At 43.3% G+C, this 56,977-nt stretch overlaps 1 protein-coding gene across 1 annotated transcript; it reads left to right on the forward strand.

The window, feature by feature from the left end:
- Positions 1-7,907: 7,907 nt before the first annotated feature.
- LOC108785741 (protocadherin gamma-C5-like) lies at positions 7,908-55,774 on the forward strand (the record flags this gene model as incomplete). The annotated part of the gene is made up of 2 exons (XM_018554873.1): positions 7,908-10,525; positions 55,716-55,774. Coding segments are annotated over exons 1-2 (2,504 nt in total), but the record flags the coding sequence as incomplete, so codon positions are not given.
- Between the last annotated feature and the right edge of the window lie 1,203 nt (positions 55,775-56,977).

Genomic DNA, 56,977 nt, shown 5'->3' on the forward strand with positions numbered 1-56,977 from the left:
CTGCCGGTTATCCTAGGCTCCGCTGTCCCCCCTGCAGGCCCAGTACTAGCACAGAGGCTACTAGCCGTAAGAACAGAGGAGAGATCAGTGTATTACATCACTTCCACCTTTAGCACACATATAAACGTAAAAACGGGTTAGGTGCGCCTACGTGCGAAAACATTGATTACGCCACACATGTTACATATCGCTGTGAACGTGGGAGTGTGGGCAATCATTTTAGGGCCATTAATAACTGATAACACTAAACTAATGACTGATTTGTTAACTGCTGTTTTCTGCCCTAAATATTGCCTAAACTGGTTGGGAGGTATACATGGATAATGCAGCCATGAGAAGTACCGCACAATGCACCTACTGTGTGTTAACAGTGCAGGCGGTGTGTTGTGTTGCCATTCATGTGAATGGCACCCTAAACACACCTCCTACCAGCAATGCAATCGACCGCACCGCATTGCAAAGCACGCTTTTGTGTAACCGCGCATAGCGGTGCAGTTGAAAAGAGTAGTTCATTACTTTTTTAACCATAAGTTCTGCAAGGGTAGTCCTGAGTTGACACACCCCAATAAATATGTGCTATTATTAACTATTTTCATTTGTATTTTTGAACTACAATTACATTTTGTGAGACTTCCTGTATTGGATTTAGTTAATGTTACTTCCCTGCTGGTTGGTTTGATTCCCTGGATGGCTTTGAATCCTTTACAGTAGGGATTTACTGCAATTTAATGAAGAGGGGGCAGCTCTGTTAGAGGAGAAATTGGTTAGACGGTTGGAGGAACGTTTAAACTAGGATCTGAGGGGAGGGATTAGAAACAAATATAACTTGCAGTTATATTTGTGCAAGGGACAAATGGTGCACTGAACATAGAAAAGGGCAGATTAAAGGATGAATCAAACCATGCAGTAGGGAAGGGGACTCAAACCATCTCAAGGTGATGCTTGAGTAGGGAGTAGGTATTCACTGCAATTTAGTGAAGAAGGGGCCGCTCTGCTAGGGGGGAAAATGTTTAGAAAGTTTGAAGAACTTTTAAACTAGGATTGGGGGATCAGAAACAAATACAACTTACAGAGTGCAAGGGACAAATGGTGCACTGAACGCAGGAGTCTAGCAAACAAAATTGAGGAGCTAGAACTTCTGTTACTCAAGGAGGACCTTGACTTGACTGGAGTATTAGAAAAATGGCTGGATGGCTCACATGACTGGGCTGCAAATATCCATAGGTACATTGTGTTTAGGAGGCACAGGGTTGGTGGAAGGGGTGTAGGGGTATGCATGTATGTGAAGAACAATCTGAACGTAAATGTGAGAGATGACATTACTAATGAGAGTTGTGGTGGTGAAGAGTCTTTATTGCTGGAGGTACATATGACACAAATTGTAAACTAAATGTGGATGTATACTATAGGCTCCTAAACCTAAAGGAAGAAGGGGAGACTCAGCTCCTCTCACAGATTAAAAAGGCAGGAACACAGGGCAATGTTGTAATTATGGGAGACTGCAACATTGATTGGGCATATGGAACCGCACACTCAAATAGTGGAAGTTCCAACTAGGAAAAATGCCCTGTTAGATCGAATAATTACAAACAACATGGAACTGCTTACTGATGTGGACAACTTGGGTAACAGTGATCATAACGTGATAAAGTTTGCAGTAAGTGACAGAATAGACAGGCATGTCGGTGTGACAAGAACTCTGAATTTTAAAAGGGCAAACTTCAAAAAAGGTACATTCCACGCTGTATGATACCAAAAAAGACCACATTTTTCTAACAAATAACACTGAGGACAGGTGGAAGTGTTTTGAGGCTGTGTTGAACAAAGACATTTGCAGTTTATCCCCTTGGCTAACAAACAAAGAAAAAAAACGGGAGTGAGTGAGAAACTAGGAGGCTACAATGTGGAAGGACTGGAGAATGGTCAGGTCCAGCCTGAGATCAGCAACAGGCAAGGCAGCAGAGTGCACAGCCCGCCAGAGACCCCACAGAGCCCACCTGAGATCCTGCAGAGCCCACCTGAGACCCCACACATACCAGAGCCCTTGCACAGCCCACCTGAGACCCCACAGAGCCCACCTGAGATCCTGCAGAGCCCACCTGAGACCCCACACATACCAGAGCCCTTGCACAGCCCACCTGAGAGTGACCCTGCAATTTACCTTCTTTGAACACTACTAATATTATATAGGACATTACACTATGGACTTTCGAGTCACCAATATGGGGATGATTAGTTCTGACATTGGGACCTGCTCTTGACTCCTAGTGTGGGGCTCATGGGGGTGGGGGCACTATTGGTTTTACACAGAGGGGGGATGGCACTATGGGACTTTGCCTGGGAATGGTTGTTTGTGTTTTCGGGGGGAGGGGGGCTTGCCATGGGTTGATCCAATCATTGAATTCAGCACATGAGACACACACCTGGTTTAGACTGGGCAATCACCATCAATACGATTTATTCACTATATTCACATGTGTATGATTTGCATACACATGCATGCATGCACAAGTATATATGTATGCTCTGAGATACACTTGTAAGATGATTGAAGCAAATAATAAATCCTTGATGCAGTATCAAACACACAATTTCTTTCTCTCACATGTGATCCTTCTTACTGTGCACGCACCTGACTGAAATCTTAATTTCACACTATACATTCATACAACCTTCACTTCATGTGCATAAGCCACTTCTGGCAGCACGGGACTAAAAAACTTCTTTTTTGATATACACACTTACACATCATTTCTGTAAGAATATACACAGGGGTGATCAAGGAACACTTAGTTCACATATAGGGGGAGGTGACTGGAATCCTTGCTTACTTGTTGATTTGCTTGCTATCAAATTAAGTAAAATATGCATACATCTTATACTATGATAGGAATCTGGGGGGATAGTCACAGCCTGGAGTGAGGCAGAAAAATTGGGTAAAGCTGATATATACACATCCCATACTCTCTATTTAACAGGGGGACCAAGTGAGTTAACATTATATCCAGCCAGGCTTCCTCCTGGCATATATCTCCCCTGACAAGCATCAAAGAGGAGTCAGTTGGACGATCTTGGTGTCACCTCTCCCCGTGTTGCCTCGAGGTCCCAGGTGTGACGAGGGACCGGGTCTGATGGTTGGGCTCTTCCAACCGCCCATCATCTCGGTCCTCCCAGCGTCTCTCTTGCCCAGCGCACTGAGCACGGTGAGTACTTGGTGATCATATCCCTTGGGACTGATCGTCTGCATTAGTATATCTAAATAGGCCACATATATAATCTGGTAATGCTTGCTCTATACTGTATATGACTATATTCCAACTGATTACCCGTTTGAATAAGGACATTTTCTTTATTGCTAGATCAATCTATACGGGTCCCCTGAAGAAGCCACCGGCGAAACGCGTCGGGACCTACCAAGTTAAGCTACTTAATTGGTCATCTATACCAGTGCTTCTTAAAGTGTGGGTCGTGACCCCATATGGGGTCCCGCAAGTGAACAGGGGGGTCGCGATCTGAGTCCCCGGCCTGGACAGCCATCAGGGGTGTATGGCTGGTACTTGTTTGAGGGGTTCAAGTGGCTGAGGAAGTCTGGGCTCCAAGCTAGGGTTTTTTTTCCAGTTTAATGTATAATTTGCAGTGTAGTGTAGTTTTTAAGGTCGTGCCCCCCCCCCCCCTGCACTTGGTACCTTCCTGAGCACGTGTGCGCAGGAAGGTTTTTTTCTTTTTTTTACATTGACTGAACTTTCTTTAACCCAGCAGCAGTGGAGCACAGCTGCTGGACGTAAAGGTGGGGAGGCGGGAGGGGGCTTAGTAGTACTGGCTGACCGACGCTAGGGGGGAGAAGAGGAGAGAGAGACGCTGGGGGGAGAGAGAGATGCTGGAGAGATGCTGGAGAGGGAGAAGAGGAGAGAGAGATGCTGACAGACGCTGGGGGGAGAGAAGAGGAGAGAGACACTGACTGGTGCTGGGGGAGAGGGGCGAGAGACGCCGATTTACGCTAGGGGAGGGGGAAGACACCGACCGACGTTGGGGTCCCTTAAAAATTTCCTCGGCCAAAAAGGGGTCACGAGATGAGAAAGTTTAAGAAGGCCTGATCTATACCAATGTCAGCTCTATTATCATGATAACGCTAGTATGATTAATTGGATTATGCAATTATACATGAATGTTAATCATTGGATATATGTATACAAAAAAAACTCTCTGACAGGCAATGTATGATACATGATTTGAATCTATTTTTAACCTTTATTTATTTTTTGTACATCTACATAAATTTTGTTATATTTTTTAATCATCTATACCGTATAGATGATTATATTATACCTCTCCGGAAACCCCATTTTTTTCTGTTTTCTTACTCTACGTACCCTAGGGGGAGGGGTGAAGGCAGGGTGCTAACAGTGAGGCAACCCACGGGCTGTATTTTACATTGCATGCTGTATGATACCAAAAAAGACCAAATTTTTCTAACAAATAACACTGAGGACAAGTGGAAGTGTTTTGAGGCTGTGTTGAACAAATACATTTGCAGTTTATCCCCTTGGCTAACAAACATAAAATAAAAAAAACTAAAGTTAAACCTATGTGGCTAAACACAATTTTATGGCAGCATCCCCAAGTGGTGAAATGGACTCACCCAAGGTGTGGAGTCTAAGCACCAGCTGGTTTTCCCCAGAGCTCCTGAAGGTGGAAATGGATTTGTGTGGCATGCTGGTATCAAGTTGCGGCCCTCAGGGTCACTCTACACGGGAGTGAGTGAGAAACTAGGAGGCTACAATGTGGAAGGACTGGAGAATGGTCAGGTCCAGTCCGAGATCAGCAACAGGCAAGACAGCAGAGTGCACAGCCCACCAGAGACCCCACAGAGCTGACCTGAGATCCTGCAGAGCCCACCTGAGACCCCACACATACCAGAGCCCCTGCACAGCCCACCTATGAGACCCTGCAGAGCCCACCTGAGATAATGTAGAACCCACCTGAGACCCCACAGAGTCCACCTGAGATCCTGTAGAGCTCATCTGAGACCTCACACAGCTCACCCGAGACCTCACACAGCTCACCTGAGAGTGATACTGCGGAGCCCTCCTGAGACCCTGCAAAGCCCACCATAGACCCTGCAAAGCCCACCATAGACCCCACACAGCCCACCAGAGACCCCGCAGAGCGCATCTGAGACCCCAGAGAGCCCACCATAGACCTCGCAGAGACCACCTGAGAACACGCACAGCCCACCTCAAAGTGACCCACAGAGCCAGCTGATTGGCTGCAGTCACTGTTTGGCCAAAGAAATTCCATGCGGTTCTTTGAACAACAAAACAAGTAACTTTTCTCAAGATGGGTGGTGCTGGCAGGGCAGCTTCAATTTTGTCCAAGTCAGCAGTTCTATATGGCCAGTGTCAGCTTTCTGTCTATATTCTGTGTGAAAAAAGCATATGTAATGAAAGTTTTTTTTTAGGTTTAAATGTGTCTGTTAAACTCTCGTTTGTGGCACCGTAATTAAAGTATTTGTATAGCGGAAACTATACAACAACTTTTGTTGTTTCAGATAGAGTAGCATGGGTTTTAACTCGTCAGTTTATTTTATGTCCTGTTGAGAATATGTTCCTTTACAGCCTGTCCTGGAGATACACCAGAAAAAGGACATTTCTACAAACAGGAATTCCCTGTCGCAGTCTCAGGTTCTATTTAGCGTTGTCCTTCAAGCAGAAGTCTGGGCAAATCAAATTCTAACCCTTGCAGTGAGGCTACCCCCACACTGCAAGGGTTAAGTGCTTGTTTTGTATTCGATCCCTGCTGGCTCCTACACTGCTCCTTCCAGCCAGTCTCCTGCTCCGCTGCAGCAATGATATGTCCTTTGGTGTCTTCATGTCCTATTCACTGCATAGCACATCATGACTTACAGGACCGTAGACCACTGAAGTGGAGGGGGAGCGGGGTTGAAGGGACCGGTCTAAGAGCAAGCTGAGATCGCAGTTCGAGTGAGCATAACGTTGTTATTTTAGTTACCTAGACAAAACAAGCATTTATTTATTACAGGGATTTTTTATAGCGCCAACAATTTATGCAGTGCTTTACACAGTACACAGTCACATCAGTCTGTCTGCCTGTCAACTTGTTCCTGGTCTCGTTTATGTAAAGTGTAAAAAATTAAAAGTTTGAAAAAAAGAAAGAAAAATATACTTAGGCAATACATTCATTCATACATTTGCAACACACCCAGAAGCTGTGAACAGTAGGATGCAGCAATTCCCGTAGATAACATTTTTTTTTAAAAACAGAGAAAATTAGGTAAGAGTGGAACTGTAGCTCATAACGACCAATCCTAGGTCATTCATTATTCTCTGGGAAAATAAATCAAAGTGCCTGACTGGTTGCTGTGACAACAGCACCACTTTTGTTTTATGTTTCTGCCTCACTTTTCATAATCCCACCCAATGTGTATACATGCATTTGTGAAGATTAACGGAATAATATTCAATTGTGAATCCACTATCCAAATCCTCCTTGTATCCCTTTTGTTGCCATGAAAATGCCCCCTGTTGGTATTGCATTTCAGTTAATCTAATACCATTTTGCAATCTTATTTTTTTACTTTTTTTTACTATTAGCAGCCATTTCGAAATAACCTCTTAGCATACTCTTCATGAAGAACTTATTGAAATTCACATTGTCTAACACGACCATGTAAAACTGACAGGTGGAGGGTATTGTGTCCAATTCTGCCTTTGTTTCCTTCCCCCTCTTGCAGTGAATGGCTGGATCACTCCCCTCCTCTTCTTTTCTTGTCATTTACACTGCTATAGAATAGCTACTCCAGGGGCGAGAAGCACAATTTCTGTTTGAGAAGACCAGTAAAGGATTCAATCAGCCCTCCACACAATCACAGGATTTTACTCCCCAAACTGCATGTGTGTTTGTTGCTTGCATTCTCTGGATTGTTTCTGGACTATAATATAAAGGATATGAACAAAAGTGGCAAGTATGATTGTTTGCTTACGTACCAAGTAAATGACTAATGCCTAAGTACTATTTTGCAAAATTTCCTGTGCTAACAAATAGGTGTTTTTTTGTAGCTGTTTTGTAGAAACTTTAATCACTGCAAGCAACAAACACATCCATAACATTATTTCTGAATCTTACATGGAAATTTTAGGCTCAACAAACATAACACCATTTTTTTTTAAAGAAGAGTGCATTACACAGCTGTTAATAGTGTATAAATTATTCCAAATGAACAATATACTGTGCTATTACTGTTATAATGTGTTGTTTATGTCTTGCCTATTCTTAGTGTCACACTAGTGTAAGCGAATGAGGACCTGATGTTTTCCGATTTAAAATAAAATCTGTTAGGCTGACACTTGCTAATATATTACAATGCTATATTAATTAGCTCTCTGTGCTAGAACGGCAGATTGTGTTGTGGGAGTAATGTTTTCTTCTGTTTCCAAAACAAATTGTAAATGATGAAAACCCACATTCCAGCTCAGATTCTTGTCATTTGTCACCGTTTGGCTGTAACTGTTGTCCCTTTGTCCATGGAATATAGTTATAGACTAATTTATTGGAGTAGCTCTATTTGATATAGATCACAGATTGTCTTAGATCAATGCTAGCTGTTCAATAAACTCCTAGGGATTCAGGGAAGTGTTGCATTTATTTTGGCAAGTAAGGAGTTACAGTATGGAATAGTCCAACATAAATGTCATATTTTTTAATTGTCTTGCTTATTCAGCGACACAATGAGAACAGGTAGCGTTGAAATTTAAATTTGTTCCTCTTAAACGACGGTAACTTATTTTAATACAGGGAGCATATTTTTCTGGCTGGTGATTGGATACACTAAAACATATCTTGAGCCAATGCAGTGCTGCATACAATTCAATGGCTGCTATGTACTCGCTCCTCCTTCGTTTCCTTTCTGTTGCCAGCTAGATTTTACCGTAGTCTCTCTGCCTGATGGAAAAAGAAATGACAAAACAACGTCGATTGCATCCTTCTTTTTTCCTTAAGGATTAACCGCTCGGTGATCAAGATGTGCTGAAGGGGAAAAAGGGACATACCAGGCATTTTTGCAATGATTCATCCAGCAGGTTACCGTGTTTTGCATGTAGGATTACTGCATCTCTTTCCTTTGTGGCTGCTTGTAAACCTTACATATGCACAGTTCCGGTACTCTATCCCCGAGGAGCTGAACAGGGGAGAAATTGTTGGGAATATCGCTAAGGATCTTGGAACAGATGTGGCCAAACTAGTAGCTGCTAATCTCCAGGTACTTTCCGATTCTGATTCCCAATATTTCTCTGTAAATGTAAACAATGGAGCCATATTGGTGAATGACAGAATAGATCGAGAGCTGCTTTGTGGACAGAGTGTTTCATGTATATTAAATCTGAAATTTGCTATAGAGAATCCAGTGGAAGTATACAGGATTGAGGTGGAAATATTAGACATTAATGATAATTCCCCTCGATTCCAGAGTGAAGAGCTGACTTTAAAAATAAATGAGTTGGCATCCCCTGGTGCTAGGTTTCTTATTCCAAATGCACAAGACCCAGATATAGGCTCTAATGCTTTGCAGGAATACCATCTCAGCCCCAGTGAAAATTTTGCTCTGATTGTGAAAAAGCGGGCTGATGGTAGTAAATTTCCAGAGTTAGTTTTAGAAAAGGCTCTAGATAGAGAACAGACAGCTGTCCACCACCTAGTACTGAAAGCAGAAGATGGTGGAGTTCCATGTAGGTCAAGCACCATGCAGATCACTATCATTGTCCTGGATGCTAATGATAATCACCCAGCATTCGATCAGCCTTCTTATAATGTCCAGCTGAAAGAAAACGCCCCCAAAAACTCTTTAGTCATTAAACTTAATGCAACAGACCTAGATGAAGGGCCTAATGGAGAGATTGAATACTTTTTTAGCAGTCACAATTCTGATGCCTTAAGCAATATTTTTCAGCTTAATTCAGAGATAGGTGAAATACGTGTACTTGGAAATTTGGATTTTGAAGAGATTTCAGTGTATGAGATTGACATTGAAGCTAGAGATAAGGGAAGTCCTATTATGGAAGAACATTGCAGTGTAATTGTCCATATTATTGATGTAAATGACAATACTCCTGAGATGACTATAAGTGCATTTTCTAGCTCAGTTCCAGAGGACTCACCACCTGGGACAGTAGTTGCTGTCATAACTATAAAAGACAAAGATCATGGTGATAACGGAAGGGTGCAATGCCAAGTTGATAAAAACCTTCCATTCACTGTGAGGGAAGACTTTGAGCACCAGTTTTCATTAATAACAAGTGATCATTTGGACCGTGAAAGTGTTTCTGAATACCATATAACTATAACTGCAAAGGATATGGGTAATCCCCCCCTTTCTACAGTAAAAGTCATATCAGTTGTAGTTTCTGATGTGAATGACAACACTCCCCAGTTTGTTGAACCAGTTTATGAGGTCTTCGTGGAGGAGAATAATAAAGCTGGTGAGTTACTTTGTACTGTTTCAGCTACAGACCCAGATTTGGATCAAAATTCACGGCTTTCTTATTCCATCTTACAAAATCCGAAAGATGACTATGGTAGCACATCTCATATATACATCAACTCTGAAAATGGACAGGTCTACCTAAAATTTCCTTTGGATTATGAAAGGATCAACTATTTCCAGTTCCAAATAGAAGTTTCTGACGCTGGCACCCCGCCTCTTAAAAATAAGACTGTTGTGCATGTTTTTGTTCTTGATCAAAATGATAATTCTCCAGTGGTTGTCTTTCCTGTAGTCGGAGCTAATTCAGTTGCCCAGTGTAAGATCCCACGTTCCACTGGTCCAAATGTTATGGTAAGCAAAATATCTGCTGTAGACCATGACTCAGGTCGAAATGCTTGGCTTTCCTACAATTTACTTGAAGCAACGGATCCCACCCTCTTCAGTATTGTGATGAGAACTGGTGAAATAAAAACTAAACGTGCTATTCAAGACATTGATCCTACTCTACATGAGATTCTTTTGTTGGTAAAAGATTCTGGAGAACCCTGCTTATCCACTTCAGTTACAGTAATGATGACCCTAGAAGACAAAGACCTAGAGGTGTCACAAGGTGTTAAGGACCACTCTAAAAAAAGGAATATCTCTAGTCTTACTTTGTACTTGATTGTTTGTTTAATTGTCATTTCTGTCATCTCATTAATTGGTTTGGCAGCCCTTGGAATTAAAATTCACAAGTGCGAAAACAAGAATTTCCCCCTTTGTTGCCGACAAAGTCAAAAGAAAGCAGTGGTGGCAGGATCTAAGCTGCATGGAACTTTTCAGCTTCACCCAAGCCTTTGTAACACTATAATAGGTGTCCGAGTGGATTGTGCTGGAAATATCCCATCTAATCGAAGGGTCAGAACATGTTTCTCCCCAGTCTCAGATATTAGTGAGTTTATGTTTATGAGGCCACCTCATGTCACAGCTAGCTCCTCCTCCCCGGGGATACTGGTTCCAGATCCTAACTTCTCCATTGCTTCCAATGAGGTGAGCTCCCAGAATTTGCCATTACTTGAAACCAAAGTCAAACAAGATGAATGTCATTAAATTTTCAATTTCATCTTTCATGGCATCTGTGAGCGGTGTGGTGAGCATATTTACAGCACATTTCTTTCATCACAGGTCATTACGCCATACTGTCCACTTTATACGAAGAAAAAAAAAACATTTTTACATTTACTTTCATAGGGGAGATAAATTGTTTAGAGTAGAAGAAAGTGGTCTTGACAGCAATACACTACAAAAATACATTTGAAGCTACTAACATCCTTAACTATCTACTTAAGGACTGAATAAGCAGAATATGACTAACCTAAGCAGCGACAAGGCCTACAAATGTTATTAATTAACTATTTTTCTCTGCAGCTTTTAGGAACACCCCACATAACAATTTTGGTTAGAGGTCAAGGATATAAGAATTGCCTGAATTTACTTATTCTCAGTCTTTATCAAGATCAGATTGTCATGTCTAAGGATGTCAGTACCGCTGCTACAGATGTGCATATCATTTTCAGTTTTTTTTTCCTTACTCTCCACCCAATATTGTTTATATAACAGAATATATGAGTAGTACATAGTAGAATATATAGTGCTATTAAAATGTAGCTGCAGGCATCCCATTATTTATAAAGTGCTTATGGATATCATTAAGGATTTGCAACAGTTTACATGACTTTTGTGGTTATACATCAGATAATAATCCCATCGCCATGTTTAAGCCCAAACTTTTTAATAACTGCTTAAGTGTAAAAGTGCCTCGATCAGTGCTAAAATATACACTAATAGGTCTAAAGATTTAGATCATACATAACATGTTCCCTTTAAAATAATTTTCCTTAAATAAGTAATTGTTTTACTTTTTAATCCTGCACACACTGCTCCCAGACATTTAGTACTAGGCAATTCATTAATAAACAATATAGATGCCTATGGTAAATACTCCTACTGTAGGTTTATGAATATTCAGCCCAAGGAAGTCCCTATGCAGTAAAATTCAGCTGCCCTTAGAGATAAATGTATATCCAACTGCGAAAAAAAACTGATTCCTATGGACAATAATACTTGCCAAGATGTGTTCTAGACCTAGCCTTTTCACAGTGGATTATCTGGAATATATTACTTGAGAAATCTTTTACTTCTAAGACGGATGAAGGTCCATCAAACATTGTCAGGTTTTTGGATCCTGACTAATCAACTGACTTGATGTGTCATCTTTTAATAAACTTGCCGCACTTTCATAGATTGCCTTAAAGTTGATATTGTTTTGGACAAAACAGAGACTTTTGGGGAGTACACACCAGCAAAAACGTCATAATTACAGTGTAATCAAGGAGACGTTCTGAAATACACTGACATAAGATTTAGTCTGCTTTTGCAGACACATCTTTATATCCATTTATACCGATGGAGACTTGTTTGTAAAGTTTTTAGTGAGTCCTGATTAACATGCAAGCATCTTTTGAAGACCATACGATGGGGTAAGAACTGTCATGACTCATGAAATACTTATTTTGACATTTTTGGTCATGCAAAAAAACATTTCATTTTGTGCAAACATTTTACATTCATAATAAAGCATTTTTCATATTTTATTTGTGTCAATGAGTGTGTGAAACATTCTTTTTCTCATCTTGTTTTACACCTTTCCAAAACATGCTATTATAATTCATAATGATGGTTTAAACAGGTCATAAACAAAAGTGGTGTACCATTTTGGTCAGGGCAGCCACTTTGTGTGTTAACGAAGATTTTGTTAAAAGGATACCACTAAAAAACAGTATTTAACTGAAGATGGTTCTAGAAATGTCAAGTTTAATGTTTCAGTGACATCATACATTTCTCCCAGTAAACATTTAGGCTACATTTTCGATGATATTTTGGTCACAAAATGGCTGCCCCTACTATATAATTGCCACAAATGTGTTAAATGTGTACAATTTAAATGTATGTTTACATCTTTTTTAAAAGTTAGGAAAAATAATTGAATTTCTACCTATAGAAATTCAGCTCTCACCACCATATACACAGTGGCAAGAAGGAAATGGGCAGGGATTTATAAAATGATATTGATTGCTTTAACCTACACATACAAAACAGCATTTTAGCAAAGACTAGTACTTGTGGCTGGAGCATTTCCTACAGTTGACTAAGAGCTCTCTGTTAAAAGTATTGCAACATGCCACGAGGTTCAAACTTCTGAAGTTATGTTCTTCGTCTTGCAATAGCTGGCTGCATGGTGAAGTAAAAGTTAACCTGTCCTTCCTGCAGTATTTGCAGCAAAACAAATTTAACAATGTGGTGGGCAGACAATAACTGAATTGTGTAAAGGGTGTTGACTGTGCAAGTTCTAATTCAAGCGTCAGCTGGAGGAAGAATTCCTTCTTTTCCATATTATTTTTCATCTTCTCATTGAAATCAGACTTGTTAGCTTATTAATACACCTACAGCAAACAAACTACCCTATAGTTGTTTTCAAGTGTACATGTGGCCAGACTATGGACATTCAATTGTTTTTCATATTCTTAACAAGCAATAAATACTCTTTAAAACAAGCCCTCAACGTCTTCTGTAGCTGCAAGCACCGAGGAGCAATACATCCTCAAAATTCCCAGTGGAAGTACTTCTCTCAGCAGCTCTGGTTCCTCCTCCCAGCAGTTACTTGGCAGATTTTCAGCCTTCTAATGTAAACACAGAGCAGCGGCTCTTCCGGTTAGAAGGGTGACTGGAGCTGCTTAGAGAACGACTTCGACAACTTCAGTGCTTCTTTTGTGAACTCTGAGGAACAATTGCACCACTGAGCCTGCAGCTATAGAGGTTAGTAAGGACTTGTTGTTATGACGGTGTAAATACTTCAATGTGTGCTAACTGGTTCCCGTCACGCAGGAAATTAGTTTGCTACATCAGCTCCTGGTATTGACATTTTTTATGATCTCCCTACCATGGTTTCCTCACATATGAAAATGTAGAGCTTCCACAGTTGCTCTTCCTTATGCAAAGGCTTCCATTAGCCCCTATATGTGCAGGAACACCATGCAAAAACCTAGAGATCAAGGGTGTGTTTACCATAAGACAAGAAGAGTATTTTCTAAATATTTTAACTGGGGTTAGGGGGTATGCTATGACCATTCGAATGTCACTGAAATTGTAGAAGTGGTAGAGCTGACAATAGGGGCAACTAGCTGAAGGATTTTTACAGCCCCTCTAGAAGAGGAATTGCAATGCCCCTATCATAATTTGGAATAGGATAATGTAATATGTTGGGACAAAACAATATCAAAGTGATAGATGCATAAAATAAGGAAAGAAATCACAATTCCAGTTTTAAGTGAAGTCTGCATGTTTATTCAATTTTAATTATACTGAAAAACTCTTTTACTTTTAAACACCCAAAGCCAGGGGTGGGGTGTCCCTAGGTCCCTAGCCGTCTTGCTCCCTAAGGGGGGGGCAGTGCTGGTGGTGTATGTTGGGGGGGGTGCTGGGGGGTGCTGGTGGTGCACACTAAAGGGGGGAGGTGTATCATCTCACCCCAGTTCTGGCACTGGCTCTAGCGCCCCTCCCAGCTCACTGACATTACTACTTGCCAGGATCTGGGCGGAACACTGGACAGAGCATCCAAGTTTGCTAAGAGCTGGGCGGGAAGATGTGTATGGCCCTTACACATCTTCACGCCCGTCTCTTAGCAACCTAGGATGCTCTGGCCGGAAAGGGGGCGGCAGACACATGGAAAACATTATGCAGCAGAGCTCTGCCTGACGTTCCCCCACATGACCCAAAGAGATGCTCAGGCTGCCTCATTATAGGGATGGCCCTGCCCAAAGCATATAATTTTCTATCTTTTTACAGCAATTAAGTAAAAAAGTAAACCCTAGTTCCTCTATTAGCCAATGGCACTTCCTTTAGGAGGGTGACAACACTTACTGCCCACTGGCATTGTCACCCTTAGATGAGCAGTACTGTAGTTGTGATGCACAACATTTCCATCTCCTGCAATCTTGTTCAGCAAGTGAACGTCCTCTGTCTGGCTCTGGAAGGAGCAGCTTTGTTGGTCTCTATACCTAGCATTAGGAGTTGCCATTGACATCAGTGGAAATTACATTTACCTGCAGCCATACTCCACCCCGGTCACATAACTGGTTTACAAACCTTAAAAGAGAAATATGGGGTAACCTTTTTATCCCATAGTTCTCTTTAGGGTCATGGGGGGACATATACTAACATCCTCCAGGTTGATTGATAGCGGGCTCTGCCTATCTAGAGGCAGAGCCAGCTCTGCCCGTCCCCTCCCCCATCCGTTTCTAGAGTCAGCGTTGGAGGATCGGAGAGGGGCGGGGGGAATCCCTGCGGGGAGCGGTGATTGACAGTTAGCACTCTCTGCAAGGAGATGATCGGGAAGTGAGCGACAGTATGTTAGTTTACGTCCTGATCAATAGAGCTGACGTGTGACAGTTTCATTGTCACCGGTCGTCTCTAACTATGAGGATGAGTGTAAATCACTCACCTCATAGTTCTCCTGTAAAGCTGAACTGTAGGATAAGCAAATATTGTCTAAATACAAGAGACATGTGTGTTCTTATTTGAATCTTGGTGTGATTTGTGTCTTTCTTCCAGATCTTTGCAGTAATCCTTTGCGAATCCATGCCTTTGTGCAGGAGCTTCCTGCAATGAGACCAGTCACTGCTGCTCTTTCTCCTTGCATAGTGGGTGGACCTGCTAGGTCTATGCCAGGGCTCTGCTATCTGCTATGTGCAAACCAGTGATGATGTCAGCAGTACTTTTACAAGGTAGTATCTGGGTTTGCAAAAGGATTTGATGCATACTAAATGGATTTATATTCTTTGCGGCTATTGAGGCATTTGACTCAAAGTTTTTGTGCCTGGAGTTCAGCTTTAATGACAACATTAAAATGCTTTAGTGTTAAGTAGTCAAGGGTGTGAGTGATTACAGCATCCTTAAAGTACAACTAAAGGCTCATGTAGTAAGATCCAGTTGCTATCTTGCAATAACACATTCATGCAACACTGTAAAAAGGTGCAACGCACTTGCGGTGTCATTACTTGTTAATGGCACGCGAAACGAGGCCAGTAAAATGTGCACTTTTTCCCCGAGCATGGCTGTGCGGGAAGAAAATGCACACAAACGCATGGGAAAAAGTGAGACGGTTGCAGCTAGAATTGCTGCATGAGCTACTTTGCCGCATTTGTTGCGCATGTGGCAGCCCATTGATTGAATGGACTGATGAGCGGCATCGGCGGTAAAGACGCACACTTTGCGAAGTGAATGGGGCTTGAATTTTTTTTTGCAACCAAGGCAGTGGGCTGGACTAGTAGCCAGGTGCTGATTGGCAAGCTATAGAACTATGTTATGAATCAGCAGTGACAATGTTGAAAGCGGAGTCATTAATGCATGCAGGCACAGACAACATCCATGTGGCAAATCTGCTCTGAATTCCAAAATACATGTTTTTTAATGGGAGGTTAGAGTTCCACTGTAATTATGATTTCAGATACATAAACTTAAATATAAACATCTAGGAACAAATTAAAGAGTTTATGAGCATTAAAGTTACCGATTTTTAAAGAGACACCTTGCCCATTCAAGGCAAAGCCTTTGCAAAGGGGTCTCCCGACCCAATATTACTAACCTTTCTAGCACTCCGCTGACACTCCTTCCTCCTTCACAGCCAGCACTAAAATCCCCAGTGTTGGCTGATGTCAGATGAAAAAAATGACCTACCTTCACTATTTTTGACAATGTAGCACACCACAAGGCATAAAGTATTCACATCTTTGTGCTGTGGCATTTTGCAGGTTAATTTTTTTTTTATTATCACATATGTATATATTAGGTACCAATCAGAACAAATAGCAATGCACTGCAATGTACATACTATATACCTGCACATTTTTGTATGCTGCAGTAAGCAAACCTTGGGCCCCATTCACACAGAGCTTTGGCTGCGGCAGATTCTTGTAGCAGGAATCCCAGCTGGGTCTGTACAGATGCCGTCACTGAGCCCGTTCAAGTTAATGACAGGCTGACAGCAGCCGCATCTGTCAGCGACAGTACGCATGTAACCATACATGGAATGATTACCTATGCTTCAAGATAGATGATTGTCCCTGAATGCATTCTGTCTGTGTCCAGGGACAATCATCTATCCCCGAACCGCTGGTAATCATTCCATGTACAACTGCTTGCATCCAGGAACCATCATCTATCCTGAACCGCAGGTAATCATTCCATGTACAACTGCTTGCATCCAGGGACCATCATCTATCCCGGACCGCTGGTAATCATTCCATGTACAACTGCTTGCATCCAGGAACCATCATCTATCCTGAACCGCAGGTAATCATTCCATGTACAACTGCTTGCATCCAGGGACAATCATCTATCTCGAACCGCAGGTAATCATTCCACATATGACAGAGTGCATCCAAGGACAATCATCTATACCGAAACGCAGGTAATCATTCCATATAGGACAGAGTGCATCCAGGGACAATCATCTATCTCGAACCGCAGGTAATCATTCCACATATGACAGAGTGCATCCAAGGACAATCATCTATACCGAAACGCAGGTAATCATTCCATATAGGACAGAGTGCATCCAGGGACAATCATCTATCCCGAACCACAGGTAATCGTTCCATGTATGACAGAGTGCATCCAGTGACAAACATCTATACCAGTGGTTCTCAACCTGTGTAACCTCAGGACCCACATTTGTCCTTGGTCATTTGGTTGTGGCCCAAGTCGCACTGCAATGGGATGCATGGCATTGGATTACGTTTGGGTGCAGACGATCGGACTGTGTGCGGGAGATGTGTTTGGGGTGTCATTCAAATTCATGGCAACGCAACACACCTTCCACACCAGAACGTGCAGTAGGTGCAATTGTGTGGTAAAGTGCATTAATCTCATTGGGACTGTGCAATTAACACGCTGTACTAGTGTGAACGGACCCTCAAAAACACTGACAGAAACACAACCACACAACCACAGACACAATCTCACACACTAAGAAATTCTCGCACACACATACACACTCCCCTCCAAACAATGTAAAAACATTTTTTAAGGCCCACCCAGTTTCCCTTCCTTATGAGAACTGGAGTGGATCCTCAGCTTGGGATCAAGTGTGTGCTGCTGTGCTGTGACGAAACTCCCTCCATATGTGCATTGCTTGTACAGCTGCCTTGCACGCCCTGTAGAGATGCTGGGAGCCAGAATGTGAAGTCAGTCAAGGCACCTCTACAGGGCACATTTAGGAGCTGTAAGCAATGCACATATAGACGGAGCTCCCTTATGGCCATACTTTGGCATGCCATCCCCACCTCAAGCTGATATACAGGGTCAGGCAACATATTTTGAATGGCTGCTGGGCATGAGAACTGACGGTGCTGCGCTAGGGGGAGGCTGAGGAGTCTGTCACTTACAGGGTTATTCACTCAGCTGCCGAAGGCAGCCGAGTGAATAGCCCAACTGAAGTGAACAGAGCTGTACAATGTTCGGCTATTCACTCCGGCTCAGTATGGCTGATTTCAGCTGTACATCGGCTGCAATCAGCCGTATATTGGCTGCCTTTGGTTTCGGCTGAGCCGAAGTGCAGAGGGACTTCGACTCAGCTGATCCTACATCTGAATCGGCTGAGCCGAAGCTCCGGCAGCTCGCTCGCTGCCGTTCACCCCTATTTACATAGCAGCATTCGGCTCGGCTATTCTGCTCTGTACCTCTGAGGTACCGAGCAGAATAGCAAATAAGTGAGAAGAGTTTTAAAAAAAGAATTAAAAAAATATGTTTAAATGTAAATAAATTGGAAAATGAAAAAAATAAAGATATTTTAATGAGAAAAAACGATTGGGCGGAGCTAACAGTGACAGCTAGCTAAAGTAAATAACCCTACAGAAGCCCTTCGGTTCAATTGAACCAAAGGGCTCCGGCGGCCGAGGAGAGACACAGGATCAGACGAAGCTATGGCTGGATCCTTCGGCTCTTTCGTGAATAACCCCCCTAGAAAAGTGGAAGGCATGTGGCGACCCACTGAACATGGGGTTATGACCCACTGAACATGGGGTCACGGCCCACTTTTGGGTCACGACCCACCAGTTGAGAACTAAGGATCTATACCGAACCGCCTGTAATCATTCCATGTATGACAGAGTGCATCCAGGGACAATCATCTATCCTGAACCACAGATAATCATGCCATGTATGACAGAGTGCATCCAGGGACAACCATCTATCCTGAACCACAGATAATCATGCCATGTATGACAGAGTGCATCCAGGGACAACCATCTATCCTGAACCACAGATAATCATGCCATGTATGACAGAGTGCATCCAGGGACAACCATCTATACTGAACTGCATGTAATAATTCCATGTATGTCTGCCTGCGTCCAGGGATAATTATCTATCCTGAACCGCAGGTAATCATTCCTTGTACAAATGTCTGCGTCCAGGGACGATCATCTATCCCGAACTGCAGGTGTTCAATGTAGAAATGGGCAATTTGTTTTGTTTCTTTTGTTAATTTCTGTAAATTCGTACATTCGGATGCATCCAAATTTCCGAACAATAGAAATAACGAATCTGAATGAATCCAAATGATATTATTGGAGGGTGCTTTTTCCGGGGGGGGAACCAGGGCCTCTTACCCACAACCCTGACCTGGTGGTTGTGGAGGTCTGTGTGCAGGGGGGCTCATCTGCATCTGGGTGACCCCTTTCATAAAGGGGTCACCCAGATGCCACGCCCTCCACTTTGTTAATGAGTAAGGGGTACTTTTACCCCTACTCATTCACTAAAGAGATAAATAAAATGTAAATAAACACACCACACCTTAGCAAAAATTCCTTTAATTGAACAAAAAACTAATTTTTGATAATTCATATATTTAAAATACATTTTAAAAATGTCCCAAGAAGTCATTCCAACGTCAGCCAACAACTGAAAAAAAACCAGAAAGAACTCCCTGATGCTATGTTTACATCGGGCAGTGCACACAAATAAAAAAAAGCCTGCTATTGGCTATTTAAAATTGATATACCCAATAGCAGGCTGGCTAATGCTCTGCCCACTGCCTGGTGTCAGTCACAGAGGAAAGGTCCTGAGAGATAACTTTCTCTCTCAGGTTCGCTTCTCTGGGACTGACAGAAGGCAGTGGGAGGCAGCCATTCTGCTATTGGCTATTTTAAAGTGCAATAGCAAGCTGGCTATTGCTCCACCCCCTGCCTTCTGTCAGTCCCAGAGGAGTGGACCTGAGAGAGAAAGTTTTCTTTCAGTTCCGCTTCTCTGCTCTGATTGACAAAAGGCAGTGGGTGGAGCAAAAGCCATTCTGTTATTGACTTTTGCAATTTAAAATAGCCAATAACAAAATGGCTATTGCTCCTGCAGAGGAAAGTTCTCTCTCAGGTCCGCTCCTCTGTGGCGGACATCAGGCAGTGGGCGGAGCATTAGTCAGCCTGCTATTGGCTATTTCAATTTTAAATGTGTTTATTTCTGCCCACTGCCTAATGTAAAAATTGCATCGTTGAGTTGTGTTTTTTTTTTGGGGGGGGGGGGTTCAATTGTTGGACAAGGCTGGAATGACTTTATGGGACTTTTTACATTTATTTTAAATAAAGGAAGTATCAAAAATTTGTGTTCTGTTTTTTGTTCCATCAAATTTTTTCTAAGGTGTTGTGTGTTTATTTAGATTTTATTTAACCCTTTATCGAATGAGTAGGGGTACCCTTTGTATCTGGGTGCCCCCTTTATGAAAGGAGGTACCCAGATGCAGATGAGCCCCTCTGCCCACAGACCTCTACAACCAGTGGGTCAGGGTTGTGGGGAAGAGGCCCTTGTCCCCATCGGGACAAGGTGCTTTTCCAGGGGGTCCCCTGAATGGATTGCCGGGGAACCGCGTGCTGGGTTTTTTTTTAACGTCAGGGGTCCCCCATAACATTCCCAAAAGGGTCTGGTATGAATGGGGGGGGGGGGCTGTTGTTTTTTGTGTGTGGTGTCAGAAATTAAAAAGAAACAAAGTAAACATGTAATGTCACTTTTCTGCAACAAATTTTAGTTCATAATGATCATTTAACTTATCAGAATTACGAAATTTGGATACACACGAATCAAACTGGTGATACGAATTGATCCTGAATCCCAAAAAACAAAATAACGAAATATTCAAAACGAAACAAATCTACACTAAACTATTTTTTTGCTGGCTTACATGTCTAGTTCCATGTACAACTGCCTGCGTCCAGGGACAATCATCTATCCTGAACCGCAGGTAAATTTTTAATGTACATATGCCTGCGTCCAGGGACAATTATCTATTCCCGAGACAATCTATATATCCCGGACCACAGGTAATCGTTCCATGTACGATTACATGCCGACTGCTGCTGGCATCTGTATGGGCACACCTGGGGTTACTGCTGCAAGTATCCTTAGGTTCTTGCTGCTGGAATCCCCAGCCGCGCATAATAGCCTGGTGTGAATGAAGCCTTAAAACATTTAACGCAAGTGTGTGCGTTGCAGTAACACACCTTCAAACATGCATTTTAACATGCATTACCGCTAGTGTGAAACCAATCTTTTTTCTTAAATCTATTTTCTTCTCTTTGATTGCCTAAATGCATAAAAATGACTGCAAGAAATAAGCACCTTAACCAACCTTAAAGGAGAACTATGGGGTCAGGGCTTTTCCCCATAGTTCTCCTAAGGGTCACGGAGAACACAAACTAGCGTTCTCCCGTGACCAAAAGCTCAGTATACAGCTCGCAGTATACTGAGACGCCGCAGCTGGAACGGATGCCGACATTGCTGTCGAGATCCACCCAGCTGCGGGATTGACAGCTGGCTCTGCCTATCCAGAGGCAAAGCCAGCTGTGCCCGACCCCTCCCCCGTCCGTTCCGCCAGTCAGCGCTGGAGGATCAAACAGGGGCGGGGGGTAATCCCTGCACGAAGCCGTGAGTGACAGTCACGGCTCACAGCAGGGATAGATGGAGAAGTGAGCGAGCGACGGTATGTGTTCCCTCACTTCCGATCTACTGAGCCGACCTGTGACAGTCTCATTGTCACAGGTCAGCTCAGATTATGAGGCTGAGTGAAAATCACTCACCTCATAATTCTCCTTTGAGGCCCCGTTCACAATGGTGCGGTTCGGCCACGTGGATTTGACCGCACGGATCCGCCGACATGAACGATCCCAAACATTGCTATAGGGACCCTTCATGAGACTGCAACCTAGGAGGACAGAGGCTGGAGGGAGCGCTTTGATAGCTGGCTGGCTCAGAGCTTTGGGTATAACTGTTATTTAAGCACCTAGACAAAGACGAGCACTTAACCCTTACAGTGTGGGGTGTAGCCCCACTGCAAGAGTTAAGACAAAGTTTTCCTGGAGTTCTTCTTTAATTTAGGCTTCAAAGAGTCACTTTATTCTATTAACGCAAAGTACTGAAGCAAAATGGTCAGCATGACAGACAAACAATTAGCATTTTCAAAAGGAGAAGTCAGTGGCTTCCTCCAAGTTTTTTTCATTACAGATTTCTTTTAAATTAACCTTCTGACTTTAGCACAGTTGCTGGAAAGCATTAGCTGCTTACTGACTGGATTCACTTAAATTGCTTTTTAATACTTTATATAACGCTACTATATTGTTATTAGTATACCATTTCTATTATAGTAATACTTTAATAGAAGGACAAAATGTGTGGGGTATGGGTCAGTGTCTGATTTTTCCCTGCTATATGGGATCCCAGGGGAGAGGTCTATCAACTGCCCAGGCACAGCAATTGAAGATTGATAGCTCAGTTTTTAACCTACAAAGATATAGTGAATCCACTAGCAGATTCACCACTGGAATCCACAATTACAATTTAGACCCCTCAGAGAATGGAACACTTCAGAAATCCACACAGAATAATGGTCTCGCTCAGTGGCGTAACAACCCGGGGGGGCGGCCGGTGTGTCTGCTCCGGGCGTTAAGCTGAGGGGGGGCGCCGGACGGAGCCCCCCCGGTTATTATGCCACTGCGGGATTTGGCGGGTCTCTGTTGCTGCGGTCCGGTCAGACTCGGACTCTCTCCATGGCCGCCCGTGCGTATGTGCGGCCGCGCCGCCTGTAGTGTCACTCCTCACGCAGGCAGCAGGCTCCTCCCACAGTCTCGGAGTCTGACTCACTGTGCTGGGGGTCAAAGGCAAGGCCTGTGTGAACAGTCAGTCGGCGGAGATCGGGGTCTGTCTGTGTCCTGACTCCTGGGTATAAACATAGACTTGAAAAACTGCTGGAGCACGACTCATCCACTGCTGGAGCACGACTCATCCTATATCCGCAGGGGGAGTGAGTTGAACCCCGGCTTCCGTCAACCACTGTGGTATATTTTGCAATGAGCCACTCGAATTCTTATATTCATTAAACCCGTCTTTTTCCTGAGTGTATACTGAGGAGAAAAAAGAATTCAACACCTTGGCCCTCTCCCTGTTGTTTGTGACTGATCTCCCGTTTTCATCCTTTATTGGGCCTGTCTGCTCTCTTCTTACCTTTTTACGGTTTATATATTGGTAGAATTTTTTTGGGTTCCTCTTACCGACTGTGGCAATATGCTTTTCACAGTCTATTTTAGCTGCCTGAATTTCATGTTTACATCTTTTATTACATTCCTTGTACTTCTGGAATGCCATTGCCGTCCCCTCCATCTTATATTTTTTAAATGCCACGCTCTTGTCCTTGTTATGTTGTTTTACTCTTTTAGTTAACCAATCAGGCTTAGTTTTTGATCTTTTATTTTTGTTCCCCAATGGTATGCACTTGGTAATAGCTGTATGTACTGTATGCTTATGCTTAAAACAGTCCCACTTCTCATCAGTGTTCAGTGTGAGAAATAAGTTGTCCCATTTGGTGTCTTATACTAGCTGACGCAGCTTGTCAAAGTTTGCATTTCCGAAGTTTAGTGTTCTTGTCCGTTCAATAGGTGTACTATTAGTTTCTAACTTTAGGGGTAGCACACTTACCCTTACCATGCACAGACATTTTTTAGGTCCTGGGACCAAGCAGATTGTGGCAGCAGATTAAGAGCAGGGCCGGTGCTAGACTATTTTGCACCCTAGGCAAGACCAGCCACTTGCCCATTCTCCCCCCGGGGTGTCCCGAGGCAGGTTGTCACCCCGTGCGGCCCCATTGTCCTGCCAGCTAGCTTCCACAGGCGATAGATGGATGTAAGCAGCTGGGACAATATCCAGACTGCTATTGGCTATTTTCATTTGAAATAGCCAATAGCAGACTGGCGATTGAAACACCAGTAACTGAGCAGAGGAGCGGACCTGATAGAGAAAGTTGTCTCTTAGTATTGCTCCTCTGCTTAGTGGGCGGGTGCAATAGCCAGTCTGCTATTGGCTTTTGCAATTTGAAATGGGGAAAGTTAATGGGGGTTAGGCCACAGAGGAAAGATTTAGGTCTCGTTCACACCTAGGCGTATTGCATATGCGTGTCTCTCGCGCTTCGTGGTAAAAAAAGTTGCGTGACCGTCGCGCGTTTCCGAAGGCTACTTGGCTGTATCCCAATGGAAACGTGCAACAAAACGGCCCAAAGTAGTACCTGTACCTTTTCAGGCGTGGGCCGTTTTGTAGCGCGTTAGGGACGGGCGGAAATACGCCAAGGTGGGAACGAGACCATTGACTACAATGGGATTTATATTTTTGAGCGTTTTGTAGAGCGTTCGTTGAGCGTAGAACGCGCTACAAAACGCTCAGGTGTGAACGAGGGCTAACTATGGGGCAGGATGGAGACAATACCAGAGGCAGATAAAGAAAATAATATTTAAAGGCATATCACAGAGCATGTGTAACATGACATCACACATAGCACTTACAAATAGGCTTTTTTAAGAGTCTCTTCAGACAACTCCAGCCAAAGCTTTGTTTTGTGTAGTTTTGTATCTGGTTACAATCTTTGTCAGGTTTTTGTGCAACCACTATGGAGTCTCCCCTGCCTTTCCATCCTGGCAACTATGCTGTTAACAGGACAGAAAGGGAATTCTAAAAAAATCACAACAGGAACTGTTGACCCAACAGGGACACAACAGCAAAAAACACAGTTTAATACTTAGAATGAGGGAAGGCTAGAATCTTCGCCAGCTCTTCACAATGTTCTCACTGGCAAATCCCAACTCTCATTTTGATAGCAGGAATTTTCTGGCAAAAGCATTGAGGGGATGGCAGCAGAGGGAAAGGGACAGGATATACAGAATACCCCTTGCGTACTTTGATGAAGTTTTTAGGTGTACATTGCATGCCCAAAGTCTGCAACTGGTTAAATGAATGGTATGCTGCCAGTTAGAATTTGGAAACCTGAAATGCAGGCTCAACGTCATTTCAGAGGCCCCCATCAAGAGCTGACATACCACTTTTGCAGACTGTACAGCTGCACAAGGGCCCTCTGAGCTTTTGGTGCTCATTTAGGCTCCATTCACAAGTAGGCATCAGCGTTTCTGTGCAATTAACACGCGTTTTCCCCCTAAATAGATGCACGTTTTGGATGTGTTTCCGCATATGGGTGTATTGAGCGTTGTCCAATGAAAAGACGTCCCGTCCATGACACAATTCCTGTTCCTGTTTGTTGTTATCACCAAGAGAGAGTAGACAAGACTGTAGATATGTACTCATCCAGGGCATGCTTGGTTGCACTATGGACAGCTATGCATATGCAGAATCCTAATGACAATATTTTCTTAACTCCTACACATTAGCCAAGGGGTTAACAACATCAGCCTTTCAGCAGCTGTGGAACTACAAGTCCTGTGATGCATGAAAGTCTGTACAGAAAAGAAACAGGCATAACACCCAGAGGTAGCTGCATACGTGGATTTGTAGTTCCACAACACATGGAGATCTGCACCTGCACAGACCTAAAATAGCCAAACAAGCAAGCAGAAACATAATCTACAACAGTATAACAACAAACTTTAGATACATGTCACATGCACATGTTTTACCTTTGCTGTCCTTCAGGAATGGAGGGAAAGATTCCCATTCTGGCCAAATCTGCAAGCAATATTGATCCAAGACTGCCTCCTCCTTCCTCTATTTGTAAAGGGGATTCCGCAGGTCATACAGGCATGGCTGTGCCTGTATTAGCCTAATATGTGCCTCAGAATCAACATTTGACAGACATGAATCATCTATTTTGTTTCCCAGTGTGCTTTGCAGGAGGTCTTCCACAATGTATATGCGCCTTAAAAATGTGCATTCTTTTTGCACAAGAACGCGCACAAAGCGCAAAGGCTTTTTCCATTGAAATCTATGGACCACAAATGTACTGGATCTGCCTGAAATAAGCTCAAGCACCCTTTCCAGCATTCCAAGTTTTTACAGCTGGCTGCTAAACTCTCAGGTGTGAACAGGGGCCATAGAAATGAATAGGAATTCTTTTGTTGTGAGTTTTGACGCGTTATCTTTGAGCATCAAAGGGACTTATACTATCTGTGAATTAGACGTGCAGGAACCCCCTTCTGCTGTCACATAGACCTGGACACTGCTTACCTGTAGGGCATGTGAGAAGCAGGAGGCATTCTTCATAATTCTTTAACTATATTCCTGCTTGTACAATTCAAGCCATGTTAGGCAATTAGCACCTCATTCACTACCTGTCTGCCAAACACTTAGCGGGTTATTCACAAAGCTGCCATAGGCAGCCGAGTGAACAACCGACCCGAAGTGAAGTGAGCCGAACACTGTTCGGCTATTCACTTCAGGCTTGTAGGCTGATTTCAGCCGTATATCGGCTGAAATCAGCCGTACATCGGGTGGCTTCAGGTTGGCCAAACATGCTCAGAATGTTCGGCCGACCCATAGTGCAGAAGGAGTTCGACTCAGCCGATCCAACATCTGGATCGGCTGAGCCGAACCTCCGGCAGGCTATTCGCTGCTGTTCGGCCTATTCTCATAGATGCGGCATTTGGCTCGGCTATTCTGCTCGGTACCTCTGGTGGTACCGAGCAGAATAGAAAAACAGTAAAAAAAAGTTTTGTTTAAAAAATAGAAAACGATTGGGCGGAGCTAGCAGTGACAGCTAGCTCTGCCCAACTGTTTTCTATTGGCCGGGTCCGGGACCAGCTGTCATTAGAATGACAGCTTGTCTGAGCAAGCGGGGATATGAAAGCTGACTCTGCTAAGCTCTCATCCTAATGACAGAACAGAGTCTGCTGGTTACCTAGTAACCAGCAGATGCTGTTCTGTCATTAAGATGAGAGCTTAGCAGAGTCGGCCTTCATATCACTGCCGACTCTCCTAAGCTCTCGTCGTAATCACACATGGGCTCTCGACGTAATAACACTGAGAACCCGGCGGGGCCGCTGTGATATCACAGCGGCCCCGCCGGGTTCTCAGTGTAATGACAGATGGGCGTCCCTGGTTACCTGGTAACCAGGGATTGCCCATATAGCATTACACACTGAGAACCCGTCGGAGGCGCTGTGATTTTACAGCAGCTCCACCTCGTTCTCAGTGTAATGATAGAACGGCATCCCTGGTTACCTGGTAACCAGGGATGCTGATCTCTCTGCAAGTGGCCGGGGCCAGCCGTGAGATGACGGCTGGCTCCGCCCAGCTGTCAGAAGCAGGCTGTCGGCCGGCCAATGGTCAGCCGTTCGGCCAGCTTAAAATTTCCCCTAGGCTCAGTCGAGCCGAAGCATATGCCTTTGGCTCAACTGAGCCCCCTCGGCCAACTTCGGGGGCTGTACGGGCCGGGCTATAGTGAATAGCCTGTACAGCAGCCCTGAACCGAAGGGGTCCTGGGGCCGAAGCTAGCCGAAGGATCAGCCGAAGCTACGGCTAGATCCTTCGGTAGCTTTGTGAATAACCCCCTTAGACATTCAGAATGCTTCTTCTATTTCCTTTAAATATCATTTTTATTTAACGTCAAGGTGCCTGATCCCGACTGAATATTAACCATGAGATACTTTATAGGCAAGGGTACCCTTTGTGATTGATTAAAAAAAACAAAATTGAACATGCTCTATCACTGGTTTATGGTCTATTGAGAGAGGAGGAAGCTAAAGGTCATACAAAGTATATGAAGAGATGGGAGCAGGATCTGAGGAGGGAGATTACAGAGGAGTGGGCAAAAATATTCACTATGACACATAGTGCCGTCAAATCATCTTTTCACCAGGAAAAAAACTTTAAAATATTGTCTAGATGGTATAGATGCCCAGAAGGTATCAAACACATAAATCCCGGAGGGTCAGACAGATGTTGGAGATGTGGTATCGAGGAGGGAACATACTTGCATATCTGGTGGAGTTGCCCTAGATTGCAGGTATACTGGGAGTCCATATTTGAAGTATATCGTTCCATAGGGACTTTAAACCTGGAGAACGATCCCTCTATTGCACTATTATCATTAATTCCTGGCCCCATAAAAAAGATAAAGACAGATGTTTTGAGATTTGTACTGGCTGCAGCCAGAGTTAACATAACACAGAGTTGGAAATCAGTGACCCCACCTTCACTAGAGAACTGGGAGTTTATATTAGAAGAAATTAGATATATGGAGGAACTGAGTGCAAGGGATGCCGAGGAGTTAGATAAACATGAGAATATATGGGAGAAATGGGAGTTATTCAAACAGACAGAGACATTCATGAAATTGGTAATGAAAGAAAGAGAGGAAAGGATGGGGCATAGAGGTGAAGTCCCCTAAAAGCCAAAGGAACCATAAAGGTGGCCATACACTTTACAACCATCGCAAGACCTTAGTCTTGCGATGGTTGTAAACTAATATGTAGATAAACACCAGAGAGGTATAAATAAATTAGTAATCTATTGATTTCTCCTTTTTATAATTTTTTTTTATTAGTTCCTATAAGCATTTGACCTGTATGTTTGGAAGGAAAGAGATGTATGCGGATAGTATGAGGGAGGAAGAGGGAGGATAATTATATAAATCCAGGTGAGATAAATGGTTTAAGGGGGGTTAAAAGGGTATAAAGGGGAAATAACACACTAAGTAGAACACCTATAATAGGAGACAATACACTCTAGGGAGAGAATTATGTATAAAAGAAGATAAAAGGACAAGCTGGTCTTAGGACTAGGTGGGGTATTTAACCACTTAAAGACCATAGTGTTTCACCCCCTTCCTGGCAAGGCCATTTTTCAGTATTCAGCGCTGCGGTACTTTGACTGATGTTTATTTCGTCATGCAACGCTGTACTGAAATGAATTTCATACCATTTTTGGGGGAAAGATAGAGCTTTCTTTTGGTGGTATTTAATCAGCACTGGGGTTTTTAATTTTTTACTATATAACAAAAAAAGTACCCTAAATTTTGAAATTTGCAGTTATTGAGGCAAATGTATTATAGAGGGGATTTAGATACAGAACACATATCTAGGTTTTTCTAATCACAGGTTAGTAGGAAGGTAGGGGGGAGGGACAGGGGATAAAGGGGAAACATCATATTTTTATTAGAACACACATATAGGAGAGAGCACTTAGCTGGGTGGGAGGGATTTATAAAGGAAGGCTAAAGAGGGTAAGTGGGTCTTAGGATTTGGCAGGATCATCAATTTTGAAGGGGTTATATGGATTCACCTGGTGATCATATTCCCCCCTCCTTCTCTGGAACATGATGGGTTAGTAGAAGAAATGTGGGAAGAGTGTATAAGAGAAGAAATGGAGGATAAGAGACTGGCAATGCCAAATGCTTGAATATAGTTATGACAATTGTAAAGTAAAGTAGAAGAAATTTATATGGAGAGATACATAGCTATGTCATTTATGAGATAAAAGTAATGTTGTATGCCAGTATTTTTAAGATTTGTATAAACTTGCTTTTTGAAATAAAAATATATTAAATTAAAAAAAATAGTATCCTGCATACCTCAAATGTTAAGCAATAAAAGCAAAGAAGAGAAGACTTGGGGGTGTTGAAGCCCTAAATAAGGGGAACTGCCCACTTCCCCCAATGACAATCCATAATGTAAATAGAAGGAGACAGCACAACGCGGTACTTTGCATACATAGATTATATTATAGGTTTCAGCAATCAAGGTCCACCTTAAGAAAGGAGTTCATTACCCCAACACATTGGATCTCTGGGCCTAATTTTTTTATGCTCTTTTTTCTGCCTCACTAAGCTGCTTTTGCAATTACATGCTGGTATGCTTTAACCACTTCAGGGCATATGCTGCAGCCATGATCCTGGTATCATTTTTTTCAGCAGGCAATTACCAGTTACCTGCTGAAAAATAATTAATTACCAGTGATCAAGGCAGCTGTACAGCCACCCAAATCACTTGTACCAGCCTGCCAATGTGCCATTCCATTGCCATACCATTCCTGCACGTGATCACCTGTATTGGAGGGAGACATCTGGAGTCTAATAGACCACAACTGTCTCCTTAAAGAGAACCTGTCACCTCCAAATGCTATCAATTAGGGGATCGTTAGCTCCTGTGTGATAGCAATAAAGTTAAGTGAAAAGTGATAAAGTACAAAATAATAAAATACATAAACATTAAAAAAAATAAAGCCAACCCCACTGCCCCTGCCATCTGCACGCAAATAATGAATGTTGCTCCAATCCACATAATCTCGTAGTCACAACCAGGTGTTAAAACAGCCTTGCATGTGGCACCTCTATTCAAGCTTGGCTTCTCCATTTTTTACATAAAGGCCATTTGTGTAAAAATGGAGAAGCCAAGTTTGGTGGTGGTGGTGGTGGTTAATGGATGTATCTAATTTAACTATTTACCTCTGTTTGTGTTATTATTATTATTACATAGTATTTATATAGCGCCAACAGTTTGCGCAGCGCTTTACAATGTAAGGAAGACATTACAATTACAATACAATTCAAGACAGGATGGTAAGGAGGGCCCTGCCCCTGAGGGCTTACAATCTGAAAGAGGAGGGGGAAATGATACATGAGGAGGGTGGGAGATAGACGGACAGGTTGGGGTAAAGAGTTCCAGAGGATGGGAGAGACTCTAGAGAATTCCTGGAGGCGAGTATGGGACGAGTTGACTTGGGAGCTGGAAAGCGGGAGGTCTAGGGAAGAGCGGAGTGGACGGTTAGGGTGATATTTTGAGACAGGGTCTGAGATATATCCAGGGGGCAGAGTTGTGGATGGCTTTATAAGTGACTGTTAATATTTTGAATTTTATCCTCTGGGCGAGTGGAAGCCAGTGCAGGGATTGGCAGAGGGGGGATGCAGACACTGAGCGGTTGGTCAAGTGGATGAGTCTGGCAGCTGCATTCATGATAGACTGAAGGGGGAATATCCTGTGTAGTGGAAGGCCAATGAGGAGGGAGTTACAATAGTCAGTTGTCACTAACAATAGTGTTAGTTGGTTTCTGTATCTAGAACATTGTATTATTATACATCTGTCTGTTTGCACTTGAGCAGCAGTTGAAGGCAGGCTCAAAATTATTTTGCACATGGGACCTTTGGTGCATTTGTCCCCGCTGACCCACATAATATATCTTATAGATATCAGTGAAGGAAATAGGAAAGTGTACTCTTTTTTCATTATTGCTAATTAGCCTTCAGATGTTCTTTGTGGTGCAATAAATATGTAATAGTGTAACACTGAAACTGCCCACAGTAGAGCTCTTTACCTGCACTGAAAGCTGTGAATCACAAAACACCATTATCCATGCCTAGTGTGACAGCAGCTCTATTTCCACAGATAGGGAGGTCACAGTTGTTGATTTTAACACTCGCGGGATTGTTACACTAAAAGTGTACTTATCCATACCAAGAAAAAAAGATTGAGGGCTATGGACTAAGGAGATATTTGAGAATACTGCTTAGCCACAAATAACTTTCCAAGAAAATCTCTATAAAACAGAAAATCTTCTCTTAAGTATACGGCCACTTTAACTAGCTTCAAAACTCTATCCCTGTATCAAGAAAACAAATTACACTACTATTGTTAGTCTGACTCTATACAGTGGATGATGGGACATCCTGATCAGCTTTTTCTTCTGGAGAATTTATTTTACTAGTTAAATGAACCTTTAGTGCCTTTTATAATTGCCATGTGGAAATTTGGCCTTTGAGTCACTTTGCACATTTGTGGTGCACTAGCCATTAACACTTGTTATGGCACGCATTAATGTGCATGATGTTAAAGCAGTCCATTCATTTTGACGCTGTCACACTAAAAACTGGACTTAACTTTTTGTGCTGATGCAACACATGTCAACCTATGATGTGGCACTGCAACACACTTTAATGTGCATGCTGTACTGTTCATTGTGGCCTAAGAGAAGACACCAAAAGATCACTGCTATTACCTTTATTAGCCAGGAAATATGTTTGGACAAGTCCTGCCAAATGGCCATTTAGCTGTTTGATGAGACTGCTTCATTGGGCAGTCATGGCACAGTTATTGGTCAGTAATTGGGCAGTTATTGGGCAGTCATGGCTTATGGTCAGTAAAGCTTTGAAGTAAGGAAAATTCCAGACCCGATGACCAAAATCAAATCAAATCAGAGCGGTACAGAAGTGGTATATTGTGGGTTGTGCTCTTAGTCAGAACTTATACTTATAAAAGTTTAAAACGAAGTACAGGTTTACTCTAAGGACAACCTATCTTTAAGATGTAAAAAAAAATAAAAATCTTCATCCATGTGTGAACCAGGCCTTAGTGAATGTAGGAATTGGTCCCGTTCTGATGTATGGCCAGGTTGTGCAATAAAAGCACATCTTTATGTCTGTTTGTGCAGACTGAAACCCAAATTTTTTGTTCCCATGGGGAAGTTACGGATCAGCAGTGTAGCCACAGCCCACTACCATCAAAACATGTCTGTTCCCTCGGTGATGTTAAAGGAGAACTATGGGGTTAGGGCTTTTCCCCATAGTTCTCCTTAGGGTAACGGGAGGACACAAAGTCCTCCCGTCACCCTAAGCTAAGTATACCGCGAGCTACAGCTCGCGGTATACTGAGACGCCACAGTATACCGTGAGCTACAGCTCGCAGTATACTGAGAGGCCGCAGCTGAAGTGGATCCCAACAATCATGTCTGGATCCGCCCAGCTGTGTGAGTGACAGCTGGCTCTCCCTATCAAGAGGCAGAGCCAGCTGTACCTGCCCCCTCCCCTGTCCGCTCCGCCCGTCAGCGCTGGCAGATCGGAGCGGGGAGGGGGAATCCAGCCACTCCCCTGTCACGGCAGAGAGCTGTGACAGGATCGAGAAGTGAGTGAACGCCGGTATGTGTTCTCTCACTTCCCGATCTACTGAGCCGACCTGTGACAGGCTCATTGTCACTGGTCGGCTAGAACTATGAGGTGAGTGAAAAGCACTCACCTCATAGTTCTCCTTTAATGGTCAGCAATGTCTTGGTAGTAATATTTGTAGTTCATAGTTCATAGTAGTGCTCAGGTCTCCCATCATCACAATATACATACCTTTCTTCAAGCACCCATTACATGTGCAGCTCCCTGGAGCTCACAAAACAGGGCAGACATGATCAAATTTATCAAAACTGGTGCAGACCAAACCTGGAGCAGCTGTGCATGGCAACCAATCAGCATCTGCCGACTCTGCCCAGTTGTCATTGTTTAATGACAGTTCAGCGTCCCCAGGTCACCCCAGGTTCGGGTCGACTAAACCAAAGGGCTCCGGCGGCCGAAGCTAGCCAAAGGATCAGTCGAAGCTAGACATCCTTAGGTAGGCATCCTTATTTGCATGCTTTTTCCAGGTAAGGGACACAGAGCATTAAAGCATTACTTGTACAATGGCAGCCTCCATATCTCTTTCAAAAAAGGATCCCTAGAATTGTGGTGTTTCGTAAGAAAACTATTTCACGCAAAATCACATCTTGCTTTTCTCAAGATTCATATATTTCTGCAAGATTGTTTTCCCATGCCAGTGCATTGGAAAATGAGTTATGACATGTATGAATTTATCATCTATTGAAGCAAGTACTGGGCTTTAAAGTACAAATGAAACCAAAAAGTTTTTTTTTAGTTTGGGATACACTGACAAGGGGTTAGAACACCTGTCAGGTTTGTATTGCTTTCTATAACCTCGTTTGTTAGATTTACCCTCTCTATTTATCCTGGTGATCGTTATCAAGTGAAAGAGTATACCAAATTTTGGGTTGTCATCAGAACAAGAATAAATGGGAATCTTCAATGGAGACACTAGTTCTGGTGGCTCTGCTAACAATCAGGGGGTTCCCTCATTTTGGAGGGATTTCCTCTCAAGTCCTGTTGCAAATATCAGACAGGAAGTGAAGGGAAATCTCCTCAGTGGGACACAGATGGCAAAAAAACTGATGGGGTTATAACCCTCCCTGACACTATAGAAAACTCAAAAATGTTTTGGCTTCAGTTCTTTTTTCTTTTTCAATCCTACTTTGCTGACAGGAAGAATCTATCGACCCGTCCCATGCAGCGGCCATGTAGGAAGCTGTCACACATTCCTAGGATGGAGTATAGTGGACTTCAATTGCATTGAAGTCCACTATACCCCAGCCTAGGAACATGTGTCAGCTGCATACCAGAGATGCTGTGTTGCACTCTGTTTCTTTTTTCTTTTAGTTTTCCAGTTTGCAGGCTACTTCCACATGTGTTCGAGAGCAGCACCCCCAGCCTGTCACCTTTCGCAGTCCCATATAGTTACACTTTTACCACTTTGCATTTATGTATCTTTATTCTACACAGTGCTCTTGTGGTCTTTTCTCATCAGTTGTTTACTCCTAGTGTCCTGCAGGCTGTGCCCACCTCTACCAGAAATCCAGAGCTCCTCATCAATAACCTTGTACCTGACAGAGTACCCTCTTAAGTTGCGACCCAAGTTGCAGTGCAATGTTCCTGTTGCGGTACTGCGCTTTCCGGTGCAGGTGATCGAACTGTGGGTGGGAGGTGCGTTTAGGTTGCCATTACGGAAATTGGCAATAATAAGTAAAACAAACAACCCTTGCCTTAATGTTAGAATAGATGTAAACCATAACTCATTTTGACTTTGTTTTCAAAAGCGCTGCGTATCATTATAATGTTTTCTATTCTTTGTACGTCTCAGTAATGATCTTCTGTAGCCTCTTTGTAGCCATTTTCTGTCTACATGCATGCACTCTGGTGACAACAGTGAACCACGATGTGATGTATGTTGAAATGGCCACTTGTAGTCTTCATCAGAAACCTGTGTGAAAGTGTGACAACACAGGAGAAAAATTGGGAGACAATGGGCACAGCAATGTCACCCTATAAGGCCACGTTCACACCAGTGCATCACGGGAATGGGAGTCCTTTTGCTGGACTTTGTTTCTTGCATTTGGTGTGTGTTCCCATTGATCCCCATTGGTTTCCTGCCAAATGCGGAAAGGTAGTAAATTTGGAACATTTGCAAATTTGGAGAAATGCGTTCCACGCATGAACGCGTGGAGAAAAAACGTGTTTGCTCAGCCTCATTTGGGGTGCCATTACTGAGTAATGGCAGAACAAGACCGTTCCACATTAGTGCACATATCGTGAATCCATATTGAAGTGTGCATGTTTGATGCGTGTTCACGATACACCCAGGTGTGAACAGGGTCTAACAGATACAGTTCATGAACAGGTACATTCAAGGCAGGATCATCAGATATTCTTTACTGTAAGGTGCAGATTTAAAATGATTGAAAACTACTTTTGAAACATGTTAAAACTTATATGAAATGTTAGTGATTGGGTTTCCACATACATTAGCCCTCATGAATCTACTGAGAACATTATTCTACTTAGCCTAAACAATCCATTACACAAATTTGAGTTTTGAACAAACCTGACTATAAGGAAACAAATAATACATTGAAATGTTGAACACATTGTTTTAAGGCCTTTTTCCTATGACATTTGCAGAAAGGTCTGCTATGGATTGCAGAAACAGGAGACATATTCTTTCAATGTCTTGCTTCAGTGGGCCTTTGTCACCAGAAATAAAAATTGATTTTCATAACAGTGACAGACCTATATTACATGTACTGCTGAACACTTGCAAAATGTGCTAACTTTTCTTCATTTGCTTGCCAAGAATTCAGCTTTGCGAGCAGTATGTCTTGGATAATGCTAAGGTATTAGAAGATTATTTTAGAATGTGGGTTTGATCATTTCTCTCAGCAATACTTGCGTAAACATACTGATGCCAACTTGATGTATCTGTATTTACCGTACGAATTATCAGTTTCCAGTTCCTTTATTATAACTGACCAAATATCTGTAGTGTATTGTCATTTTTTATTTTACCTTACAATGCAACAGGCTCAATTAAAAAAAGGTTTAAAGCAATACTGTCCGGTAAATAAACATTTCCTGAAAGATATCCTTGTCAAAGAAGAGAGTAAAAGCTTATCTCTTCCACTGTCTGCGTTGATGAACATTACTCAGTTTAAGAGAAATGTTCCTCTACAGTCTTCTGAGAAACTGACACTACCAGGAGTGTTGATCTCCTGGGTCCCCCACTGTGTTAAGTGGTTCCTCCCACCAACCTCCATGCCACCACCACAGTACAGAAGGATTAGGATCTTCATTATAGCCATGAGGATGCTCCAAATGCAAAAAAAAAGCAGTCCTCTTTTTTCAAAATAAGTATCTTTATCCAGGTGTGTTAGCTTGATTTGAATTGATCCTTTTTTATCTGTTAAAATTTACATATACCATACCCCCTTCGGAGCTGAACTCTGGGAATTACACAAAAACTACTCTTAAGGTGCCCATACACCTTACAATTATCTGCAGATTTTCTGTGGTCAGATGGAAAAAGTGCAACAGATTGGCCCAGGTGGAGATTAATCCATCCAAACAGTTAAGTGTAGATGGAGGAATCCGTTGTACCTTTTCCATCTGACCACAGAAAATCTGCAGCTAATTGTAAGGTGTATGGCCAGCTTCAGAGTGCCCCCCCCCCCCCATGCACTGCAAGTAAATGTAAATTGCTTGTCAAGTCTAGGCATAGAAGAATAATGCATAATACTTATCCAGTGGTGTAACGGCAGCTATAGCAGTCCACGCAGCTGTATGGAACCTGGGTTAGGACATCATTGAGGTGCCCATACACTGCTCGATTCTCGTACGAGAATCGCGGGAAATCCCGCGATCGTACGAGAATCGAGCAGTGTGAACGGAGACGTGCGACCGTTTCTACTGTACGGTCGCACATCTTCCGTCGAACCAGCATGTTCGAAAACCAGTCGGAAATCGGAAGACAAATGCCGAACGGGCCGGTGTGCGCACGCGCACACTGCCCGTTCAGCATTGCGGTCATCGGAAGCCCGCCCCTCAGGGGGGCAGGCTTGCGATGATCGAGAGTGCGATCTGCCTGTCCAAGATAGGCAGATTGTACGTTTTTTTAATCCCTGTACAACCATCGCAAGACTAAGGTCTTGCGATGGTTGTAGAGTGTATGGCCACCTTAAGGCCCCATTCACACCTGACCGTTTTGTAGCGCGTCCTACGCTCGATGAACGCTCTACAAAACGGTCAGAAAAATAAATAGCATTGTAGTCAATGGTATCGTTCCCACCTGTCCGTATTTCCGCCCGTCCCGAACGCACTACAAAACGGCCCACGCATGAAAAGGTCCCGGAGCGTTTTTTGCTGCGTATTGGTCCGTTTTGTAGGGCGTTTTCCATTTGTATACTGCCAAGTAGCCTTTGGAATCGCGCGACGGTCGCACGACTTTTTTACCGCGAATCGCGGTAAAAAAAACGCGTGACGGTCGCGTGACAGACGCGCATATTACAATACGCATAGGTGTGAATGGGGCCTTAGGGGGAATGATTAGGAAAACTAAGCTGTGAGGTTTCCAATTTAGAAGTCAGAGTTCAGGATCGTTTAGTCACAGTTCTGTGCAGTCAGAAGCATTTGTTTATCTATCTTAGCAGTGTAGATTTATTGCCCTGCATTGTAGGTGAGGCCGGCCACAACCTGGAGCGTTGGAGAGAAGTAAAAACACAAAAATGTCCCAGCACACTTATGCACTAGCCTGTAAAATAAAATACAAAAACAAATTAAATTGTCTAAAAATTTGTGTTAAAAACAGAGGTTTTAGATGCACAACATTTGCAAACATGTGGAAGCCTGCACCTTACTTTGAAAGTTTGTTATTAGGGCCCGTTTACACTCCGGCCAGCATTGCATTCCGGCCTGCGGTCCGGTCCGATCAGAATGCTGCAAGCACTATTTTGATCGCACCGAACCAGACCGCAGGCATAATGTGCCTTGCGATCGTGTGCGGCCGATCGCATTGCGGCCGGAGGGCGTGGCTACCGTGCCATTCACTTCAATGGCCCACCACGCCCCCTCCTGCCTCACAAATAAGTGAGCCGGCCGCAATGCGAGGCAGTGCGTCCTGGCCAGAATCAGGCCGGAATGCACTGCATCTGTTGTGAACGGGCACTTAATTATTTAGTGCAGTTGACATTTTTGTGCACCTTCAAAAGAAGAAAAGAGTACAGGAAGCCTGCCTGAGCAAGAAGAAGTAAGGTAAGTATCATACCTTATTCCTCTACCACTATCATATGCATTTAACTCTTACAGTGCATGGGGGGCTCCACTGCAAGGGTAGATTTTGTGTAATTCCGAGTTCAGCTTTAGAGAGGATTAGTGTATCTTTATTTTACAATACGTGCAAAAAGATACAAACGTTTTTCAAAAAGGAAGTGTTCCTCATTCACATATGTTAAAAAGTTAAAAATCTAATTAACTCAATGCACACAAAATGTGCTTAAAGACACATAATTATATGCAAATCTCTAAAAATGTAATTAGTAAGTAGAAAGAGATGCTGGTTAGACACAGAGTTTATGAGACAAAAAAACACTATTAGAGAAGGCAGCTAAGTGTGGAAAAAAAGATGCTGGAGATAATTATGGTGCAGTAGGACTCTGGGATTGTTGATCTCCAGATTTACAGAAGTCATATGGAGGCTGTCAGATAATGGGAAAAGGGGTTTATAAGCATGGGAAAAATCCTACCCTCCCACTAGACAATGTTGAATATTGAGCATGGCATATACTATACATTTTTTAGGCTAGCAGGGCAGGGTAGTGATCAGAAGAGCATAATGCAAGCTGTGTGTGAGCTGATGACAGTGGGATGTCACATATGTAAAGCGGACCTTTACACTCAGAAATCAAATTCTACCAATGCATACTTCTTTGTATGATGATTAATAATAACATAGACATATCAGGTATAAAATGCTGTGATTTTTAAATACTTACACTTGCAGAGCATTCACTTCCTGCTTTGAAAGGACAAAATGACTTCAGTTTGCCAAAGCAATGCACACTGGGATTGTCTTGTCATCAGAAGAGCATTGCTGGGAAATCTCATCTGTAACCTCCCGATATCTAAGGGAAAGGCATTTTCCTCCCCGGAGATGATGTGCATGGTCACATGTCCTAATCACATGTGCTAGAAATCCAGGAAGTAAAAGGAGAGCTAGTAATCTGCCCTTAGTAAACATGACCACTGTGAGAAGACTGTAGAATAAAAGAAAAATGAGGTATGCAAACAATACAAAGCCTGCAATTATCTAGAAGTATGGGTTAGTAGATTGTCATTACTAAACATTTCCAAAGGTTTGTTTGTTGTTATTTTAAAGATATGGGTAAAGGTCCAGTTTAATTTACAAGATCCACCAATTCAAGTTGGCTAAAGAACCCCTTGTCTAGACATATTGATGGGAGTTTATCAAAACTGAAGCATACAAAGTAGGGGACAGTTGCCCAGGGTAACCAATCAGCTTCTCTCTTCAGTTTGTTCAGTTAAGATTTGAAAATTAAAGAGATAAACTGATTGGTTGCCGTGCACAGCTGCTCCAGATTCCGTCTGCTCCACTTTGGATAAATTCCCCTCATTGTATTTGCACCTTATTGTGAGTACTCTATTGTTGCAGTAATGTAAATCCGTGAGACTGGAATTCTTTACAGCTGTGTGAGGCCTAAACCTAAATCAACAGAGAAGTCAAGACTCATTCTTTTAGACTGTCATCCTCCATTTTAGTCTAATGCATCTCATGGAACTGCCAGTTGCCTAAATATCATGTCTTACGGTGTACAGTCTTTTATGTTAGGATTAAGGTATATGTAAATCCAATTACTAAAATGTTATATAAACTTTATTATCGTAATTCCAAATGTAATGTTAAATATTTTAAAATCTAAAGCTTTATTAAAATATGAATTAGTGATCTTGCCATTAGAGAGGAACTTTACCCATATCTTTGAAATGACAACAAATACAGGTTAGCAATGTTTAGTAATTACAATCTACAAATAAATACTTATAGATAACTGTAGGCTTTGTATTTTCCTCCCCAATCTTCTCACATTGACCATTTTTACTAGGGGTAGATTAATATATCTCCCTTCACTTCCTGGAACTCTGGCACATGTGACTAGGACATGTGACCATGCACATCATCTCAGGGGAGGAAAATGCCTTTCCCTGAGATCTCGTGACATTACAGATGAGATTTATCAGCAATGCACTTTTGATGTAACCTTCTTAGGATGCATCGCGTGGGCACATTACATCACTAATGCCCAAGAGGACCAGGAAGTAGAATAATAGTAATTGTACATAAAAGAAAACTATGTTTGTTTAACTGTTGAATGTAAGACGATTTGATATCATGTAGAGCTGCATGCTGATGTGATTTTTAGAGAAGTAAAGGTTGGCTTTAAGGTCCATATTCACACACTTCCTGTTATGCTGCAACTAAAGATCAAGTGATGAGCTCAGGTTTCAGGCATCAGTGCACACCCAATCGGTTGCATTCAATCAGCTGCACCCAATCTTCCCATCCCACACATAAACAAAGGGATGGAATTCTGGTGACATCATTGACCTTATATGGCCATGTGGGCATTTGGTCACGACTATGTTTGGTCAATGACATCACCCAGGATCCAGGAACAGTGATCGGAAGTAGTCCTATCCCTGTAAAATCCACAGCCGGCTGCTGTTTTTAAACAAACTAGCCAGAAATATGTAATTTAGCGGCAGTAGCACTAGTACCAAAATAACGCTAGTGCTAGTGCTGCTTGTGTCTTGTATTAATTTTTAGGGGATCCGGTGTTTTTTTTGTGTTTTTTTTTAAAGTGCCAGTTGCATTGAAAAAAGCATGGGTTTGGGGAGGGGATGTAAATCCAATTTCAATCATGTCATCCTTTGACTTAGAGCTACGTCAATTACAATGACACGCTGACTGAAAATCTTGGCACAACCCCCCAACTAAGGATGTTCACCCGCAGCTACTTTTGTCGCAAATGACAAATTGTAAGCTGGCTTCTACATGTAAAAAAACTGGCCAGGAATCCTGAGTGACATCATTGACAAAATATGGTCAATGATGTTACCCAGGATCCCCAGTCGGTTTGTTTACAAACAGAAGCTGCTGGAGTTCCATTATTTAGTGGCGGTAAACAAACAATGTCACTTTTAAAAGAGTACGTTGTACTTTACGTTCAGGTTTAAAGTGTTTTTCCAGTTTTGCGGCCAAATTAGGAGAACACCTCTTTTGTATTCGGTACATGGTCTCATTCACATAGCATAACTTAAAGAAAATGCTGCTTACATATTACTTGTTTTCTCATATTACTGGTTTTCTCTACACTGAATTTTCCTCTGAAAGGCAAAGGGACAGGAGCGTTTTTCATAATTAACCCTGTATGTACTGTGCTGGCAGATCTCATTATCAGTTGTATTCAGTAGTATTCAGTTGTTGTGTTCAGTAGTTCTGGAGGGTGGCTACTTTTGTTCACCTTGGTCACTGTTGTATTTCAAATGCTGATGAAATCACTTACAATGGATGCTGCTCCTTGATGTTTAAAAGTTTTAGTTTCCTGCAGAATTAGCAGTCCCCTGAGCACTGGCTCTTTCCTTTGAGGGATCCTATGAAGCCACCCTTGTGTATGCTAGTAAGCTGTGTGTATGTGTCTCCAAAAACACACAGGCACAGCAAAGCATGACATTCCCCTGCCCCCAACCCTCCCCAAAGAGAGGGCAGTGCTCTATCCTTCATGGTGAGGATGATCACTGTTAGTAAAACAACAACTAAGGAATGCCTTCAAGACACAATAGATGCTGCTTTCAGTGGTAAATCAACAGGGGTAGCAGTCGCTAGTAAGTACACACTGCAGGTACTGAAAGCCCAGCTCTGACCCTCTTAATTCCATGATGGTAGTTTTTTCCTTCCTCATTGTAGCAAATAAAATATTCATGTAGCAAGCTTATAGCAGCCTTTCTCAACCAGGGTGCCTCCTGGCTGCCTCAGGGGTGCCTCAAAATGTTTGCAAAGCGGCACTGGGACTGAAGAATCTGATGTGAAGGGAGACTGAGGACTCTGATGTGAAGGGGGAACTGAGGACTCTAATGTGGACTCCTGATGTTAAAGGGGGACACTGATGTGGCTCCACCAGGAGGACGCTGGCTCCTGATGTGAAAGAGTGGGACTCTGATGTGAAAGGAGGGGTTTCTGATCTGAAGGTGGCTCCTGATGTAATGGAGGGGTATTATAATATTATGAGGGGCTGCTGATGTAAAGGGAGACTCTGATTTAAAAGGGTGGGCTCTGATATCAAGGGTGCTCCTAATATAAAAGGGGGTGGTTCTGATAGGAAAGGGGGGCTCCTGATGTGAAAAAGGAGGGTGGGTGTGAAGTGGGGCTTTTAGTGTAGAGAGGGGCTCCTGATTTAAAAGGAGGAGACTCTAATGTGAAGACGAACCCTACTTTTTTGTGTTTATACATGGGGGCCCCTCTTAAAACCCATACCAGACCCCATCTCAGATAAACATCTGGTATGGATTTTAAAGGAGCCACACGTCATGTTTTTCACATGTGTACATTTATGTTTTTTACATTTAAAGGAGAACTATGAGGTGAGGGATTTCCACTCATCCTCATAGTTAGAGCCGACCTGTGACAAAGAAGCTGTCACCGGTCAGCTCTATTGATCGGGAAGTGAGCGAACACATACCATCGCTCGCTCACTTTCCGATCATCTCCCTGCAGAGAGCGGTGACTGTCAGTCACTGCTCCCCGGAGGGATTCCCCCCTGACCTCTCCGGTCATCCAGCGCTGAGTAGAGGCAATAGCCCACGATATACTGAGCTTTGGGTCACGGGAGGGGGTTAGTATATGTCCTCCCCCTGTGACCCTAAAGAGAACTATGGGGAAAAACACTTACCCCATAGTTCTCTTTTAAGGCTTGGGTACCTTGAGTTATTACATACTTTTAAAGGGTGCCGTGACTAAACAAAAGGTTAAAAAAACTGATACAGTATTACAGCATTGATACAGTATACTACAGTATTATAATTATATGTATATTGTAAGTGTCAGCAATTCTGGGAACCTGGTTCACATTTTCCATCTATATTTAGCAAAGGAAGGGGGGCACAGAGCAAGCCATTCTCTGAACTCTTGGTGAATCGAACCTGGGCAGATTCACGCATCACTGTTAGAAAACAATAGCAGTGTTTTTAAAGAGGCCCTGTACTGAAATAATAATAATCTCTTCTCACTATCCTAGCTTAAAAGTGTAGCTTATTGGGTTACTGGGTTATTTTTTATTTACAGGGGCTTTAGAACTTAGTAACTCTGAGGAGAAAATAGTATTCTCTTCAGAGATCAGTTTGTATCAGTTTGTAACACACAGCCGGCTCGCAGCTGCACAACAGTGAGCTGCTGCCAGCTCTGTGACTGTCACAGCGATTGCTTATGTTGTGATCATAGGGCTGGTACCTCATAATCTGTGGTTGAGGGTCTGTCTGGGACCCGGAGGGACCTAGCAACAGCAGTAAATCAATGAGTGCTGCTCTCTCCACAGACCATATGGCTGTGTGGGGTGTGGAGCTCAGGTAGGCTGTGGGGACTCTCAGGTAGGCTAGGCGAGCTCTCAGATGGGCTATGCGGGCTTTCAGATGGGCTATGTGGACTCTCAGGTGAGCTATGTGGGCTCCCAGATTGCTGTGTGGGGTCTCAGGTAGGCTATGCAGGCTCTTAGGTGGCATATGCAGGCTTTCAGAAATGCTGTGTGGGAAGTGCAGGGGTCTCACCTAAGTTCCGGAGGCGGCAGCGTGCTGTCAGGAAGGAGGCGGAGGATATGTGCGGACCGGTGTCTGTTTACAGGCGCCTGCAGCTCATAGGCCTGAGGTCCTGAGCTTGTGGGAACCTCAGGCAGCCGCATCTTGAGAGGAGAGGCAGCTAGGGGGAGGAAGTAATGAGACCAGCTATAGAGAACTGCAAATCCCAGCAATACATTATCCAGCAATACAAAATAATGTGAAGCTACATACTATGTGCTGTTCTGAGTTGGCGCCCTGATGTCTTCAGGTGGCCTGGTGATTTGTGCCGGCTGTGCGACACTCGGGTGTCAGGGAGCCGGTGTTGTGTTGAATTATGTTCCCCTGTAAATCTTGGTTCCCCCTGCCGCTTGGCTATTTCTGTAGCCCACCTCTTCATGCCTCTTCCCTTCAGCTGCATGGGGATCTACATAGCCCATCCACTCTTCTATATCTGATGATCTATCACATAGAGGAACATCTCCTCGTTCTTCTCTATGTGATAGAGCACCAGAATTAGAAGAGCGGAGGAGCGATCACAGATGTGGCTGCTGAGGTCCTAGTCAAGCGTGATCTCGGGCAGCCACATCGGCCTGAAACCCGAATCTTTCTCTGAGCTGCGGGCACCTGTAAACAGACACAGGCTGCCCGCAGCTCAGAGCAGTGACGACTCTAGGAACAATATATAGAGGGGGCACATACCACAGTCAATACTGGGGGGGCACTAATAATTTTCACTAGCCTCCCTACTTCATGTCCGGTACTTAGGCACTCCCACCTGCTTTAGACCACCACTGACGTCCGGGCTGTGGGAGGAGAATGGGAGCAGCCGGACAGGTCCAAAGCCGGTGTTCTATAGTTTTTCTCGACCCCATAACATTTCTACACTGTGTAACTTCTGGTGCGGCTATGTCACCCGAATCGGCTGCTTTCCTGACACCCTTTCTTTATGCGCACCTGAAAGTGACATGGTTAAGAAATGTTATGGGTCACGGAAAGGTACAGCACACTGGTGGCTGAGCGATCCCTCATTACTGCAATCCTGCTAGTTCTGGTACTGACTCCAAGCTATAGAGGACTATAAATCCCAGCCATATATTATACAGCAATGCAGAATACCACCAGCTAAAGCGGACTACAAATCCCAGCAAAACATAGAGCAATGCATGTTATATTTTTCTTGAAGGCATTTCACTTTCATCCGAAAGCTGGTCGGATGACCAGTGAAACGTCTTCCAGAAAAATACAGCAAGTCCAGTTGCCTTTTACAGATATTTTATGACCTGGATAAATGAACCTTCACAGACATAGAGCAATGCAGAATAATAGTATATGAATTGGCTACATACTCTGAGCTGCCGCTCTACTCCGGGGTTCTGGCCTGATGTCTTCGGCAGAGGGTGTCAGGAGGGTGCTAAAGGTCTTAGTAAGGGGAGGTGTCCGAGTGTCAGAAGTGATGTAAGCAGGCATCGCCTGGCTCCCCAGAAGGCTGCTGCGAGGTAACCTGCGACGCTGGACCTAAGACACCCGAGTCAATTTGAAAAATTTAAGTGCCGGCATCAGTTTTAAGTATCGGGACAGAGGTCAGTTATAACACAGAGTACATTGGTCAGCGGTGTAACACAGAGTGCTGAGGCCAGTAAAGTGACGCAGAGAGCGGAGGCCAGTCAGGTGGCGCAGAGGCCAGTCAAGTGACGCAGAGTGAAGAGGCCAGTAAGGTGACGCAGAGCGCAGAGATCAGTAAGGTGACGCAGAGTGCTGAGGCCAGTAAGGTGACGCAGAGCGTGGAGGCCAGTAAGGTGAGACAGGGCGTGGAGGCCAGTAAGGTGACGCAGTGCCGAGGCCAGTAAGATGACGCAAGGCACGGAGGCCAGTAAGGTGACGCAGAGCGCAGAGGCTAGTAGGGTGCTGCAGAGCACAGAGGCCAATAAGGTGACGCAGAGCGCGGAGGCCAGTAAGGTGACGCAGAGCGTGGAGGCCAGTCAGGTGACGCAGAGCGCGGAGGCCAGTCAGGTGACGCAAAGCGCGGAGGCCAGTAAGGTGACGCAGTGCAGAGGTCAGTAAGGTGAGGCAATGCGGAGGTCAGTAAGGTGAGGCAGTGCGGAGGTCAGTAAGGTGGCGCAGTGAGGAGGTCAGTAAAGTGACGCAGTGCCCTCTTCTTCCTCTCCGGGTGGTGGCAGGGGGGAGGGGGGAGCAGCGATATTTCCACCATGTAAATCCCCAAGCAGCCTTCTCTGCAGGTCCTGTCCTGCTCTCCTAAGATTCACAGGCAGCCAATGGCGGTGCTGCACTCTCCCCCCCAACCAATAGCAGCTGAGGAGGGAGGAGAAAGACACATGTGACCACTGACGAGGCAGAGGAGCCCGTAAGTGAATCGGGCAGGGACAAATGTTTTTTTCTTCTTTACCCTAGCAGCGGCATAGCTGACAAGGGAGAGCAGGAGCGGCGGCTGCTTTCTAAGGGGGATCAGAAGAAGGAAGGAAGAGTAAGTTCCGGCGGTGCGGCTGCTCGAGAATAGATTGGCTTGACAAGCACCTTGGCAGCCGCACCTGTCAGAAAATGTAAAGTGCCGGTGTCGGCACGGCCACGGAGTGTGTTGTGTCCGGGTGCCCACTGGCGGGGGACCCGGACACAACACACCAAATCCGGACTGTCCGGGTGAAAACCGGACGGTTGGCAACCCTACCTGAAACGCAGACACAAGACTCAAAAACCGGACTGTCCGGGTGGATCCCAAAAGAGTGGCAACCCTACTATGAAATAGAAACTGGTACAGGTGAAGCAGATAGACCTAAAGCAGGTCTATCTTTTTTGTTACTTTGGAGCTTGTGCCAGATTCCTGCACCGTTATAAAGATGCAAGAACCTTAATTTATTCCATCCAATGTGTATGTAACCTCATACTGAATGACTCATTTCTTCTAAGGGAAAAAAAAAAATTGTATAGTCTATAGGTCAATACTTACACAGAAAAAGCTGGCTCGTGCTCTCTCTAAACACAGGCCTAATGTGCCTTATATTAAAACCGGCTCTCTACAAATGAATGCAGTCAGCGAAACAAGGCTAGCTACTAGCTTTTATTGTGTGTGTGTGTGTGCCCTTTGAGATTTAAAAAATAAGAAAAAGCTGAACCTCGCAGCAGTAAAACATGAACGTGCACAGTGCTTCATTTACATTTTACTGCCTCTAAATGCAGATATACTGTATATATACTGTATACTGATATATGACACGTAACTGTGTGTAAGTCAATTATCCCATCTCATGTAGCACTGTGAATATTCGGATATTTTTACAGCTGATATGACACACAGCGGTGTATAAGAATAGTAACAGCCAACTGTTGTTATACAGCATATCTCCCATAATATACCGTAACACTGGCTAGTTCTGCCATACTTGACTTGCTGAGAGATCCTATTTGTGACACTTTACTCTGACCTTTGTCAACTTAGGCCCCATTCACATGTAGCGACATACCTTTGCAGCGGCCGGGATAGCGCAACTTTCAGGGTGACGATCCAGCGACGGTAGCGCGACCTTCTCCGTCGGGCTCCATAGAAAAAAAACAAAATCGCGCAAAATCTGCCGAAAAAAGGGACCGGTAGAAGCGACTTGCAACCGCGACGAGCCACGAGCGACGCGCGACATGGAGCTAAGACAGCTCCATTGACAATCATTAGCCGGCGACTTCTCGCGATATCGTGCGGCAAAAATGCGCGATATCGCGGCGGAAATAGCGCAGTAAGTCGCTACATGTGAACGGGGCCTTAGTTATTATGTTCTTTTTAACATGCGTTATCACAATACCCATACCCCAGGTGCATCTCAACACATTACTGCAAAGAGTCTTCAATGCACGGGAGCCAGCTTGCAGCGGTGGCCACTTTACATCACATACAGGGTCCAAGGGGAACATAGCCACCCTCCAGGAGGAAGGGTCCGATGTCATCATGTATTCAGAGATCGTAAATACCAAAAATAAATAAATTGGGCTTTGTAGGTGACTCATAAAAAATGCAAGGAAATGCAGTTAGACATAATGGCACATGACTCATTATTGTATAGTAAAATTCATATTTAATAACATAATTTCATGATTAGCAAAAAGTTGCATATAAAAGACATACCATACTCATCTAAAAGCAGGACCATTATACATATAAACAGCATGTCACCTCTAGGGATCCGTACAGATTGATATTGTGCAAAATAGCAATAATTACCACTCTTGATTTGATTGTAAAATTCATATTAAATTAGATCAGTCAATATATCATTTTTAAGATCAGTCAACATATTGTTATATAATTTCATTTTGTTAAATGTTCCAATCAAAAATCTGTACTTTTCCATTCTTCAACGCGTTTCGCCGTAGCTTTTTCAAGAAGTTTATAGAGGTGGCCTGTAGAATCCATATGAATATTATAGTGAGCACTCAAATAATTGAAAATAGCAATGTATGGCTAATGTATGGCTAATTGCTATTTTCAATTATTTGAGTGCCTCTATTTTACACAGTGATGCCGTGTTGTTGGCACGCAGCCTCTTTCTCACAATTTTCCCTGTCCAATCCTACTCCCTTTCTGCATTGTGTATAGGCTCACCCATTCGCTACTTTATACTCCACTTGTCCTGGTGAAGTATCCACTCCCATTCTCTATTGGAATGAAAGCAGAACAAAATTGTGTGGTACCAAGCATACGTGTCAAGCATGTGAATGTGTGTGCAAGCTTACCTATCTACTACAGTGAGCACTTTATATTCCACTTGTCCTGGTGAAGTATGCACTCAAAGTATGCACTCAATGGGAACACAAATTGTGCGGTGCCAAGCTAACTGCACAGCACACACTGGATAAGGGTATGACTTGTAAGTGTGTGACTTGTGCAGGGATCCCAACCTGAAAGAAGCACTTTCAGGGAGGTGTCCTTCTCATTTCCGGGAGGTGCTCCCCCCCCCATTTTTCTTTGGGGTATCCTTTTATTGATAGTATTGGCTTTGCAGTGTCTGTCAAGGCAAACAAATCATGTAAATGGCAGTGCTGATATTGCATTACGCAATGATATGTGGGGTGTGGTAAAGTGTGACTAAATACCAAATGGTTAGGCAGTAAAAAGTGCCCTTCTTCACGTTCTTAGAAAATTAGAAGGTATGCCATTGTCAGAAGAAAAATTGATCTGTAGGGAAAGACACTGCTTGAACAGCAGAACATGCAGAGCCATGTAAACAAATGGCCAAAAGGTTACCATGGCAACTGTGAAGGGGACTGCAGACAGGAGCATTGATATTCAAAATTAGGCCATGCCTTCATTCAGAGGCCTGAATGAAACCTACATTATATATAGCAAATTAACCAATTCAGTTCTGCCAAATACACCGCCAACCCCATGAAAAGAAAAGTATGAAGCATTTAAGTATGTTCTAATAAAAAAAAAAAAGTCATGCACATAAAGGAGCCTGCATTTCACTACTACAGAGCAGCAAAGAAAATGAAAGCATGGGTTGCTACATGTATATTTTTGTATCCATTTGTGATCGCTATAAAACAATGCTTAGTTTGTCTCTCATTTCTCATATTAATAGTACAATTAACAGTAATGTAAAATTCACATGGTATATCTGCAATGACTTCAAATTGAAAAATACTGGAGCTGAAATGGCCATCTTGTTTTTAACCACTTGTTGTCTAGGGCATTTTCTTACTATTTGCACACACATGATAAAATATACATTTTTGGCTAGAAAACAGCTTCAGACCCCCCAAACAATGATATATGTTCTGAAAGCAGAGGCCCTGTAGAATAAAGAAAAGCTCTATAGACGTATTGCGGCCCGGAAGTGGTTAAAGATGCAAACTCTGGGGCTTCCATACTCTTTTTTTCAGTGAGTCACTGACCCAATACAAGTATGCAGCCAGTGAAGTAAGTGCAGTTTCCTTACCTTTGTGTTAATTCCAAGTCAGTGACCTGTTAACCATTTGCCATACGCTTCTTGTATATAAATGGATGTGTCTGGGTCGTTGGGCTGCCACATTTTCTTCAAGCGAAACTTGAACACTCTAGCGCAGCGCTGCATTTTGTAAAATGAACAATATACAGGAGAGAGCGAGGAGAGACAGCCAGGAGAGAGCGAGGAGAGACAGCCAGGGGAGAGAGACAGTCAGGAGAGAGCGGGAGAGACAGCCAAGGGAGAGAGTAGGAGAAACAGCCAAGGGAGAGAGAGAGTGAGGAGTGACAACCAGGGGAGAGAGAGCGAGGAGAGACAACCAGGGGAGAGAGAGCGAGGAGAGACAACCAGTGGAGAGAGAGCGAGGAGAGACAATCAGGAGAGAGAGAGCGAGGAGAGACAACCAGGAGAGAGAGAGCGAGGAGAGATAACCAGGAGAGAGAGAGCAAGGAGAGACAACCAGAAGAGAGAGAGCAAGGAGAGACAACCAGAAGAGAGAGAGCGGAGAGAGACGACCAGGGGAGAGAGAGCGAGGAGAGAGAACCAGGGGAGAGAGAGCGAGGAGAGACCACCAGGGTAGAGAGAGAGCGAGGAGAGAGAACCAGGGGAGAGAGAACGAGGAGAGAGAACCAGGGGAGAGAGAACGAGGAGAGACAACCAGGGGAGAGAGCGCGAGGAGAGACAACCAGGGGAGAGAGAGCGAGGAGAGACAACCAGGGGAGATAGAGCGAGGAGAGACAACCAGGAGAGAGAGATCGAGCAGAGACAACCAGGAGAGAGAGAGAGAGCGAGGAGAGACAGCCAGGAGAAAGAGAGAGTGAGGAGAGACAGCCAGGATAGAGAGAGTGAGGATAGAAAGCTAGGAGAGAGAGTGAGGATAGACAGCTAGGAGAGAGAGGAGAGACAGCCAGGAGAGAGAGAAAGGAGAGACAGCCGGGAGAGATAGTGAGAAGTGGCATCTTGTGTCCCTGATTCAATACACTGTAGAACTTGGTAAATGGGCCAAAATCTGGAACTGGCACTTACTGTCCCACGGTGTCTGCATGCGGGTGCACAAGTCCATATACTTACCTTGCGTCTCTCCTCGTCTCCCGGCCGAAAATCCGCCCCAAGTTGGCTCTGCTTTGTCTAGTTTAGTTCAGAAACTGTTTGTGATATGACTTCTACGTTGGATGTCTTATTGACTGTTGCCCACCCCTCAGTTGGACTGTATTGGATGTCCCAGTTGTCTAAGAATTTACTACATTCCTGTGTCCCTCAATTGATGAAAAAAATATGATTTTTGCACATATCCATAAAAATGTTTTCTTGAAGTCCATTGACGGGACCCAGGCCCTGTCTCTTTGGGTTATCTGCCTTATGTAAAGCATGCTCACAATACTGAGGCATGACAGTTGGAGACAAGGCTATACAGGGGCTGGTTTAACATTTATTATTTGCCAGTGCCCTAACCTCTTGAAGGCAGTAGTATAATCCAATTCTCTGAGAATGTACTACATTTCTTTCATGGTAGGTACACAAATCTTATTATTGCAGCTTACCAGTCCTTAAATAAGGTGTCTGAATTTGTTTTCTTTTTTCATGTTTTTTGTTTATTTTCTAAATAAAATACTTTCTGTCCCTGGGTGGCTACACTTACTGTATATATCAAGTAGGGAAGCACCGATACCGATGCTAGTATCGGTGCAGATTATTTGGGCGAGTACTCGTACTTGGCCAAATGCTCCGATGCCTAGCCCAATACTTGCGGTATCATCTTCCAGATTGGCAAGGAAGCTGGTTTCATGCTCCCTTGTGAGCGTGGAGCCAGCTTCCCGGCCAATCAGGAAATCGGGCAGCATGTAATGACTCGCTGCCCGGCTTCCTGATTAGTCGGGAAGCCGGCCAATCAGGAAGCCGGGCTCCGTGTAATGACGCGGCGCTCGGCTTTCTGATTGGCCAGCAAGCAGGCTTCATGCTCCCTCGTTACCTCATGACGAGGGAGCATGGAGCCGGCTTCCCGGACAACTAGGAAGCCATGCACTGCGTCATTACACAGTGCTGATTGGCTAGAAAGCCGGCTCCATGCTTTCTCATCACCTAGTGACGAGAAGCATGGAGACGGCTTCACTGCTAATCAGAAAGCCAGGTGGTAAGTTTTTACACGCCGCCCGGCTTCCCAGCTAATCAGGAAGCTAGGTGGCCAGTCATTACATGCCGCCTGGCTTCCTTAACTGCTTGAAGACCAGGTGTTTAGATCCCCTACCTGGCCAGGCCATTTTTCAGTGTTCAGCGCTGCAACGATATCGGTATTCGGTAACGGCGAGTATCGAAAAAAAATATTGGTACTTGTACTCGATACCGAAAAAACGGTATAAGTGCATCCCTAATATCAAAGAAACCATGGTTGCCACCTAGGCTGGACTTCAAACATGTCTGCCCTTGTTTATCTCCATTAAATGGGACATGATGAGATTAATAGATTCCAGATCAACTCAAAGAAAGTTACAAAGACACTGCATTTCTGTCAAAATTAACAATTATTTTCTGTACTTGCTAAAAATCTTCTTAGCCTCAAAAATTAAAACTAATGCAGCCACCACATTTAAAGACTGGTAAGCTGCAATATAATAACTTTCTTTTTCTTCGGTTTAGTTATCTGTATAGGGCTGTACAGAGCACTAACAAAGGGAAGGTAGGGATGGATTCTTATTTTGTTGTGCAGACTTGTATGTAATTTGAACTTGAGCTTTTGAGGTCAAAGGGTTTATGGTTAGCTTGGTAAACATGCCTACAACAACAGCAACATCTTAAATTAATTTTTTAGTCCTGATCATATTGGATACAGATATATGCAAAAACATAATACATTACATTAAAATATATAGACATGTTGGTGGAATTTCTATAAGGGAATTCCTTACATTTCTGCATGCTGAAACACCAAGAGATGCAACTCATCCCTCTGCTACCAATGTTTACACTCATACTCACCTGTTGCTGCTAGTTTTATTGAATAAAGCGGAACTAAGGTCTGTTTAAAATAAAGTGCTGGCATGTAGGCTTTTATAGCAAAAGAGACTCTGTAGGTCTCTCCTCCCATAAAATCTTCTGCCTTATAAATACCGAGCCATGCATAGCTTAGTGTACAATCTCTGCATGCTTTGGGTGCCAGGCTGAATGAACTCCTGGGCACATGTGCAGGAGTTACATCATCCTGGGCTGACCAATCATGGTGATCAATTACACAGAGCTTGGAGGAGTGCGGCAAAGGACTAACAAGGGAGATTGCAGATGTCACAATCCTAAAGGAGGATGCTTTAGGAAGTGAACATAACATACTTGTACTGTATGGAAAAATTTCACCCACCACAATACAGATTTTAATTCTGCTTTAAGTCAGGCTTATTCAATAAAATAATTCAAAGAGTACAGCTTTCTTTTTTAAGTGTAATTCCAAAAACAATGCATTAAAATCTAATACCAGTCGTACTTTACATCAGTAAAAATAAATTTTTCATTATTTGCTTTATTCTGTTTTATGTTTGGTACTAGAAAAAAGGTCAATAAAGTGACCTAAGGTGACTCTGTCGCTAAAATAAAAAAATATATAAAAAGGCCCGCTCCAAAGAAGCCAGTAAATACATACCTATCCTGCTGCCACCACTGATTTGCAAATACAGTACATTCAGAAAGTATTCAGACCCCCTTCATACTACAGTTGTTTAAATTCTTTTTTTTTCCTCATTAATCTACACTCAGTACCCCATAATGACAAAGTGGAAACAGAATTTTAGAAATGTCTGTGAATTTATTAAAAAGAAAAAACTGAAATAACACATGTACTTAAGTATTCAGACCCTTTACCCTGTACTTTGTTGAAGCACCTTTGGCAGCAATTACAGTCTCAAGTCTTTTTGGGTATGACGTGACAAGCTTTGCACACCTGGATTGGGGGATTTTCTGCCATGCTTTTGTGCAAATCCTTGACCAGTCTTCCAGTTCCTGCTGCTGAAAAACACCCCCACAGCATGATGCTGCCACAACCATGCTTCACTGTTGGGAAGGTATTGGGCAGGTGATGAGCGGTGCCAGGTTTCCTCCAGACATAACATTTAGAACTGAGGCCACACAGTTCAATCTTGGTTTCATCAGACCAAGACCACTCTGCCATAAAGGAGGGCTGCACTGATGGTTGTCCTTCTGCAACTTTGTCCCATCTCCACACAGGCTCTCTGGAGCTCAGTCAGAGTGACCATCGGGTTCTTGGTCACCTCTCTTACTAAGGCCCCTGATTGCTCAGTTTGGCCAGGCGACCAGATCTTGCAAGAGTCCTGGTTGTGCCAAACTTTTTCCATTTAAGAATTATGGAGGCCACTGTGCTCTTGGGAACCTTCAGTGCAGCAGAAACTTTTTTTTGTAGCCTTCCCCAGATCTTTGCCTTGCAATAACCCTGTATCTGAGCTCTGTAGTCAATTCCTTTGATCTCATGGCCTTTGCTCTGATACAGTATGCATTGCCACCTGTGAGGGGTGCATAGAGACAATGCATACTGTATGACAATGCATACTATAGAGAGGTGTGTGTGTCTTTCCAATTCATGTCCAATCAATTTAATTTACCAGAGGAGGACTCAAATCAAGGTGTAGAAACATCTAAGCAATCATGAAGAGAAATGGGAGGCACCTGAGCTAAATGTCAAGTGTTGTTGCAAAGGGTCTGAATACTTATGCCATTATGGGGTACTGAGTGTAGATTCATGAGGAAAAAAACAAATTTAAACAGGATGCAACATAACAAGATTGGCTTAGCATATCAAATGTACATTTCAGCTTTCTTCATTTACCTACAGGGCACACCTCCATTTTCAGTTAGAGCCCATTCACACTGGGGTGGTTCGGCCACGTGGATTTGGCCGCGCGGATCCGCTGACATGAACGATCCCATACACTGCTATGGGGACCGCTCATGCGACCGTGCGGGTCCGCACAATCCAAACCGCCCCCGTCTAAACTGCTCCCTGCACTATTTTTGCTGCGCTGATCAGTGCGGCAAAAATTGATTTGAAATTTGAAATCAGCGCGGTCACCACGATGATCCGCAACCGCCCTGGTGTGAATGGGCTCTTAGACTGGGAAATTATTCAATATCTGTGAATGGACCCTGAACCTATTAGCTGGCCATTTTTGGATGGAGTGATTAATGAGGAAGGCTTAAAAAACCTACTTACCTTACTACTTTCCAACTATGATAAGTCAGTGCCAGTGTTCTGTCAACTCTCCTCTCTATTCATAGTTCTTGTAAACGCGGCCATGCCAAACCTGAAAGTTTATACAACACTCTATAGAGTTCTATGGAGAACTTGCTCTAAAGGCAGTGAGAATGTACCTGTATGATTCATTGCTTTCTAAACCCAGGCTTTTATTATCCCATGTTATCACTATGGAAGGGAACAAGAAAGTTTGCCAGTAACTTAACTAGTTATAACTGTTGAAGGGAACACGACTGTTAAGTGAGTACATAGTAATGGTTTTCAGTGTATATTTTCTCAAAACGTACAGCGCTAGCCGTCCTTCAAAGGTGAATATAAGAAATCAGACGTTAAGATCAAGATTTGACAAGTGCTATTAAAGAATATAAAATGTATCCAACATTCAGTGAAAAGGGTGTATCTCAAAAAGTATTCCCACTTCCAATAGCGCAAGTTCTTGCAATTATTATAATGGTTTTCAGTGGTTTTTAAGAATATTCAAGCCTGCTTGGCAAGCCTCTGTTCTAAATAGTCAGGTGAGATTACAGCTCACGGCGAGATCATAGGATCAGCAGAAAAATCTACCCTGGTGCAGCGAGGATACCCTAGAATGTTTTCATCGCAGGAGAGAATAACATTGTAATAAGGAATAGTATAGCACAGCTTGTGGTTCAAATGGGGAGTAATCCCACTTCAACCTTGGTCATTACTCATTACCTAGGACCACCTATCCCCCTTCTCCCACACCTGCACACAAACACACATGCACTACATTTGAAATCATTTAGACATATGAAGAAATTATGTTTCCATAAAATACTAACAGAAAGTTGAATTTATTTATTTTGTACTGGCAGTGAGAAAGCTTTGACATCATTGTGTGCGTTATCAATTGCATTTGAGTTGATAATATTCACTACACTGTTTTTTCACTTTTAGCAGGCACAAGCCAACATGGACTGGCACTTTTCACAGGCACAAAGACCGGGGACCAGTGGGTAAGTAAATATTTTTACCTGCTCTGTAATTGTGTTTACATGATAATTTCATTGTTCTTCATATTCACTGTAAATAAATCCTTCATATCTGGTCACATTCTTTTAAAAAACTTTCAGATCTTATTTAAGGGCAAAATGGAAAGCTTGTGAAATCTCTAAATACTAGAAACTGACACCTTTAACAATTTTATTTGCAATGAAAAAGTAGCTAATGTACAATTTAGTATCCACCACATTCTCTTTAAAGTGACACTAAACTAAGGTTGTCACCTTTTTTTCTAGCGAAAACCGAACATTTAAGCGACGCCTGGAAATTTTTTGGGGAGAATGAGTGGTGGCTTATTCATAAGTAAATAGTGATGCCCATTCGTAAATATCACAGTTGAGACTATTTTCAGTGGGGGGCCAGTAGCCCTTATCTTAATTTTGGTTGCCTCTCTCTGTCTGACATCTTGTGTCCGGGTTTCTGCTACCATGAAACCTGGACACAGCATTCAAAACTTGAACTGTCCGGGTGAATCCTGGACAGTTGTTAACCCTACACTAAACTCAGGAGTTAAACCTTAAAAATGCATTCAAATACCTTATCTATTAACAAAAATGTAGTTCATTTGTGCATCACTCAGCTGTAGATCCCCCAGTCATCTTTGATTTGGTGCCGACACTGTCCTGCCTTCTGGAGGGTGGCTACTTTTGTTCCCCATGGTGCCTGTGTGTGTTGTAAAGTATCCACCACTCCAAGCTCGCAGACCTGAAACAAGCAGGCAACAAATGAAAGTCTGGAAAAATGTAAAGTTACTTAGCACTATACTTGGTCAGGGCAAGGGATTTATAAAACACTATAGCCAAAGCATCAACGTTTCATCTAGGAAATTGGCATTTTCAGGAGGGGATGTTAGCAATGGCAGTCTCCGTATTTTTTTTCATGACAAGTCTGCTTTAAAAACAAAACCGCCCATAGTGCTTTAAGCACTATAGACAGTTTAGAACATCCTGCTTCTGACCATTCATTTAAAGTAGGATTGCCTATAAATGATAACCTATGGTTTTGCATTAGGTATTTGTTTGTCAGTAATGAACCATGAGAAAAAATTTGTATTCTGTGCGAAAAATAATTTTGCACTCAATGCTTCAATTTTTAACCTTTAGAGCAGTGGTTCTTAACCTTTCTAGGGCCGGGACCTCTTGGTAACATTTGCCAAG

Source organism: Nanorana parkeri, unplaced genomic scaffold (genome assembly GCF_000935625.1).
Source record: "Nanorana parkeri isolate BGI_ZX_2015 unplaced genomic scaffold, ASM93562v1 scaffold176, whole genome shotgun sequence".
In the NCBI taxonomy this organism is placed as follows: domain Eukaryota; kingdom Metazoa; phylum Chordata; class Amphibia; order Anura; family Dicroglossidae; genus Nanorana; species Nanorana parkeri.